At 39.8% G+C, this 69,550-nt stretch overlaps 1 protein-coding gene across 1 annotated transcript; it reads left to right on the top strand.

Annotated features, from left to right (window-relative positions):
• Nucleotides 1-18,621: 18,621 nt before the first annotated feature.
• On the top strand, nucleotides 18,622-65,022 carry ZDHHC9 (zinc finger DHHC-type palmitoyltransferase 9). The gene is given in 10 exon segments (XM_037822858.1): nucleotides 18,622-18,857; nucleotides 28,684-28,806; nucleotides 28,808-28,860; nucleotides 43,182-43,340; nucleotides 50,789-50,926; nucleotides 51,836-51,884; nucleotides 52,645-52,747; nucleotides 53,371-53,474; nucleotides 53,871-53,964; nucleotides 63,473-65,022. Coding segments are annotated over 10 exon segments (1,107 nt in total). The 5' UTR covers nucleotides 18,622-18,690; the 3' UTR covers nucleotides 63,590-65,022.
• The last annotated feature ends 4,528 nt before the right edge of the window (nucleotides 65,023-69,550 follow it).

Below are 69,550 nucleotides of genomic sequence, written 5' to 3'. Positions count from 1 at the left end.
TTTTACAGACTGCTTTTTCCTACCCTGTGTATGGGCCACACTTTCCTGTTTTTTTGAGTGTCTCATGTTTTTTATGGAAACCAGACATTTTGGATGTTATATAATAGCAACTCTGGATTCTGATTTCCCCCTCCTCAGAGCTTTTGGGCTGTTTTCTTTAAAAAAAATTGTTTTTGTTTAGTAATGTGCTTGGACTAATTATGTAGTGGTCTATTCCCCCTGCAGTGTGTGCCAACTGGAGACCGTACTCTATTTTTAAATTCTTATTTTTATATTAAGCATAGCTGCCTTGGGTTCATCCTTGGGTCATCAGAGATTGGTAGTCAGCCAATTATTGGTCAGAGATTTTGCCCAAAGACATTGAGCTAGTAAGGCCTCCATCTTTTCTTAGGGAATCTGTATGTGGAGTGGTGTACTTATTCAAAACTCAGGCAGTTTACAAGTCTTCTCTGGAATTCACTTTCTACTTGCACAGGGCTTCAGGGTCAGCAAGGGACAAGTAGATAACTGGGGCTATCTCTCATCTCCCTTTAGTATATCTATAGCTTTGTTGCATGTACACAGCCTTCCAGATCCTCTGGAATATATGAGAACTTACCAAAGCCCTTATACCTGTTGCATTTACTAGATCTCCTTTTAAAATTTTTGGCTGGTATGTTACTTGTTCTAATCAGTGTCACATTGTTAGGCAGCTGTGATGTTGAATTTTTCTGATTGTTTGCTACTGAGATTACTATTGAGCATGGAGCTTTTCTGCAGAGCTTCAAATTAGATCAGCCCCCTTCAGCAGCAGTGAGGTTGCCAGTCCCGTAAGCTACTACACCGTGGATCTGAGGAGTTGGGAGCATCCCCAAGTTAAAACACCACAGACCCTGCTGTTCTTACTGAGGTTCAGTAGTTTTTCTCGTATAAACACTTTTCAGTTGTGTCAGTGTGTTTCCAGAGTTCTGGAATAGTTGACTTTGATAATTACTTTTTAGGTGGAGAGAATTCACCAGTGTCCTCACTTGGCTGCTTTGGAAGTCCTGACATGCCCAGTAATTTTTAAAGCAAGTTTTTTGAGATATACTTCAAATTCCACACACTTATTTAAGGTGTAGCATTCAATATTTTTTTAGTGTATTCACCAGGTTGTGCAAACATCACCACAATATAAAATTAGAACATGCCTAGTAATTTTTTGTATTGGGTACCTGACATTTTTGAATTTTGTTATGGAATGCAGTTAAATCACTTGGAAACAGTTTTATCGTTTGGGCCTTGCTTTTAAGATTTGATACATAGGTCCAGAGCAGTGCTCAGTCTAGGGCTAATTATTTTCCACTTCTGAAGCAATACCCTTCTATGTACTCTACTCAATGTCCCATGAATCCTGAGCTTCTCTGTTTGGCTGATGAGAGCAGGTAGTATTCATTGTCTTATGAGAGTGCTGGGAACTGTTAGCTCTAATCCTTTTGGGTGGTTCTTTTCCCCAACCTTGGATAGTTTCCTCATAACTGTGCTGGTCACTTCTCAAATGTATACATAAGGAGGACCCTCTGAAGATTTCTAGAATTCTCTAGCTGTGTAGCTCTCTTCTCTATTGTACTCTATTCTGAGAACTTTAGTCATCATGTAGTCTCTAGACTCTCAAACTCCATCTCCTCAACTTTGAGAAACTACTGAGATCAACCTGGGTTCCTCCTTCCTGTGCTACAGTCTTGATATTATCTCAAGGCAGTAAGGTAGGTATCATCTAATTTTTCCCCCATTCTCTCAGGGATTACTGTCTTTCATTATCTGATGTCCGGTGTCTTGAAAACCATACCATATGTATTGTCTGGGTCCTTTAGTCATTTCAGATGGGAGGGTAAATTCAATACCTGTTTCTCTATCTTGTCCAGAAGCATAAACAATCATTTGGGGGATTTTCTGAGTATTGTATTTGTTCTGGTTGCTAATGCTGCAATTATGCAAAATACCAGAAATGGATTGGCTTTTATAAAAGGGGTTTATTTGGTTAAAAATTTAGAGTTCTAAGGCCATAAAATTGTCCAAACTAAGGCATCAACAAGAGGATACCTTTACTGAGGAACGGCCGATGGTGTCCAGAACACCTCTGTCAGCTGGGAAGGCACGTGGCTGGCACCTGTTGGTCCTTTGCTTCTAGGTTGCGTTTCAAAATGGCTTTCTCCAAAATGTCTCTGGGTCTCTCTTAGCTTCTCTGTGGCAAACTTTGGGCTTCATCTCTTAGCTTAGCATCTCCAAACATCCTTCTGTCTGCATCTCCAACCATCTCTAAGTGTCAGCAAGCATCTGGGTTGTGTCAGCTCTTGGCTTCTCTCTTAAGTACTCTGGTGAACTAATCAAGACCCACCCTGAATGGGCAGGGCCACACCTCCATGGAAATAATCTAGTGAAAAGTATCAACGACAGTTAGGTGAGTCACAACTCCTTAGAAACACTCAATCGAAATGTTCCACCATAATCACAAGAGTAATAAATCTGCTCCCACAAGATTGCATTAAAGAACATGGATTTTTGGGGGTACATAATGTATCCAAACCACAGTATTGTTAGTGGTTTTTAATTTAATTCCATTGTTCTTAAAGACCATACTTTGTAAAACTTTAAGTCTTTTGGATTTGTTCAGGTGCTTTATGGTCCAGCATATAGACTGCCTTGATAATGTTTCATGTGTTCTAGAAAAGGGAATGTGTTCTGCACTGTTGGGTATAGCATTCTATAAATATCAATTATGTCAATTTGGTTGGGTAGTGTAGTTCAAATCCTCTATGGCCTTACTACTTACTGTGTGTATTTGTTCTTTCAATACTGAGGGAGGGGTGTTAAAATCTCCATAGGTGATGATGGATTTTTTTATGTTTCTCTTTAATTCTGTCAATTTTTGCTCATGTATTTTGAAGCTGTTATTAATTTGATTCATATTTTGTATTATTATGCCTTCTTAATGAAATGACTCTTGTCAAAATGAAACAACATTCTTTATCTCTAATATGCTTGTCTTAATGTCCATTATGACTGTGGCTTATATTATTGTAGCCATACCATTTTTGTTATACGTAGTATTTGCTTAGGATACCTCTTTTCATCCTTTTACTTTCAACCTGTCTATCTTTATATTTAAAGCACATTTCTTGTAAGCATCATATAGATAGGTATTACTTTTTTAAATATAGTCTGACAATGTTTTTTATATTTTTTTATTATGAACTTTAACATACATACATCATAGTGACAACTTTCAAAGTACAATTCAAGTAGTTAGAGAGCAAATTTCAAAGAATGTCATGGGTCACAGTTCCACAACTTAAGCCATTTCCATTACTGTAAAATATAACACACATACAGAAGGGTGTCAACTCTCAGTGTACAGCTCAATAAGCAATTGTGTAGCTAATTTCAAAAATTGTTACAGGTCACAGTTTTACAGTTTCAGTTCTTTCCTTTTTGTGCAATATAGGATATATACAGAAAGGTGAAGACTTTCAAAGCACAATTCAACAAATAGCTATAGAGCAAATTTCAAAGGATGCTATACAGTAGAGTTCCACCATGTCATCTGCTTCCTTCCAGCTATTTCCAACACCCCAGCATCGATCTATATCTATCTATCTGTCTGTCTGTCTATCTATCTATTTTTCTATCTATCTATCCATCTATCTGTTTCAGAATTCATAGATCTTTGTTAAATCTTATCTTGTTTGTTACTACTCCTTTCTCTCAATCTCTTTCTCCATCTTCAGGGGTGTCTAGGCAGTGAGCAACCTAACTTGCTCAACAGGGATGTCAAAAATACAGGTAAGGGGGCTGCATCTGATTGTTGTTCTTAAAGAGGCTGTTACCTCTGGGTTTTAGGACTTCTCTGTCATGGGAACATTCTGGTGGATTTAAGTTTCTAAGACTTAGTGAGTGAATCTTTTATGGAATCTCATGTAAGGACTTAGGTATTTGGGGATTACTTTTGGTAAGGGCATGGCTTACTGTGGCCATTTGGGATGTCTAGCTGGAGCTTGCATAAGAGAAACCTACAAGATAGCCTCTTGACTCTATTTGGGGTCTCTCAGCCTCTTTGATCTCAGTTTGTTACCTTTCTCTGCCCCCCCCCCCCGACTTTGGTCGAGTAGGCATTGTCAATCCCTTGCTGCTGGGGCCAGGCTCATTCTTGGGAGTCATGTTCCACATCGCCAAGGAGATTCATTCCTGGGGGTCATGTCTCTTGTGGGGGTGGGGGTGGGGGTGGTTAATGAATCTGTTTGCTGAGTCGGGCTTAGAGAGAGAAAGGCCACATCTGATCAACAAAAGAGGTTCCCTGGAGGTGCCTGTTAGGCATAATTATAGGAGGGCTCAGCCTCCTATTAACAATCCTAAGTCTCACAAGAGCAAGACTCAAGTCAAGGGCTTGATTTATTAAGTAGTGGGTTCCTAATTTCACTGAATATGTATTCTATCCCAAGGTAAACAGTCAGTTTCTTACATTATCTTCACTTAGTTTTACAGTCATCATCACACTCAACTTTAAACAAGTATCATAACATAATACATCCCAGAGCTCTTATCAGCTGCTAATTTATCATCCCTAGTATTAGTGTAGTGATGGTAAGATATTCCTGTTAAATATAATCTTTAATTTGCAATGGGTAGTTTTCCCATATACCTCTCAGTTGTTAACCCTCTGCACCAGTGTCATGCATTGTAAGTATATCATGCTAACAGTTATTTAGGTTTGTGGTGATGCTTTGTGGGTTACATGCCTCTAAACAACCATTTATGAACATGTTTGTCTTCAATGCATCACTGATATTTATAATCCCATTAACAAACCATAGTCACACATGACTATTTCCATACCATTAAGTTCACCCTCATTATCATATCTGTACATATTAGAATATCATTACCCCTTCACTAAATTCTATCTCTAGGTCCCCTATATTCTACATTATATGACACTTATTTTATATTTTTCATGGAGTTCACGTTAGTGGTAACATACAATATCTCTCCTTTTGTGTCTGGCTTATTTCACTCAGCATTGTGTCTTCAGGGTTCATCCATGTTGTCATATGTTTCACAACCTCATTCCTTCTTACTGCTGCATAGTATTCCATCATATGTGTGTACCACATATTGTTTATTCACTCATCTATTGAAGGCCATTTGGATTGTTTCCATCTCTTGGCAATTGTGAACAATGCTGCTATAAACATCAGTGTGCAAATATCTGCTCCGTGTCACTGTTTTCAGATCCTCTGGGTATATACCAACAAGTGAGATTTCTGGATTGTAGGGTAACTCAATATATAGTTTTCTGAGGAAATGCCAAACTGTCTTCTGCAGTGGCTGTACCATTATACAGTTCCACCAGCAATGAATAAGAGTTCCAAATTCTCCACATCCTCTCCACCATTTGTAGTTTCCTGTTTGTTTAATGACAGCCTTTCTTATTGGTGTGAGATGATATTTCATTGTGGTTTTTATTTGCATCTCCCTAATGGCTAGTGAAGATGAACATTTTTTTCATGTGGTTTTTAGCCATTTGTATTTTTTCCTTGGAGAAATGTCTCTTCATATCTTTTGCCCATTTTATAATTGGGCTGTTTGTACTATTGTCATTGAGTTGTAGGATTTCTTTATATATGCAAGATGTCAGTCTCTTATCAGATATAAGGTTTCTAAATATTTTCTCCTATTGCATTGGCTGCCTCTTCACCTTTTTGACAGATTCCTTTGAGGTACAGAAGCTTTTGATTTTGAGGAGTTCCCATTTATCTGTTTTTTTTTTTTTCTTTCACTGCTTGTGCTTTGGGTGTAAGGTCTAAGAAGTGACCTCCTAATCCTAAGTCTTGAAGATGTTTCCCTGTATTGTCTTCTAGGAATTTTACGGTACAGTCTCTTATATTGAGGTCTTTGATTCACTTTGTGTTAATTTTTGTATAGGGTGTGAGGTAGGGGTCCTCTTTCATTCTTTTGGGTATGGATATACAGTTCTCCCAGCCCTGTTTGTTGAAAAGACTGTTCTGTCCCAGTTCAGTGGATTTGGGGGCCTTATCAAAAATCAGTTGACCAAAGATCTGGGGGTCTAATTCCAAATTCTCAATTTGATTCCACTGATCAATATGTGTATCTTTGTGCCAATACCATGCTGTTTTGACTACTGAGGCTTTGTAGTAGACTTCAGAATCAAGCAGTGTAAGTCATCCCACTTTGTTTTCCTTTTCTAGAGTTGTTTTTTTTTTTTTTTAGCAATTTGAGGCTCTTTTCCCTTCCAAATAAATTTGATAAATAGCTTTTCCAAGTCTGCAAAGTACATTGTTGAAATTTTTATTGGTATTGCATTGAAACTTTAGATCAGTTTGGGTAGGATTGACATCTTAATGACGTTTACCCTTCCTATACATGAACATGCATTATCTTTCTATCTCTTTATGTCCCTTTTATTTCTTTTGGTAAAGTTGTGTAATTTTATGTGTAGAGGTCTTTTACATCCTTGGTTAATTTTATTCCTAGGTACTTGATTTTTTTAGTCGCTATACTGAATGGAATCTTTTTCTTGAACATCTCTTCAGTAGGTCATTTCTATTGTTTAGGAACACTGCTGACTTATGTGCATTAATCTTGTATCCTGCCACTTTGCTGAATTTGTTTATTAGCTCAAGTAACTGTCATTAATTTCTCAGGGTTTTCCAAATATAGATCATATCATCTGCAAATAATAAATTTTACTTCTTCCTTTCCAATTTGGATGCCTTTTATTTCTTTGTTTTGCCGGATTGCTCTGGCTAGAACTTCTAGCACAATGTTGAGTAATAGTGGTGACAGTGGTCATTCTTGTCTCATTCCTGATCTTAGAGGGAAGGCTTTCAGTCTCTCACCATTGAGTACTATGCTGGTGGTGGGTTTTTCATATATGCTCTTTATCATATTGAGAAAGTTTCCTTCAATTCCTACCTTTCGATGTGTCTTTATCAAAAAAGGATGCTGAATTTTGTCGAATGCTTTTTCAGCATCTATTGAGATGATCATTTGATTTTTCCCTTTTGATTTGTTAATTTGTTGTATTACGTTAATTGTTTTTCTTATGTTAAACCACCCTTGCATGCCTGGGATGAACCCTACTTGGTCATGGTGTATGATTTTTTTAAAATATCTTTGGATTTGATTTGCAGTTATCTTGTTGAGAATTTTTGCATCTATATTCATAGGGAGATTGGCTTGTAGTTTCCCTTTCTTGTAGCATCTTTATCTCATTTTGGTATCAGAGTGATGTTGGCTTCATAAAATGAATTGGATAGTTTTCCATTTTTTTTCCACTTTTATGCAAGAGTTTTGAGTAGGAATGGTGTCAGTTCTTTTTGGAAAGTTTGGTAAAATCTCCCTGTGAAGCCGTCTGGCCCTGGGCTTTATTTGTAGGAAGCTTTTTGATGACTGATTGGATCTCTTTAATTATGACTGGTTTGTTGAGGTCTTCTGTTTCTTCTCTGGTCAGTCTAGTTTGTTCATGTGTTTCCTAGAAGTTATCCATTTCCTCTATATTGTCTAGTTTGTTGGCATACAGTTGTTCATATCCTCTTATGATTTTTAAAATTACTTTGGGATCCACAGTAATGTCCCCCCCTCTAATTTATTATTTTGTTTATTTGGGTCTTCTCTCTTTTTGACTTTTTCAGTCTAGCTAAGGGTTTGTGTATCTTGTTGATCTTCTCAAAGAACCAAATTTTGGTTTTATTATTCTCTCTATTGTTTTTTTTTTTTTTTTGATCTCCATATGATTTATTTCTGCTTTAATCCTTGTCATTCCTCTTCTTCTACTTGCTTTGTAATTAGTTTGCTGATCATTTTCTAGCTTCTTCAGTTGTTCCATTAGTTCTTTGATTTTAACTTTTTCTTCCTTTTTAATACATGCATTTAGAGCTATAAATTTTCTCCTCAATACCAACTTTGCTTCATCCTGTAAGTTTTGATACGTTGTGTTCTCATTTTCATTTGTCTCTAGATATTTAGCAGTTTCTCTTGCAATTTCTTCTTTGACCCACTGATTGTTTAAGAGTGTGTTGTTTAACCTCCATATATTTGTGAATGTTCTAGATCTTTGATGGTTATTGACTTCTAGTTGCATTCCATTATTGTCAGAGAATGTGCTTTGAATAATTTCAGTCTTTTTAAATTTATTGAGGCTTGTTTTATGCCCTAGCATATGATCTATCCTGCAGAAAGTTCCATGAGCTCTAGAGAAGAACACATATCCTGGTAATTTGAGATGTAATGCTCTATATGTGTCTGTTAAGTCTAATTCATTTATCACATTGTTTGGGTTCTCAGTTTCCTTATTGGCCCTTCGTCTGATTGATCTATCTATAGGAGAGAGTGGTGTATTGAAGTCTCCCACAATTATTGTGGAAACACCTATCTCATCCTTCAGTTTTGCCAATGTTTGTCTCAGGTACTTTGGAGCACCTTGAATGGGGGCATAAACATTTATGATTGTTATTTCTTTTTGGTGAATTGTCCCTTTTATTAGTATTTAATGTCCTGCTTTGTCTCTTATGACATCCTGTATTTAAAACCTATTTTATCTGAGATTAATATTGCTACCCCTGCTTTCTTTTGGCTACAGCTTGCATGGAATATTTTTTCCATCCTCTCACTTTCAATCTTTTTGTGTCACTGGGTCTCAGGTAAGTGTCTTGTAAATAGCATATTGATGGTTCATGTTTTTTAATCCATTCTGCCAATCTTTATCTTTTAATTGGACATTTTAATCCATTCACATTCAGTGTTATTACTGTGAAGGCAGTTCTTGAGTCAGCCATCTTATCCTTTGGTTTTTATTTGTCAGATCTATTTTTCCCTCTCTCTCTTTATTTCCTTTAAGGTACCATTACTAATACTCTTCAGTTCTGTTCACTTCTCTAGGCCTCTCTCTCCTGTCTTTTGACAATCTGATTAGAATATGTCTCAGAGTGGGTTTATTTGGATTTATTCTATTTATTGTTCATTGGGTATCTTTGATTTGCATATTTATGTCATTTAGAAGGTTTGGGAAGTTTTCCCCAACAATGTCTGAATACTCTTTATGCTTGTTTGAATGTATTATGTCCCCCAGAAAAAACCATATTCTTTGATGTAGTCTTATGGGGCAGACGTTTTGGTGCTCATTAGATTTGTATGGAAATGCGCCCCACCCAACTGTAGGTGATAACTCTGATGAGATATTTCCATGGAGGCATGGCCCCACCCATTCAGGGTGGGCCTTGATCAGTGGAGCCATAAAAATGAACTGACGGGCAGAGGGAACTCAGTGCAGTGCAGCTGTTAGTGACGTTTTGAAGAGGAGCTACAATCAAGAGGGATATTTTGAAGAAAGCACAGGAGCTGCAGATGAAAGACATTTTGAAGATGGCTGTTGAAAGCAGACTGTTGCTCCGGAGAAGCTAAGAGAGGACAAATACCCCAAGTGCAACTAGGAGTGACATTTTTGAGGAACTGCAGCCTAGAGAGGAACGTCCTGGGAGAAAGCCATTTTGAAACCAGAACCTTGGAGCAGACACTAGCCACGTGCCTTCCCAGCTAACAGAGGTTTTCTGGACACCATTGGCCATCTTCCAGTGAAGGTACTGATTGCTGATGTGTTACCTCTGACACTTTATGGCCTTAAGACTGTAACTGTGTAACCAAATAACCCCCCTTTTATGAAAGTCAATCCATCTCTGGTGTTTTGCATTCCAGCAGCATTAGCAAACTAGAACACTCTTCTTAATCATTGTGCTGGTTTGGATGTATTGTGTCCCCCAAAATGCCATGTTCTTTGATGCAATCTTGTGGGGGCTGATTGATTAATCTTTTTGATTAGGGTGTGACTGTTTACTTGGATGTTTCCATGGAGATATGATCCACCCAGATGTGGGTGATGACTCTGATTGGATTGTTTCCATGGAGGTGTGGTCCCGCCCATTCAGCATGGGTCTTAATTAGTTTACTGGAGTCTTATAAAAGCTCAGACAGAAGGAGCTCTCTGCTATCTGCAGCTGAGAGTCATTTTGAAGATGATCGTTGAAAGCTGACATTTTGGAGAATGCCAATTTGGAAGCACCTGGGAGCAAGTAGACACCAGCCATGTGCCTTCCCAGCTAACAGAGGTTTTCCGGATGCCAATGGCCTTTCTCCAGTGAAGGTATCCTAGTGGTGGTGCCTTACGTTGGACACTTTATGACCTTAAGACTGTAACTTTGTAACCAAATAAATCCCCTTTATAAAAGCCAATCTGTTTCTGTTGTTTTGCAAAATGGCAGCATTAGCAAGCTGGAACAGCCGTTTACTCTTTTCTTCACCTTCTGGAACGTTTCATGTTGTGCATTTCATGTTGTCCATCATTTCCCTGAAGTCCATTTCAAATTTATTAATTTTTTTCACCATTCATTCTTTTGTGCTTTCACATTCCGTTGTCTTGTCCTCAAGGTCGCTAATTTGTTCCCCTGCCTCTTCAAATTGCTGCTGTGTGTGTCAAGAATATTTTAAATTTGAATAACAGTATCTTTTATTTCCATAAGAGCCGCTATTTTTTTATTTACTCTTGCAACTTCTTCTTTATGCTCTTCTAGGGTCTTCTTCATGTCCATTATATCCTGAGCCATGACAGGATAATTGCTCCAACTTCTCTGACTTCTCTGGCTTTTCAATTTGGATGTTTGAGTTTTCCATATTTTTTGGTTTCTTCATATGCTTTATAATTTTCTTTTGTTTTTGACCTCTTGGCATTTGCTTATCTTGATAGGGTTCTTTTAGGATATGCAGGATCATTTGAACATTTATGTATAATTTGGCAGAGCTACAGCTTGGCGGCGTGCACTTTCCAAGACTCACCAGCAGATGGTGCTCTTGAGCCACCTCTTCCTCTCAAGCCAGTTCTCCCCCAACATTGCCTGTGCACTGAGAGGGGGTCCAAGCCATGTGGAGGTCCAATCAGTGCACCAATTTTCCTTGCATACTGGGGATGGCCAGCATCCCTGTGGGTGGGGGTTGTAGTCTGTGCAGTTTAACAGGGAGTCTGCTTCAGGACACAGTGGTCCCAGCAGTTCCCAGGGCTGTGGGTGGAGTACTCTGGAGCTGCAGAGCTGTGCATCTCACCTTTCAGCTCAGATGCCCCATGATCCCAGTCTGCCATGAACCCACAAGTCCCTGGGTTTGGGAGAGGGCTCCTCGTACTTCTGTGAGGAATCCTTGCCTCTAGGCTGTGCACACTGCGGGCCTCCATGGATTCAATCTTGAATTCCTGAATTCCCCCAAGGAAGCTCTTGACCATGGGGCTGTGAAGGGACATCTCCCCAGCCATCTGCAAAAATGGCTGCATGGGGTGTGGAAAGCTGTCCCCTTCAGTGCCCATCTGCTTGCTCCAACCACCAGTCCCCAGCATGGGGGCTTTTGGCTGTGGGTCTGAGAAGGCTTATCACCTGAACCAAGTGCTGAGAATGGTGCCCAGTGCGTGGAAGACTGCTCCCCTCCATACTTGCCAGTTGGCTCCAACTACCCACTCCTCAGTGAGGTTCCAGGCTGAACACTCACTGGTCTTAAACACAGTCTCTTGGTTTCTCCAAGCACACACCCACCGTGGGTGTAGAAGCCCCTGTCCAGCTGGTGGAACCCTGAAACTGCTGTTCTGGAGTGCTTTCTATCCTTTATCTAGTGTTTTTCATGGAGGAGGGTTTTTCTCTGTCTCTCCTAATCTGCCATCTTCCTGAAAGAGTACTCTGATGGCTTTTTAGCTATACCTCTTTGTAATTTTTTTAGTGCTCCCTGTAGGGATAACACTAGGCATCCTTAAATTATCAGTCTACCTGAATTAAAATTATACCACTTCATATAATATATAAGAACATTGCAATCACATAGTTCTATTTTCACTTCTTCTTGTTCTTTGTGCTATTGCTATCATATATTTTACTTCTTTCTGTATTATAAACCCTACAATTCATGTTATTATTTTTGCTTTAAACAGTCAATTGACCTTCTTTTTAGATTTGAATTTTATTGAGTTTTATTGTTACAGCCCATCTTTCCAAGTATTTCATTTTTTTTTTCAGTTTGGTTTTATTGAGATATATTGAGATATATCTCAATATAGCTCCCCAGCCATCTGCAAAAATGGCTGCATGGGGCGTAGAAAGCTGCGCCTTTCCGTGCATTTTATCTATCTGTCTATCTATCTATCTATCTATCTATCTATCTATCTATCTATCTATCTATCCACATATATATTCACATACCATGCAGTCATCCACAGTGTACAATCAGTTCACAGTGACAACATATAGTTGTGCATTGATCACCAAAATCAGTTTTTGAACATTTCATTACTCCAACAAAATAATAAAAATAAGAATAAAAATTAAAGAACACCCAGAATATCCCAACCCCCATACCCCCTATTATTCATTTTATTTCTGTTCCCATTTTTCTTCTCATCTGTCCATACACTGGATAAAGGGAGTGTGAGCCACAAGGTTTTCACAATAACTGATCACACAGTGTAAGCTATATGGTTATAAAATTGTCTTCAAGCATCAAGGCTACTGGGTTGCAGTTCAACAGTTTCAGATATTTCCTTCTAGCAATTCCAATATGCTGAAAACTAAAAGGGGATATCTATATACTGCATAAGAATAGCCTCCAGAATGACCCCTCTCAACTCTATTTGAAATCTTGCAGCCACTGAAACTTTGTTTTATTTCATATCTTTTCCCCCTTTTGGTGAAGAAGGCTTTCTCAATCCTGTGAAGCCATGTCATCCCTGAGAGTCATGTTCCACCTTACCAGGGAGACTTACACCCCTGAGAGTGATGTCCCATGTAGGGAGGAGGGCAGCGAGTTTACTTGCTGAGGTGGGCTTAGAGAGAGAGAGGCCACATCTGAGCAACAAAAGAGGTTCTCTGGTGGAGACTCCTAGACACAATTGTAAGTAGACTTAGCCTCTCCTTTGCATTAACAAGCTTCATAATGGCAAGCCCCAAAATCAAGGGTTCAGCCTTCTAAATTGGTAGTCCCTTATGCTTGTGAGGATATCAGTAATTCTCCAGGTGGGGAAGTTTAATATTTCTGCATTTTTCCCCATTCCCTCAGAGACTTTGCAATTACATTTTTATTCTCTGCCCAAATTACTTTTGGATGTATCAGGGTTTCACACTAACCTGTACAAACCAACCAGATCTCACTTCCTATTCATAGTTCCATGTAATTATGCTGTTTGAATATACAGACCATGCAAATTAAATTACTTAGTGTGCTACAGAAAATATAGATTTTGCATCACACAAACATCTCTTCCTTTGTTTCCACACGGAAGTTGAAGTTTTAAAACAGTCAGTATCATCCTTTACCCGTTAATCTGATTTGCCTTAGTCCTAATCAGATTTGCTTCATCAATATCTCTAATTGAAGCCTGCACTCTTTTGCAGCTTTTTTAATAGTTGCTGTATGTGGTAATACCGACATTCATAGCTGCTGAACTCTAGCTCTGAGTCTTAGGCATCAGATTCTCAAAGTTCCAGGGACCGACCAGGTTATACACAAAGAGCTCAGCATCTCAGAATTTAGAAGTAACCATTAGAACTCAGGAATAGATATGACTGCTGTAAGAGCTTACAATCTAGAGACCTTTACAATAAGCCTTCCCTTGATAACCTGGGATTCAATTCTCTGTGTTTGCACATTATAGTTAGTCTTTTAGTGAGGTGTTATAATGTTTGTATGGGCATGTATGACACCAGAAGGAAAGATAGAAAATAAAGACTGGGACTGCATAACTTAGTGAAACCTAGAGTCGTCAATGATGGCAATTAAATGTACAAATATAAAAATGTATTTACAAGAGGGAGAACAAATGAATGTCAATTTTGCAAGGTGCTGAAAATGGGATGGTATTGGGGAAAAATACAATCAATGCAAACTGGAATCTATAGTTAACACTAATATAGTAATATGCTTCCAATAATTGTAACAAAGGCAATATACCAAAGCTAAATGTCTACAAGAGCAGAATATAAAGTAGAGGTATGGAATTCTTGCCAGTGTGTTTGTTGTCTGACCTTTTTATTGTATTTTATTTTAATTTATTTTTTTTTTATTCCTCATTCTTGCTCTTTTTTACTTTTTTCTTTGATCTCCTCTTCCTCTTTCTTCAAAGAAGAAATAGAAACATCCTCATATAGATTGTGGTGGTGAATGTATAACTATGTGATTATACTGGGAACCACTGATTGTTTATTTAGGAGGAATTTTTGTTTCTGGCTTATTTAACTCAAAATGCTGTCCTCAAGATCCATTCACCTAGTTGCATGACTCACAACTTCATTCCTTCTTGCAGTCTCTCAGTATTCCATTGTATGCATGCACCACAGTTCACCATTCTGTTCATCAGAAGATATACCCTTAGGCCACCTCCATCCATGGCAAATCATGAATACTGCCACCATAAACACCAGTGTGAAAATGTCCATTTGTGTCCCTGCTCTCAGTTCTTCCAAGTATATACCCAATAACAGAGTTGCAGGACCATATGGCAACCCCATACTTAGCTTTCTGTGTAACCACCACACAGTAGATGGGCTGCACCATTCTGCTTCTCCATCAACTGTTATTAGGTTCATACCTCTCTCCACATTTTCTCCAGCACTTGTATCCCGGGGTTTATTTTTAAACAGTTTTATTCATACACCATACAATTCCTCCTATATTGATTTTTCCAACTGCCCTGCACCAGGGTTAACGAAGCAGATGCCTTTACCATCCACTACTGTGAAAAAAGCAGTCCTACATTTAGCTTCAGAGTGTCACAGATTTATCCCCACCCTCTTCCTTACTCCTTTCTCTCCTTCCCTTCCTTGGCAACTGGTAACCCAGAAAGAGAACTCCAAATTAAAAAGAAAGTGGGTGGTCCCTGACTTCATTCCATTTGCCAAGCCTCTCCAAGGCAGAAGCTCGAGTCATTTCTCCAGACTGACTTGGCTTCTTGTGGGTGTTCAGCAGATTTTCTCCATCACTTTATGAAGGCTATCCTAATCGAATATCTCCATGGCTCATATTATAAATAGGTAAGTATGAAAATAGGTACAACTGATTAATTTTTTTTTAAATTCAGTTTTATTGAAATACATTCACACACCAATCATCCATGGTATGCAATCTACTGTCCACAGTATGATCACATAGTTATGCGTTCATCACCACAATCTATCTCTGAACAGTTTCCTTACATCAGAAAGAACCAGAACAAGGATAAAAAATGAAGGTGAAAAAAAAACACCCAAACCATTCCCCCATTCCACCCCATTTGTCCTTTAGTTTTTATCCCCATTTTTCTACTCATCCATACCCTAGATAAAGGGGATGTGATCCACAAGGTCTTCACAATCACACTGCCACCCCTTGTAATCTACATTATTATATAATTGTCTTCAGGAGTCCAGACTGCTGGGTTAGAGTTTGGTAGTTTCAGGTATTTACTTCTAGCTATTCCAATACATTAAAGCCTAAGAGGTGTTATCTATATAGTGCATAAGAATGTCCACCAGAGTGACCTCTCGAACCCATTTGAAATCTCTCAGCCACTGAAACTATTTCATCTCATTTTGCATCCCCCTTTTGGTCAAGAAGATACTCTCAGTCCCACGATGCCGGGTCCACATTCATCCCCGGGAGTCATACTCTGTGTTGCCAGGGAGATTTACACCCCTGGGAGTCGGGTCGACGTAGGGGGGAGGGCAGCGAGTTCACCTGTCTAGATGGCTCAGAGAGAGAGGGGGCCACATCTGAGCAACAGTTACTCAGGGGGAGACTCTTAGGCACCATTACAAACAAGTTTAGACTCTCCTTTGTGGTAATGAGCTTCATAAGGGCAAGTCCCATGCTTGAGGGCTCAGCACATCAAACGATGCGGTGGATTGTAACCAGTTCAGGGTTAGCGCCGGGATCTGTGAGCTGGTGTTGCTTCAGCGTCTTACCGTGTGTGTGCGCGCGTGCGTGTGTGTATGTGTGTGTGAGAAAGGCTGGTCCCCGCCCGTCCCTGGCCCACTGTCACTACCCTTCGCGTCCGTCTCTGCTTAACGATTACTACCAGGCAACACTTGACGCGTTGGCGCTGGGACCCCAAAGGGAGGCTGGCAGCGGCTTGGCAGGTGGGCATGTAGCCCGGAGATGGGTGGAGGAGAGGGGCGGAGGCTTCACCGAGTGGCGTCTGGGGTAACCAATGGCAGCTTGGGGCAGGGGTGACAGGGGCGGCGGCGCCGAGACAGATCAGCCAAAGTAGGGCGAGCGACTGCTGGAGCGACCTGGTGATGTGAGGAGCGTTCCATTTGGCCAGTGGTGGGCGGTTGCCACAGCTGGTTTCGGGCCCCGACCACTGGGGACCCTGTTCTGGAAGGAGGCAGCCTCCCGGCCAGGGGAGAAGTCGTTGTTACTTTTGGCGGCCCACGCAGTCCCCTGGGGACAGCTCCCTCCCTCCCCTCGGTTGCCGGCCGAATTCGGCCGAATTCGGGCTCCCTCCTTCAGGTAACGATGGGTGGGGGCGGGGGGTCTCCCGGGCTCAGCCTCATGGTGGGCTGCCAACCCTCGGCCCCGCCGCAATGAGGGGCAGTTGGTGCTGCCCTCCTCAACTCCGCGGCCGCCGCGCCGGCCCGGGTTGACTGCACGTGGCGGGGCGGGTGGGGAGTGAGTGAGTGAGTGAGTGAGTGAGTGAGTGTGTGTGTGTGTGTGTGTGCGCGCGTGCGTGTGTGCGTGCGCGCGCGCCGCGGGCATCCCGCGGGTGGGCCGGGCCCTGCTTCTCCCCGGATTTTGATCTTTGTTCTCCCAGGCCCTGCTCCCCTTTCTGGTCTAACTTCTCCCAGGGGGCCGGCGTATCAGGAGGAGATTGTTTTCCAGGTTAGTTGTACACAAAAGGAGTGTCCTCTGCACCTCTGGGGCCGCCTCCCCTTTGCGCTGCCGGGCGCCTTGTCTAGTCTTGGAGCCTTACCTTCTCCAGTCCGGGAATAATTTCGAGTCAGTGGTTTCTCGTCAGTCAGGCTGCAGGCTACCGCCTCCTTCTTGCCAGAGTGGGGCACGTGCTGTCAGTAAATAGAGGCCTTGATACCACACCTGAGAGGGGGAGAAGGGCGGCAGTGACCGAGAGAAACCGAGAGGCCTGGGCATTCAGGATGCCACTTAGAGGTGGCACTTCTGGACCTTCTGAAATGTCCCAGAAAGCCCCATTATGACTTTTCTTAGCTGCTGCCATCCCTTGCTCCCATCTCCACCCATCACTCTCCAACCATTCCAGAACCTCTCCTGCTTAAGTCATCCATTAACCTACAGGTCTGTGATGTGGTTTCATTAAGATTTGCACCAACGTTAGGCTGGCCCAGCAAGATTGTTTCATTTCCTGGACTCGGGAAGTTACAGAGGGTTTGATGAGGGGAAATCTGCTGGGAGTCAATACAATGTATGTGTATGTGGACAGTGTTCAGAACCTCCTAGCCCTGCCAGAGGGTGACTTGTTCCCTGGTGTGATTCATATTTGAGTGGCCAATTAAAGAAAGAAGGTGAAGAAGTGGAGGAGGGGAGGGAATGGCTCCTAAGGACAGAAACTCTACTATTATTTTTACGGTTCTTTTTTTTTTTAAATTCAGTTTTATTGAAATACATTCACACACCATACAATCATCCATGATATACAATCCACTGTCCACAGTATGATAACATAGTTATGCATTCATCACCACAATCTATCTCTGAACATTTTCCTTACATCAGAAAGAACCAGAACAAGAATAAAAAATAAAAGTGAAAAAAGAACACCCAAATCATCCCCCCATTCCACCCCATTTGTGCTTTAGTTTTTATCCCCATTCGTCCACTCATCCATACACTAGCTAAAGGGGGTGTGATCCACAAGGTCTTCACAATCACACTGTCACCCCTTGTAATCTACATTATTATATAATTGTCTTCAGGAGTCTAGACTGCTGGGTTGGAGTTTGGTAGTTTCAGGTATTTACTTCTAGGTATTCCTATACATTAAAGCCTAAAAGGTGTTATCTATATAGTGCATAAGAATGTCCACCAGAGTGACCTCTCGACTCCTGATTTTAAAACACTGTGGTATAGTAGAAAGTGCACTAAACTGGAAGTCAGCAGACATTTTCTCATCTCAGCCTTGCCACTGTGTGACATTGGATAAGTTATTTCCTTTCTCTTGTCCTCAGTTTAGTCATCTACAAAACAAAGTACTTGAGACTACTGCCTATACAATTTCTTCTAGTTCCAAAGTTCTGTGATCATCAGTGGTTATAGAGGAAGCAGAGTGGATTATGTAAGGAGAAATACTGCCCCCCCCCTTTTTGCAGAACCTTTAACCTGTCTCCTTTTAGAGAACAAACCCAGATTGGAAATAAACTTTTTCTACTTCCCCACCTCCACCCCTTCAGGCATTGCTTATCTTTCTGCCTCTGGGAAAGGAGGGTTGAACTGCATTTTCTTATTCTTGCCTTATTTTTTTTTCTTTTTGTGCTTTTTCTTATTAGAAATTAGGATTAGAAATTGGACTTTTGATGATGTGTGACCCAGCGGCAGCAATAGCAAGCAATGTGATTTCAAAGCTGGGCTCAGCCTCTCTTTCTTCTCTCTTGTAATCACAAAGCCCATTTTGGACCAGGAATTCCAATCATGTCTGTGATGGTGGTGAGAAAGAAGGTGACACGGAAATGGGAGAAAGTCCCAGGCAGAAATACCTTCTGCTGTGATGGCCGCGTCATGATGGCCCGGCAAAAGGGCATCTTCTACTTGACCCTCTTCCTCATTCTGGGGACCTGTACACTCTTCTTTGCCTTCGAGTAAGTTTCCATTGGGTAGGGTTGCCTGATTATGGTTACTTTGGGTCCAGGGGAAGAGTTCTTTTTCTGGGAGATTGTGGATAGTCCTTGGATGACTTTCATTGTCCCCTTGAAATGTCTCTAGATGACGTGAATTCATTGATTAAAGCAGAGAGCTCTTCCTAAAAAGACCAAGGCCCTTTGATACCAATTTTATATAGCACTGATTTGGAGCTATCCTGGCAAACTTGGGAAATAAGTAGTTTGTCTTTATTACTCACCTCCCCTTTTCAATGTCTTTCTCTTCTTTGATCTCCTTAGGTGCTTTGGTGACGACTGCCTCTTCCCCATCCTCCCAATCCTAGGAGCACTCCTCACTGAAATAACTCCCTTCAGCAATACTCACCTGTTATTCTGGATCCTATTTCCTTAGGGCTCAGCTCTCAGCTATTTGTTAAATTGAAAAGCTAACTGAGTTGGGAACCTGTGCCACGAATTAGCTTTGTGTCTGGCACATGTATGTTTATTAAATGAGAGTTGCTCTTTCTTTCCTGTAAAATTGCTCAACATAAACAACTCTCTATTCTGTGTTTGCCTGATACCCGCCTTGGAGTTATTTTTTTTCTGTGAAGTCATGCCTGGTACTAGAGCCACTGTTTAAAGTCTGTGTAGGTCATTGCTCTAGGGAGGTGGCCACTTTGGATTCTAGGGTACTGTGGCATGGCTACTAGATGTTCTGAGAATGCTGTACACTCTAGGGATGAGAGCAATGCTAATTGTTTTGGGATTGCTGTGACGAGGGCCCCAAGGAGCCAAAAGATGTGTAAGACTGAGTCACACCTGATGTGAGCCTGCTATAGTTCAGGTACATGGGTGACCTGGAAATGGAACTCCTGTTCTGGGGTGTGGCCATTGTAGATAGGAAGGGCTACTTGGCCAACCTTCGTGGGTAATTAAAATGAGCTCCAGTCTCTTAGGACTCATTTTTGTCCCCCCCCGCCGCCCCCCGTTACAGCTTCAAGCTTTCCCAGTGCATCAAGAGTGATTTTGGGGCTGCTTTGCCAGACTTCTTGCTGCTTGCAGCTGGCTTGAGTAACCACAGTGGGAGGAGGGGGACCTATTTTATAATAGGGCTAGGAAAGTAAGGTCAGAGGAGCTTTTCGTTAAAGGCTCTTTTGCGGCTGTTGCTGACTTTGTGAAGCATTTGGCGAAGTCAGGCAGGTTGCTGAAGGCTTCTTAGCTCTTTTCCAGTCTGCATTTCATGGCTGATAGTGTGTATGTACTTGTGTGGTAAAAGTGAGCACGTGCAGTCAGGCAGCATATGCATTATGTTTAATAACATTTTCCCCTCCCGTCTCCCTTCCCTCCACATTTTCTTTGCTTTGTTCCTGCCTTGCCTCTCATTGGAAGTGCAAAGCTGAACTCTGCTCTCTATCATTCTCCCTCTTTTTCGCTCCTCCTGTTGACTTGCTAGCTCTTTTTTGTCCCTCTGTGGTTAAGTTTCTGTGGTGAGGATCATTCATGACAAAGCTGAGACTTGTGTCTGGGCCCAGGAAACCTCTGGTTTGATTGGCCATGGAAACTTGAAATTAGGAGCTATTGGAGTTTGGTCCTTTTTTGTACCTGGGAGCCGGAAGAGAGTGTCTGATTTGGATCTGTTCCACTTAGGTCCCTGAAGATCTCTGAAGAAAACAGCCTGTGGGAAGAAGCTTATAATTAGCCAAGTTACTGTTTGATAGAGACAGTTTGAGTCTTCTACCAAGATGGCATTTTTTCCCCAAATTATTTCTTGTGTTCAGTTCTTAGCGATGAAGGGTGAAGTTGTTTGTAAACTGCCCTGAGTTCCAGCTGTCTGTATGATAGAGTAAATATTTTAATAGGTAGGGATGGTGGAGGGAGTAATGGGAGGTGGAGGGAAGAAGGAATTAAATGTGTTAGCTGGAGAGTGGAATGGGGAGGTGTAAATCTGACCAGAGAATGGTGTCATCTGTGTGTGTGAATGTGCATGTGTGTGTTCATATGTCTCATATACAGACACACAGACACTCTAGGTGGCGACTGCCTTGTGCTTATGCAAATGGCAGGCCATACAAGGGACACCAGCATACCTCTGAGGAATTAAGTCTCTCTCTGGTAGATCTTTTCCTTTGGCATCCATAGTTTACTACCATCTGCACAGTGGGGGTAGGGCTTAGGAGGCAGAACTTGGGCTTCTTTATTGGTATTAGAACATAGTGAGACCTCAGGAAATCAGCTGATCCAGCCCCTGCGGTTGGCAGGTGAGGGCTCTGAACCAGCAGTGACAGATGGCTGCCTATTACCATTCTCAAATTGTCCAAGAGCATAGACCTCCAACATCCTCTGGCTGTTTTTCCCTTGTAGGAAAATAGTCCAAATCTTGAGGCTCATCTGGATGTGCATTTTAGTAACAAGGTTCTGCTTGCATGCACCAGGTGCTTAGGAACAAGTGTGAGTTGATTTATGGCTGCCTGTGGCACAACTCTGGGTTAGCCAGATGGCTGGAGAAGTCTGGTCAGGCATGTGAATGCTCCTTAAGGAAAAACATGCGGCATTAGTAGTGCCAGTGAGTATCCTTTTACTTTTAGATTTGCCTTTATGAATCTAGGCTTTTCAAAGGAGGGGCCTGTGATTTTCAGTGGATAGACAGTAGGTTGAATCCATAAAACAAAAAAGATTGTCTATCCAGGAGCTACTTAGCTCCACATTGTTAGAAAAATTTCAGAAGAAGCTGGATAATGGCCATATATTAGGGCTGCTTGCACAGAGTAGATCCCTATTGCTTGGGTTGGGAAATGGGGCTAGATTATCACTAAGCCTCTTGCATCCCTGAGAGTCTATGAGAGGCTATATAACTTTGCTCCCATCTGGAAGACTCAAATATAAGAGAAAAAAATAAAGAAGAAAGGAGAGTAAAGAAGATTGCCAATCCGTAGTTCAATATATTCAAATTTAAAGTCAGAATGAAAATTGTACATTGCTTAATAAAAAAGATTTCCTAATTTATTCTTAGTGTGAGGGCTTTAGGAAATGTGAGTGCATATGCCGCTTTCAGCTTTGAGCACATGAACCATTCTCAGTCTTCTCTGCCCAAACCCTGTTCAGTTTGCGTCATGAATACATAGCCGCAAGCTTGGCCTGGAATGTCAGGACAATGAAGCAGGTTGACAGTGGCAACCTGTGAGCTGTCCAGCTACTGAAAGGCTATTGTGGTGTTTCATCAAGCTCAACTTTCTGTTAAAAGCATGGCCTTGGGGAAGGGACTGAGTACATTGTTTTCTGTAATTGGCTCCCAAGCTTTCTCTTTTAACTTTGTGACCAGACTGCTAGTGGGGTCAAGGTCCCCAGACTTATCTTGAAGCAAGAATGAGTGTGTGATTCTTGACCTTTGAATCAGCTTCCTGTTCTGATCAGTGCTTTTGCTCTCCCTGTACCAAATACAGAAGGAGCATAAGCAAGGCACTCTCAAACCAGTTTCTATCAGACGGATCCTCATGGGTATACATACTGGCAGAGGAGCCATTGAATTGGATGAACTTCCAAAGCTTTGTAGCACTGCTTGGTAATTGTTCCACTTCTCCTAGCCTATCCAAATTCTGTCTTTCAAATTCCTTCTTGAATCTTCCTTCATGAAAACTTTCCAGAAATTTCTGCATTCACAGGACTAATTGCATATACCACTCATTTAACAAATAATCATGTGACATTTCTTGTATTTCTGAATTCTGTTGTTATTACACTTTTCTCTTGTGTTTGTCCTCCACAGATAAATGTGAGCTTTTTCAAGGTCAGGGACTATCTCCTGTGTCTACAGCCTTCCCACTGTGCCTTCTGCCAGCCCTTCCATAGAGTATTTGATCAATAAATTGTTGCTGAACTAACACATTCTCGATGCATTTAGAATTTAGCAACGTTGGCTCACAGAAGTATAGAATGGTAGAGCTGGAAGGGGCTTTGAAGACCATCCCCATCATTTTGCAGGTGAGGAACTGGACTTAGAAAAGTGAGATTACTTCATCAAGATTAGTTGACCAGCTGATGTCTCTATATGTCACTAACTTCCATGTCATTGCTACCATTTTAATATGGAATCCTGAAGACATTTTGCTAAAACTGTGCATAGTGCTAAACACTAGACCTGTTTATTACAGGTTCTTGCTAGCTAGTGTTTGTGTTACCTAATGACATCTCAGTAATTTGGATCTCCCAAGCTCAAGGTATCTTCATGGAAAACTGATAGCATCCTGACATGGCATTTTGGTAGTTTTGCAGGAACAGGGAAGCCCTTCTTTAAATATGAACTTAGAAAGTAAGGCTAGTCTTTGTCCCTGCTGCCAGGATGAGGATGTCTCAGAGAAAAATTAAGCAATGTGTGCTCTCTATCTTGTCTCTCTGTGTGTGATCCTGATGAAAGGGTCCCCATGTCCTTGCAGACAGATGGAATAGAAAAAGCAAATCTAACAATATGAAGTTACCAGGTTTGAGGAGACACAGGGCTATGTAGATCAAAGCCAGACTTTGGCATAGTAGAATATTCATGTCTGTAATTACAAGGTCCAGGTTCCTGAAGAATATCTTTAAGTGAGCTCGAAAAGAAGAAAAAGTGACTTTATCATGATCTTTAACAAAGAGAACATTCTCTGGAGAATTGCTATAAGGAGGTCGGTCTTGTGCTTCATGTAGCCTAGGATTCTGCCTATGACTTGGCCAACCAAATAACAGATTTAGAAAGGCATAGTCACCTCTTTAATATCAATCTATTACAGTACTTAGCTAAACTTAACTTCCTGATAAAGCAGTTTCCCTGGGGAAGGGTTGAGTTATGTCTCCTGAACAGTTTGCTTTCCTTTAACAATTCTTTATGGTACTGTCATTTGGAATTTATCTGCATATTTTCAGCTTCTACTACCTTTGTGGTAATAAGTTTCACAGGGTCAGTCTCAACTGAATACATCTCCCATATTTTGAGAATGGGTCTTAACTGAGTACAGTCACCTTCTGTTTTGGGAAAAGCAACACAAAGAACAGGAATGAACCTCAGTTTGTTGACATCAGTTGAGGAGTTTATTACGGGAGAGAAGATACCTCCTAAATCTTCCTTTTCAGAGATGCCATGTCTGACACTGTGTTTAAGAAAAAAGGAGACACCTAATGTCTCTTGTAATAGCAAGAAGCTAGTGAATTCAGAATAATTAATTGGATGTTTCTGGAATGGAGCAATGAGAGGACAGGAATCTTTTGGAGTTGATTAGATAAGGCCAGTTAAAGGAGGGTTTCGATACTGGCCTGTGGAGTTTGGAGCTTATAACAGGCAGCAGGGATTTGTTCTAAGTTCTTGAGCAGATGTGTATTATAATTCCTTCTAAAAAATTTTGCAACCACTGAGCAGGTTTGTCTGGATAGAGATTTTGAACCTCGTCTGTGAGAGAATGGCTTATCAACTGAGAATTGAAAATATCCCTGTTTGATTAATTTTTCCCACTGCCACTGGAGCAAAACAAGGCTGTGCATTTTCCTCTAACCTTTACATAGCAGTAAATCTAGAGGCTGATGTTAAATTGTGTTTCTGTTGTTCCAGGAAACTTTTTCCCTCTCAACAGACTCAGTGTCATCAGAAGAACCTTGAAACAGTTCTGTGGGTGGTTCTACATGTTTACTTTGCTCTAAGGGCAGGTAGTGTTTGTAAGAGGACAGAAGACCATCATGAACTCTGATCCTTGGGCCCTTCCTGCTGTTCCAAACATAGCTGTTCCTTAAAGCCATCTTTAACTGCTATTATTGGAGTAGTCTCAAGCAGCCACCACCTCCCCAGGAGAGTTCTTCTATGATCACTTACAGTCCTTAAAGTCTGAATCACCATTCTAATACTTGATTATTGGTTTTACTGTATTCTTTAGCTGTTTTATGTGTTAGTTATGTTTTCCCAAACAAAATTAACCCGTTTCACTTGTTCTTCTTTTGTTTGACCTGTAAATACTTGTTGGTTGATTGATTACACTGATGAAAGAACAAAGGAAAAAAGATAGCAAGAAGGCTATTAGGGAGACTTAGAAGCAGGATATTGTATGGAATATCAGTCCAAGCTTCCAGTCTGTGAGGCATAGCCCTCCACGGAATCTGGTTTCTTAACAGTTCCAATCACGAATCTCTTCTACGTTTTTTCATGTGAATTGAAGTCTGTCATTATCATTATCCCTCCCATGAACTAGCATGCTAGGGATAGGGGATGAGATATGACACACTAGCCCAGCCTGGCACTGCTGGTTGCTGTTGGTCAGTACTACTATGTGGCCTGGGGGGACAAGTAGGAGTCCAGTCATCCAGCCCAGCTATGGAAGCTTGAGGCCAGTCAACAAACTGGTAAAGGTGACTTAAAATCATGACATCTCTTTAGGTGGTGAAAATGAAGACAGTGTGGATGTGACTGCATTTGTAAAATTCACAAGGGAGAAAATGAGCTTCTAACCCCCTGAAAGGAGGAAGGCCTCTTGGTATTTTGAAGATAAAGGAGATTTCTGTTTCAGGAAGTGTATGGATATCATAATTCCAAGAAGTGATGTAGATGGAAAGTACTAGGGGGTTTCAAAAACTTTCAGCTACACTCAGGATGACAGATCCAGTCTTTTACTAATAGAAGTTATTATTTTTTAAATTTTAATTATTTTTTATTATTTTAGAACAGTTGTAGATTTACAGAAAAATAAAAAAAGGACAGAGTCCCCATATATTCCACCCCCACTTTAGTTTTCTCTATTATTAATATTTTGCATTTGTATGTACATTTGTTGCAATTGATGAACCAATGTTATTATATAATTATGTTATTAACTAAAGTCCATATTTACCTTAGGGCTCACTCTTTGTGTTTTACAGTTCTATGTTGTTTTTAAAATTTTTATTGTGGTAACAGATATACAACAAAATTTCCCATTTTAACTGCTTTCAAGTATACAATTCATTGGTGTTAATTACATTCACAATGTTGTGCTAACATCAAAACCATCCATTATGAAAAGTTTTCCATCATCCTAATCAGAAACTTTTACTAACATAAATGACTGATGTTTTGAGTATGTTCCTGACTTTTGATGTCAGTATTGGGAATGACCAACAAATTTTCACATAGCTTACTCCTGTCAGAAACAGAGTTTCAGCTTATTGTGATTATGAGACTAGCCTACAGGGGCATATTAGTTCATAACTATTAAAGACAGACATGAAGTGTTGTACTTCACAGCAGTCTTAGCCATTGGCTCTAAATCTCCTCTTACTTAGAGTGGAAAGGCCTGCTGGACCCACATCTGCCTTCCCAGCCCCACCCACTCACTAGTGACAACTGGCTACCAATAGCCTCATCTCTGGAGGAGAAGAATACAATGGGCCTATTGTGTACTTGTTGACATACAGAGTGGATTGTTGTAGCAGGTGCAGAAGATAGTATGTGTGGAGATTACAGAGACTTTTATCCTTGATGATGTAGCATAATTCAAATCTGAGTTGTCCTTTGTCTGGTCTACAAGCAGGTGTTATAACTGGATTTAGTTAAGCTCGAGTCCTTCTGTGCATGGAGACAGCATTAGTTTTGGTTTTCTGTTGTTGTTTTACTTGCTCTGTAGCTTTTCTCTTTAATCAAAAAAATTAAACTCCTTTTGGTGGCCAATCATATAGCTCAGATTTTTCTAAGGCTTGTGATTGGAGGTTGTAGACCCAGGGCAGTTTGAATCCTAGAAATGTTACTTTGTTTTCAAGAATGATCTTAGTGATGGATGGTGACTGTTTTCTGTTAGTGTGGTCATTTCACTTGGCTTGTTCATGAAACGGAGGGTTGTGTTTCCCATTTCCTTTGAGTCCCTGTTAAGTGGAGGTGATGTTCATTTCTGAATTCATTTCTTGATTATCTGTACTAGTGAAGGGAAGAAATAGAAAAAGAGGGTAATCCAGAAGCTAGTGATAGGAAGAACGTTAATTATCCTGAACTCAGCTAGCCAGATCCGTTAGTTCTTAAATTCTTTTCCCCTTACCATTGGCTTTTAAGAGAAGAAATTAAGTATGGTAGATCTTTTAAAAACAAGCTAAGACCAAGGATTTTGTTAAAATCAACCAAACAAGCAAGAAAACAAAAATCATCTTCCAGGTTCAATACATGTTCCCTTTTACAACAAACTGCTTATCCTAATACTACAATTGGTTTGCATCCCCCCCATACAGTTGCATGTGTGATGGGGAGGCAGGGATAGGATCTCATGGGGGTTGTTCCAGAACTGCAGTGAATATACAACCCAAGGTTAACCATTTGCTCTGAATGGACATCAGCTTGCTTAATCCCCGTGCTAATGAGGTAAGCCTTTTACCTTGTTTACTTTCTCTGCTCTCCCTCTGGTCCTTGCTCATCCACCTATAGTCTGTCTGTAAGAGATCTCTGTTTTGAAAGAGAAAATGTGCCTCAGGAAGAGGAAAATAAAAATAGGTCAGTGATAACTCTCATTACATAGTCCCTTTTATTTGGTTTGAATTCAGTTCAAATCAACAAGAATTTATCATTACCTTCTTTGTTCCCATACTTGTATTGGTTTCTGGTGATGTGGAATCATCATAATAATGTCAATAGCTAGCATTTACTGAGTGTTTACTATGTATCAAGCACAGTTCTAAGTACTTTATTTATATTAGCATATTTAGTCCTCATAACAACCCCATGAAGTACCATTATTATCCTCATTTTACAAATAAAGAGACTGAAGTTAACTAACTCACCAGAGGTCACACAGTCAGTAGCTGGTAGAGCTAGAATTCCAACCCAAGCATTCCCACTTCAGTAAGAGAAGGTTCTTTCTCTTATGAAGCTGACTGTCCAGTTGGGGGACATGAGGTTACCACACTGTGAAACAGCTAGGAAACACTATAAGGCTCTGGCAGTGGAGGCTACAGGAGATAGAGAAGGAAGAGAGTGCAGCTTAAGAAACGCTTCTTGGAGGAGGCAAGACCTCTCTAAATCTACCTCATAGATTTATTATGAGAATTGGATGAGATAACACCTATAAAGAGCTTAGTGCAGTGCCTGGCATATAGTGGTGCTCAGTAAATTCAATGATAATGATGATGATAATGATACCTCCAGGACTTGAAAAATGAGTATGCCTGTGATATTACAGAGGGGAAGAGGAATAACCTTCCAGGTATATCATGAAGAAGGAGTGGTCTTGAACTTAAGGTTGGAAAGGGATTGTAAGGAGATACAGTTTTCTTACTCCCTTGCTTGTGGTTATTAGTCACCTACTAGCTGAGCTAATGGAGGAGAGTAGAGGAATGGGATGTTGCAAAGTCAATAAGCAGCCCTACAGCTTTTTATTGGCCTTGAAGCATGCTGAGGTACTCGGTCTGACACTGTAACCCTGTTCCATGACTGGTCCTCATCTTTTCTTCCTGCTTGAGCTCAGGCCTAATGCTGGGTGAGTGGGTACAAAAATCCCTAGACATTTCCACAGTGAGTTCAACCTGTAGTACTTACAAATCTAGGCTTGGTTGCTTCCCTGATTCTGGCAGGTCTGAAACTTTCCTGAGGCAGAGAAGAAATGTGGTTTCTAGCAGGCTAATGGGAGGCACAGGGCCTAGGGGTAGGGGAGGTTCCTTGAGGCTGTCTTCTGTATGTTATAGGTGGCATCACTCAATCCAGTATTTGTTGAATTCCTACTATGTCAGAACCATATTTTAGGAGTTGAGGGTGATCAAGAGAAGTAAAAAGCATGATCTCTGCCCTTGAGGCACTGCTGAGTTTGTTGCAGAGACCAGACAGACATAGTTGCAACAATTAGAGATCTGTTTAGGGTAGGTATAATTAAATGTGCTATTGCTGCTATCTGGCTGTTAAGCTGTCTCCTGCCATCCCTGTGTTTGCTGCCATGCTCTTCCTTTTCTTCATGGCTACCCTGTTGAGAACCAGCTTTAGTGACCCTAGTGATTCCTCGGGCCCTACCATATGAAGCAGCCTTCATAGAAATGGAGATAGGTGAGTTTCCCAAATAGTTGGCAAGCTGCTGTGCAGTGTGTGGCTTAATGAATGGAAGAATGGAATTATCATAGTAGTTGCAGATTGGCCATCACTTCCAGCCTTTACCATCTGAGATGCTGAGTTCAAGATCATAACCACCCAGTGAATTTGGTCAGGCAAGATTGTAAAGTCAAATGCTTCATTCTTCCTTGTGATGGGTTGCAGGTCAGAAGGGATTTGTTATTAAGGTCCTGCTGCATTGTCCCCAAGAAGATGGTTGGTTGTTTTTTTCTTTTTTTACTTTTTGGAGGTCACTGGCTCATTTGAGATTTTGATGAAAGCTGTAAACCTTCTCCCCATAAAAATATCCTTACATGCTTGCACATTCACACAATTTTGGGTGTAATTTCAGGGATTCATAGATCTTCTAAAGCCCATTCATGGACCCCCAACCAAGAATTCCTGCTTTAGGGGGACATGCAAGGTGAGACTGGGGTAGCTATCATGCCAGGAACCACTGAAAATTCTATGAGGGATAAAGGAAACAGTTATACGATTAATACAGGACATTCTGCAGCTCAGGGTAGGAATTTTTGGGGCATAGATAAATTGTTACATTACTTAGGATCTAGGGTGGCTTCAAGAACAGAATTATCTGAGGGCTAGAAGAAAGGCTATACTAGGAGCTAACACTGAGAAAGAAAGCCTATGGTGCCAGTACTCAAAGGGACTGGTTGTCCATGAGATCCAGCAGCAGTGCCTATCTAAATTGTTTTCAAGTTAGGTACCCAAGTAGCTTGAGTCAGCATCCAAGCCAGGCAGTGTAGAAGAGATTCAGAACTTATAAGACTAAGAAGCTATGCTAGTGGAGCCAGTTTGTGGCTAGCCTTTAGTTTTTTTAGGGTGCTTTGAAGGCTTCCATACTTTCTTATTTCTTTTCTTTATTTTAGCTGTGTTTCCTCTTTGTTTCTTAGTGGATTTCTTTTTGAAAAATTTTCACCCCTTTAGTTGAGATAAGGGAAAATCAGCTTGTGCACATATGAGCTAGAACTACTTCGGATTGGGGTGAGAATAGGAATAGTGGGAAGAAAGCAGAGTCTAGATGTGTTGGCACAGCTGGAGTTCTGGAGAGACCTGGTAGAACGGGGTAGTTAGGAGCCAGTTAGTGAGGGAGAGTTGTGATTGCTACTTTCTTTCCACTTGGGTTATTGTTTCATAGTTCTCTTTTATTTGCATGTGGAGAAACTGAGGGTCAGGACAGTACCTTGATGTGTTTCTTGCATCTCACACTAGATTGTTAACAAGGTTAGCTTTTTGTGCCAGGTCACTGGGCCTGGGGTCCAGACAGTAGCTGTCACGTTGTGACCACTGCATTTAGCATATTTTTCTAGATAGAAAAGTGTGTTCTTGAGTTCATAGTTATGTTTATATTAGCAGATTTTAATTAACTTATATTCAGCCCTGTACTGAGTATGCTGTGGGGTGGCAGGGGTTGGGGAGCTGTAGGGGAGGTAGAGAGAAGAAGATATGTAATCCCCTTACCTCATAGTAACTTATGGGGAGGGTCAATCACGAACTCTACTTCCCAGGTGCCCTCATGCAAACCTTATACAAAGGAATAATAAGTTGACTGTACTTATCCTGTAACGAATAGCTATCCCCATCCTTTTAAGATTGTGACACAGTTATTGTTTGATTTCACAGCATCTGCCCCTCTCCTCAAAAAAAAAAAAAAGAGAAAAAAGAAAAAAGTTCCATATGGCAGGTATTTTTAAAATCAGAGTGATTTGAAAAATTCTGTTTTTAGAATTACACTGCACAGTGAGGGTGCAGCAAGACAAGTGCTCTCATATGCTGTGGATGGCAGGTGTGCAAATGGCTACAATCTGTCTGGGAAGCAGTTTGGCAATAAGTAATATGGGTTTTAAGGGTTCATAACCTTTGACCCAGTAATTCCACTTCTCTAAAGATTTAGCCTGAAGGAAATAATCAGAGATTTATACAAATTACTATAGAAGGATTTTTGTTGCATTTTTTTCTTTTTTCATTTTAATATGAGCATACCTATTTTTTTTAATTAAATTCAGTTTTATTGAAATACATTCACACACCATACGATCATCCATGATATACAATCCACTGTCCACAGTATGATAACAATTATGCGTTCATCACCACAATCTATCTCTGAACATTTTCCTTACATCAGAAAGAACCAGAACAAGAATAAAAAAAAAGTGAAAAAGAACACCCAAATCATCCCCCCATCCCACCTCATTTGTCCTTTAGTTTTTATCCCCATTCCTCCATTCATCCATACACTAGATAAACAGGGTGTGATCCACAAGGTCTTCACAATCACAGTCACCCCTTGTAATCTACATTATTATATAATTGTCTTCAGGAGTCCAGACTGCTGGGTTGGAGTTTGGTAGTTTCAGGTATTTACTTCTAGCTATTCCAATACATTAAGACCTAAGAGGTGTTATCTATATAGTGCATAAGAATGTCCACCAGAGTGACCTCTTGGCTCCATTTGAAATCTCTCAGCCACTGAATCTATTTTGTCTCATTTTGCATCCCCCTTTTGGTCAAGAAGATACTCTCAGTCCCACATTCATCCCTGGGAGTCATATTCTGCATTGCCAGGGAGATTTACAACCCTGGGAGTCGGGTCCCATGTAGGGGGGAGGGCAGTGAGTTCACCTGTCGAGATGGCTCAGTTAGAGAGAAAGAGGGCCACATCTGAGCAACAAAGAGGTTCTCAGGGGGAGACTCTTAGGTACCATTACATGCAAGTTTAGACTCTCCTTTGTGGTAATGAGCTTCATAAGGGCAAGTCCCAGAGCATAACTATTTTAATGTCAGCAACTTTGTATATTACTGCTCAGACTTCAACATAGTTTTCTTTTTTCTTCTTCTGTTTTAGAGATTCATTTTAACACGTGAATGTAGTCTTGGGGAAGAAGGGGACTGGGATTGGAGTGGTAATCAATTGGGATTTAAGCTTTATCTGTAATATAATTTTTTTTCATTCAACAGTCATTTTATTGAGCATATATGAATCAAGCACATGCTAGATTCTGGGTATATAACAATGAATAACATTCCCTTTCTGTTCTCAGGAAACTCTTTCTATCTGGATGAGATAGAAGTATAAACAAATAATTAAAATATGAATATGAAAAGTCTGATATAAATTTGTTTTTGTAATCTGGTGGATCATATATCCTGAAAAATTCTATTAGAAAGAATGTAGAAAAACTACTTTGGACATTCTAAATATGCTTTTAAATGTATGGCTGATGTTCGAAGAATGTAGGAACAAAAGCATTGAAAGGCACCTGGAAACAACGATTACTTTCCCTGCAGCCACCTTGAGCACATTTGCTGATGTAGGTAACATGGACGCTCAGGCATTAATGGCCATGTGGAGGCAATAGGGATGAGAACTTCCTCTATGGGTTAGAGAGTTGAAACCAAGAGCCTTGAATATATCTGGGTCCCTTAAAAGGCTCCTCTCAGTGCAATGGTGGAAAAGAAAAAAACAATTCCTGCTGATAAAGAGAGATGACCAGGAAAATTTCTATCAAAGCCTTGGCTCTAGGGTGGAGAAAATATTTTTTACACTTAGCATCATTTACATAGTAAAAAACCAGAGGGAACTTAAATGCCCAACAATATGGAATGGTTAAATAAATTACAGTACATTTACTCGGTGGAATATTATATTGCCAATAATGATGTTTTTAGGGGGAAAAAAGAACAACCGTGGAAACATTTCGCAATACAATGTTAAGTAAAAAACACAGGGTACAAAATTGTATTAATAATATGATCTCAAATTTTTAAAACTAATGAATATTTATCTGTTACAAAAAAGATTAGAAAGAAATATACCAAAATGTATGGATATCTCTGAGTTGAGAGACTATCAGTGATTTTTTTTATCTTGGTACATTTTTATTCAATTTTATTGAGATATATTCACGTACCATAGTCATCCAAAATGTATAATCAGTTGTTCACAGTACCATTATATAGTTGTGCATTCATCACCACAATTGATTTTTGAGCATTTTCATTTCCGCAAAAAAAAATAAGAATAAAAATTAAAGTAAAAAAGAACACCCAAAACATCCCATCCCCTCATCCCTCCCTATTTAATCTTTACTTTCTGTCCCCATTTTTCTACCCCTCTGTCCATACACTGGGTAAAAGGGGTGTCAGCCACAAGGTTTTCACAATCACATGGTCACACAGTGTAATCTATATAATTATAAATCGTCTTCAGGAATCAAGGCTGCTGGGTTGCAGTTCAACAGTTTCAGGTATTTCCTTTTAGCTATTCCAATACGCTAAAAACTAAAAAGGGATATCTATGTAATGCATAAGAATAACCTCCAGAATGAATGCTCTACTCCATTTGAAATCTCTCAGCCACTGAAACTTTATTGTTTCATTTCTCTTCCCCCTTTTGGCCAAGAAGACTTTCTCAATTCCTCAATGCTGGGTCCAGGTTCATCCCTGGGAGTCATGCCCCACGTAGGGAGAAGGGCAGTGAGTTTACCTGCCGAGTTGGCTTAGAGAGGCCACATCTGAGCAACAAAAGCGGATCTCTGGGGATGACTCTTAGGCACAATTATAAGTTGACTTAGCCCTTCCTTTGCAGTAACAAGCTTCATAAGGGCAAGCCCCAAGATTGAGGCCTCAGCCTTCTAAATTGGTAGCCCCCAATGTTTGTGAGAATATCAGTAGTTCTCCAGGTGAGGAAGTTTAATATTTCCACATTTTTCCTCAGTCCCTCAAGGGGGCTTTGCAAATACATTTTTATTCTCTGCCCAAATTACTCTGGGATGTATCGGGGCTTCACATTAACCTGTACAAACCAACCAGAAGTCACTCCCTGTTCAAAGTTCCATGTAATTATGGTGTTTGAATAAACTGACCATACAAGTTAAATTATATTGTGTGCTACAGAAAATATAGATTTTTTTTTTTTACCAAATACACATCTCTTCCTTTGGTCTCACACGGAAGTTGAAGTATGAATATCATCCTTTATGTCAGTATTATCCTTTAACCTTTAGTCTGATTAACCTTAGTCTTAACCAGGTAGATTTTGTTCATATCTCTAATTTAAGTCTGATCTTTTTTTCAGCCTCTTTAACATTTGCTGTATGGGGTAATGCTGACATTTATAGCTGCTGAACTTTGGCTCTGAATCATAGGTGTCATGTCACACCAATACAGAAAGTTTCAGGGACCGACCAGGTTATACACAAAGAGCTCTATATCTCAGAATTTAGAAATAGCCATTACAACTCAGGAATAGATGTAACTGCTGTAAGAGCTTACAGTCGAGGAGCCTTTCCCCAATAACCTATGCTCTCAGATTCAATTCTTGGAGTTTACACATTGTAATTAGTGAGGCATTTAATTAATTTAATTAATTTAATTAATTAATTAATAATTTACACATATTAGTGAGGCATTATAATGTTTGTCTTTTCATTTCTGGTTTATTTCACTCAGCATACTGTCCTCTAGGTCCATTCGTCTAGTTGCATAGCTCACAACTTCATTCTTTCTTGTAGCCACCCAATATTCCATTGTATGTATACACTGCAGTTCGCCATTCTGTTCATCAGTTGATGTACCCTTGGGCCATCTCCATCCATTGCAAATCATGACTACTTCCACCAATGACACCAGTGTGAAAATGTCCATTCGTGTCCCTGTTCTCAGTTCTTCCAATCACATACCCAATAACAGAGTTGTAAGACTGTGTGGCAGCCCCATACTTAGCTTCCTGTGAAACCACTCGACTGCCCTCCAGATGGACTGTACCGTTCTACTTCCCCACCAACAGTGATTAGGTACATCCCTCTCTCCACATTTTCTCCAGCACTTGTATCCCTTCTGTTTATTTTTTTAACAGTTTTATTCACACACCATACATTCCATCCTCAGTAAACAATCAGAGGTTCCAGGTATAATCACATAGTTATTGTGCCAGTTTGGATATATTATATCTCTCAAAAAAAGCCATGATCTTTTAATCCAGTGTCATGGGATATTGGGATTAGGTTGTTTCTATGGAGATATGACCCACCTAACTGTGAGTGACACCTTTGGTTAGGGATGTGAACTCTGATTGAATGTTTCCATGGAGGTGTGGTCCTGCCCATTCAGTGTGGGCCTTGATTAGTTCACTGGAGCCCTATAAAAGCTCAGACAGGAGGAGCTCACTGCTGCAGCTGAGACAGACATTTTGAAGACAGCCATTGGAAGCTGACACAGACATTTTGGAGAACGCTATTTTTTTTTAAAAATTCAGTTTTATTGAGATATAGTCACATACTGTACAGTCATCCGTGGTGTACAATCAGCTGTTCACAGTACCATCTTACAGTTGTGCATTCATCACCCCAATCTATTTTTGAACATTTTCCTTACACCAGAAAGAACCAGAATAAGAGGGAAAAAATAAAAATAACAAAAGAACACCCAAACCACACTCCCATTCCCACCCTATTTTTCATTTAGGTTTTGTCCCCATTTTTCTACTCATCCATCCATACACTGGATAAAGGGAGTGCGATCCACAAGGTTTTCACAGTCACACTGTCACCCCTTGTAAGCTACATTATTATACAGTCATCTTCAAGAGTCAAGTCTACTGGGTTGGAGTTTGGTAGTTTCAGGTATTTACTTCTAGCTATTCCAATATATTAAAACCTAATAAGTGTTATCTATATAGTGGGTAAGAATGTCCACCAGAGTGACCTCTCAACTCCATTTGAAATCTCTCAGCCACTGAAGCTTTATTTCATTTCATTTTGCATCCCCCATTTGGTCAAGAAGATGTTCTCAATCCAATGATGCTGGGTCCAGATTCATCCCTGGGAGTCATATCCTGCATTGCCAGGGAGATTTACACCCCTGGGAGTCAGGTCCCATGTAGGGGGAGGGCAGCAAGATCACTTGCAAAGGTGGCTTAGTTAGAGGGAGAGGGCCACATCTGAGCAACAAAGAGGCACTTGGGAAGACTCTTGGGTACAATTATAAGCAGGTTTAGCCTCTCCTTGCAGCAACAAGCTTCATAGGGGCCAGCCCCAAGACAGAGGGCGCAGCACATCAAGTCATCAGTCCCAATGTTTGTGAGAACATCAGCAACAATCCAGGTAAGGAAGTCCAACACCTCTGCATCCTCCCCCAGCTCTTTGGGGGGCCCCGAATATATATTTTTATTCTCCACCCAAATTACTTTGGGATGTGTTGCTATTTCATTCTAATCTATACAGACCTACCATAGCTCACTTCCTATTCAAAGTTCCATGTAATTGTCGTGTTTGAACAAACTGACTGTAGAAGTTATGTTTGGAGAATGCTATTTTGAAACTCAACCTGGGAGCAAACAGGCTCCAGCCACGTGCCTTCCCAGCTAACAGAGGTTTTCAGACACCAATGGCCATCCTTCAGTGAAGGTACTCTATTGTTGATGCCTTGGACACTTTATGGCCTTAAGACTGTAACTGTGTAATCAAATAAACCCCTTTAAAAGGCAATCCATTTCTGATATTTTGCAAAAACAGCAGCAATAGCAAACCAGAACATTCACCACCACAATCTATATGAGGACATTTCCATTTCTTCTGTGAAGAAAGAAAAGGAGAAAAAAGAAAAAAACAATGACTAAAAATAAATAAAAGAAAAAATAAAAATAAAATAAAAAATAACGTCAATGCCAAGAGTCCCAACCCGCTCCTTTATATTGCCCTCTTATAGACATCTAGCTTTGGTATGTTGCCTTTTTTTAACAATTAATGGAAGCAGATTACAATGTTACTGTTAACTATAGGCTCTAGTTTGCATTCATTGTTTTTTTTCTCCCAGTACCATCCCATGTTCAATGCCTTGCAAAGTTGACATTCATTTGTTCTCCTTCTTGTGAAAACATTCTTATATTTGTACATTTAATCACAGTCATTGAGCACTCCAGGTTTCACTAAGTCATACAGTCCCAGTCTTTATCTTCTGTCTTTCCTTCTGGTGTCATACATACCCCTAACCTTCCTCTTTTAACCATACTCACAGTCATGTTTGTTCAGTGTATTTACAATATTGTGCTACTATTGCAGAGTATTGTGCTATCCATTTCTGCATCTATACAATCAATCCTCTTGAACATTCTGTACTCCTTTGGCATTAAATGCCTGATCTCTACCCTCTTTCTATCTCCTGATATCTTCATTTCTACACTCTTCTCCAAACCTCTCTCTCCTGCCTTTTCCTATCTGTCTGTAGCACTCCCTTTAATATTTTTTTGTAGAGGATTCCTCCTGTACAGAGATACTGTACTCTCTCAGTATCTGTTTATTTGTAAATATTTTAAACTCTCCCTCATTTTTTTGAATTCAATTTTATTGAGGTATATTCACATACCATGCAGTCATACAAAGTGTACAATCAGTTGTTCACAGTACCATTATATAGTTGTGCGTTCATCACCAAAATTAATTTTTGAACATTTTCATTACCACACACACAAAAGTAATAAGAATAAAAAAGTGAAAAAGAACGATTAAAGTAAGAAAGAACACTGGGTGCCCTTTTTCAGTTTTTTGCCCCGCGTTTCTACTTATCCATCCATACACTAGACAAAGGAGAGAGTGATCCACATGGTTTTCCCAATCACGTTGTCACCCCTCATAAGCTACATTGTTATACAATCATCTTCAAGATTCAAGGGTTCTGGGTTGTTGTTTGATAGTTTCATGTATTTACTGCTAGCTATTCCAATTCATCAGAACCTAAAAAGGGTTGTTTATATTGTGTGTAGAGTGCTCACCAGAGTGAACTCTTGGCTCCTTTTGGAATCTCTCAGCCACTGAAACTTATTTCATTTGATTTCATATCCCCCCTTTTGGTCAAGAAGATGTTCTCCATCCCATGATGCCAGGTCTAGATTCCTCCCCAGGAGTCATATTCCATGTTGCCAGGGAGATTTACACCCCTGGGTGTCAGATCCCACATAGGGGGGAGGGCGGTGCTTTCACCTGCCAAGTTGGCTTAGTTAAAGAGAAAGGGCCACATCTGAGCAATAAAGAGGCATTCAGTTGATTTAGGTGATGAATGTACAACTGTGTAATGGTACTATGAACAATCGAATGTATGATTTGTTTTGTATGACTGGTATCTGAATATATCTCAATAAAATGAAGATTTTAAAAAAATAAAAATTAAAAAAAATAAATAAAGAGGCATTCAGGAGGAGGCTCTTGGGCACAATTATAAGCAGGCCTAGCCTCTCCTTTGCAGCAACATTCTTCCCAAGGGCAAGTCTGGTGATAGAAGGCTCAGCCCGTCAAACCACTAGTCCCCAACATCTGTGAGCACATCAGCAACCATCAAGGTGGGGAAGCCCAACACCCCTGCATTCTCCCACAGCACCTCAGGTCTCCCTCATTTTTGAAGGACAGTTTTGCTGTATACAGGATTCTTGGTTGGCAGTTTTTCTCTTTCATTATCTTGAATATATCATACCACTGCCTTCTTGCCTCCATGGTTTCTGCTGAGAGATCTGCATGTAGTCTTATCAAACTTCCCTTGTATGTGATGGATTGTTTTTCTCTTGCTGCCTTCAGAATTCTCCCTTTGTCTTTGACATTTGAAACTGTGATTAGTAAGTGTCTTGTAGTAGGTCTATTTGGATCAATTCTGTTTGGGGTACGCTGCACTTTTTGGACCTGTTAGTTTATGTCTTTCATAAGAGTTGGAAAATTTTCATTAGAGTATTTCCTTTATTATTCTTCGTGTCCCTTTCTCTTCTGTTCTCCTTCTGGGACACCTGTAACACATATATTCATGTACTTCATGTTGTCATTCAGTTCTCTGAGACCCTGCTCATATTCTTCCATTATTTTCCCTATCTTTTCTTTTGTGTGTAGGGTTTCAGATGTCCTGTCCTCTAGTTTACTGGTCTTTTCTTCTGCTTCTCCAAGTCTGCTGTTCTATGTCTTGGTTGTGTTTTTTCATCTCTTCTATTGTGCCTTTCGTCCCCATAAGTTCTACCATTTGTTTTTTCAAGCTTACAAATTCTTCCTTATGGTCACCCAGTGTCTTCTTTATATCCTTCATCTCTTTTGTCACATTTTCTTTCATCTCATTTATTTGATTTAGAAGATTTGTTTGAACATCTTTAATTAATTGTTTCAACTGCATAATCTTAGTTGAGGTGTTAGTTTGTTCCTTTGACTGGGCCGTATCTTCATGTTTCCTGTTGTGACTCATGATTTTTTGCTCTCTAGGCATCTGATTTTCTTGTTTAATTTTTTAGTTGTTTTCTCTCTTTTGCTTAGGGTTTTCTTGGTTGCCTTTGATCTCTAGCTTTTCTTTGTTTCTATTGCTGGCCAGTTGTCAGATTGGCTCTGCCCCCAGTCTTACTCCCCAAATCATATATCCACTGTGGCCTGCCACAGGAATGGGAGGTAGGCACTGGGTGCCCCAGCAGGTTCACTGTGTGTGGTAAGACAAATCTGCTGGCTTCCAGTGGTGCTCTGTTTTCCACCAGCCAGTAAGACCTGGGTTTGTTTTATAGTTCTACTTTAACAGTTGGGTCTTCTGTATTTCTCAGCCAAAATAAGGTCAGGTTTCTTTACAGGGTGTGTAGACCAGATCTTGTGGCCCAAGAAAGGGTCTGGAGCATCTTTTTAAGTGTTTCAATTCCCTTGCACCTTCCAGACTGTCCAAAAGCTGGCAGTGTTCGGTAACTTAATTGTCCTCAGAAGCTGCTTTGCCTCTGAGCATAGGCTGTCTCTACACAGTTGAGCTGAAACTGTGAGATTCCTATGCCCTTAATTTGCTGACCAAAAATCTGCCTTGATGTGGGTCTCCACCTGTGGCAGAGTACTCCCTCAGCTGACCCAGTACTCCAGACATCCCCAAGGGAAGGAAACAGCTGCCAGCTGCTGCTTCCCTCAAGTGTGGGGGAAGGACTTTCACACCAAAGGGCTGGAAACACAGTCTCTGTCCATGTTTTCTCAGTCTCTTTGACTCTTACTGACCTGGGCTTTGGAATATTGTCCCCTGTCCCCCAGGTTTTCAAATGGTGGAAGTGTGTGTCTCACTGCTGTGAGAGATTTTATAGTCTGTGTCTGTAGTGGGAGGGGACCCATCTGCTGATTCTGTGCCTTTCCCACACTGAGACCAAGTGAGGGGGAGGGAGGGTGACCGGCTAGTCCAGGACAGAATGTTCCTACCTGAAAGCTCTTCTCTTTTAATTCGACATTTGCAGGGTCCTTCTCCAGTCTGTATCCTCCTCCAGAGTTTCAAACAATTCAGAATTGTCCTTTTTTTCATTGAAGTACTGGAGAGTTTTCATTAGCTGTTTACATTGCCAGGTTGATGATGTCACTCACCTTATAAATTTTTAGTGTTCTATATTCTGATCCTGTTTAAAATTCCATTTAAATTTTCCATTGACCTGCATCCTGTCAGTGATTATTATTTTTTATTTTTATCTTCTGTTTCTTCCAAATGTTCTACAATCAGCATGTTTTACTTTTATTTTTATATCCTTTGTATTCTGTACTATGGTCTCATTGTTCATCTTTAGTTCTTTGAGTAGCTGTTCTAGGTGCTGTGTCTCTTCTGTTCTTCGGATTTGGGTGCTTGGGCTTGGGTTATCCATATCGTCTGGTTTTTTCATATGCTTTATAATTTTCTGTTGTTTTTGGCCTCTTGGCATTTGCTGAACTTGATAGGGTTCTTTTAGGATTTGTAGACCAATTGAAGTCCTTATCTCTAATTTATCAGATCTACAGCTTCGTGGAGTACACTTTCTTTAACTAACTAGCAGGTGGTGTCCACGAGCCACCTGTTCTCCACAAGCCAGTTCTCCCCTGCTTTGCCTTTGTGGTGAGTGGGGGAGTGAGTCTTGTGGGGTCCAATTGGTGTACCAAGCTTGCGTGTGTAGTTGGTGTTGCCCGCCCTGTATATGGGGTGTTTTTCTGGGCAGTCAGGGAGGGGGGGTGGCTCTAACAATCAAATCTCCCTGGTGATCCTGGAGTTTTAAAGCTGCTGCAATAGTCTAATCCTTCAGTTCAGTCCTGCCACAGTTTGTCTCTGCCACTGACCCACAAGTCCTTGGTATTGCCGTATGGCTCCTGAGACTTGTAAGTGGGTCCCTCTTCCAGGCCGTGCACCCCCTGGTCCTCTGTTGAGGGATGACTATGCTATGTCACAGGTGAGTGCCGTCCCCCCAGGGCGGTTCTGGGTTGCTGGGCTGTGTAGGGATGCTCCCAGTCTGCTGAAATGATGGCTGAATGGGGCTTTGTTAATTCACACTGCTCCACCTTCCCAACTCTGGGACAATCAGCTGAGGTTGCAGGGAAGGCTAATGTCCACGCCCAGTTTTGTGGAGTGTGCCTGTTATTTGAAGCACTTCCGTCACACTGGGTTGTCTGGGGCAGCTCTGGGCTATGGGGCTGGCGATGGGCAGGAGTGTTTCCTGTCCACCAGGATGATGGCTGCGAGCGGACACCCCCCTTTTCTTGGGAAGTTGTGGTGTTTAGTGAAATTTCTCAGCCACTGGATTATTGCCTTTTGTCTGAGAGCTCTCTTAGTTCTGCTCTTGTCTTGACCTGCCCAAATTGCAAGTCTTTGAAGCTTTCTGTATTGGGCTTCTTAGAGTAATTGTTTTACAAAAAGACAAAAGGATTTAAAAAAAAAAAAAAGGGGCCCTTCTCACAGATCTAATGGGTTATTGAAATGCTAAGAGACAAAGCAATTAGGGCCATTAAGGAAAGTTCCACAGGGCAGAGAGATCAGCTTTTCTTTGGGATTTGCATATGAGCCTGAGGGCCTGAGCTCTGCCCTTCCCCTTTCTATGTTCACCAGAACTCCAAAAATCCTCTGCTTTTATTTTGGAGTTTTTCGTGCTGTTTTTTTTCTATGTCTGTCTCCTCTCTGCTGGGCTGGCTGCTCTCAGATTCTCTGGTGTCTGGTCTCAGTCTATGTATGGTTGGAATTTGGATCAATAGAATGAGTTTCCGATAAGAGCTGCCACTGCAGTTCTCCCTTCTCCTTCCCAGAGCTGACAGCCCCTCCTCCCACGGGACTGAGCCTGGCAGGGAGGGGCGCGGGTCCCCTGGCCGCAAAAACTTACAGATTTCGCTGATCTCAGCAGTTCCACATTTTCATGAGTGTTGTATGAAGTATGCCCAAAGTCAGATTGCTCTGTGGTGTCCAGTCCACGCAGTTCCTGGCTTTCTACCTACTTTCCTGGAGGAGTAACTAAAACATACAGCTCACCAGTCCGCCATCTTGCCCCGCCTCTACAGTTATTTTTAAATAATTTTTTCTAATTTTAAATATTACCAGTCTCTTCTATGCATATATTTTATTTTTGCAAAGTGGTTTTCCTTTTGTACATATTGTTTTTAGCTTACATTTTAATTTTGTAATATATTGTGAATATTTTCCTTCGTCACCATTAGTCTATATCATTTTAAATTGCTGCATAATATTCCATTCTATTCATGTATTGTAATTTACTTAACCAACATCCTACTGTGATACTGAAATTATTTTCAGGTTTTCATCGTTAAAAAGTGATTCTGTACCAGAGTAATGCAAGAGATTAATAATAGGGTGGTATCTGGGATGTCTGTATTTTATGCATTATTTTTCTGTAAATCTAAAACTTCTTTGATTAAAACAACAAGTAACTGTGACAAATATCCTTGTATAAACATCTTTTAGTACATCTCTTTGTAATTTTGATAAATTCCTAGAACTGGAATTATTAGATCAGAGAATATAGACATTTAAAATTTTGGTAGCCACTGCCATATTGCTTGCTGATAATGTATGAGAATGACCTTTTCTCCAACCCCTTGCCAACACAACATATTTTTATTCTTTTTTAATAATTGTTAATATGAATAGGTGGCAATGGTATCTTTGAGTTTTAATTTTTATTTCTTTGATTATTAGTTAAGTTGGATGTTTTCATTTCATATGCTTTTTTACATTTTTTATTGTGGTAACATATACAACTTCATGTGATTTAAGCCATTTTTATTTCTTTTATGAATGTTTTTCTGTGTAATCAGACAAAAAACTTGAAGAAACCCTTTTTTATATGTATACAAAAGAATTGCATGGCGCTTAGTGGAATTTGGAGGGTCGTATTCTGTGATGTTGAAAGTCTGATCTGGAAATGCTGGTGTGGGGGAGACAGTGGACCTAGGGAACCTTTGATTACTTTTGGAGAGGCTTTGGGGCTCAAACAATGGCTAGATGTGAGGTAAACTGTGTTTACTGGTGTACAGAAGCTACTAATGGTGCAGTACCCCAGGGCCAGTGACCACCTCCCCATATCAAGAATTTCCAGACAAACAACCAGATTGTGAAACTAAAATACTGTTATACATACAAGGTCTTCCGACCTCCACGGGCCTCCCACTGCAGCATCTGTGATAACTGTGTGGGTAAGTAAAACCAAGGGGACTTTGCCTGGGGTAAGTCTGAGTTGAAGATGAGTGTCTGGGAGATTGTCAATTCTTGGGAAAATCAATGTGAGTGGTACAATAAATCAGAACTCACTTTAGATAAGAAAGAAGCGCCTTAGCAACTCTGAATCAATTGTACTTGTGCAGATCAAATCACAATTTAGATATCCTCTAGTGTAACATAAAAAAACTCTGATAAATGGGAAAATAAACTTTAATTTACCTGTTTTACAAAACCAGATTTTCCTCTGTTGGATGGATCTGTTTCAAGTGGGGCCCACCTTACATAGGAAGAGGAGACCCTAGTTCACTGGAGGGCAGCTTTGGGGGAAGGATGGGCTATGTAAGAAGTAGTGCTCTCAAAAACAAAGTTGCTAGAAGTTATTGAGTTGCTACTGCATACCAGGCACTTGTGCTGTGTGCTTTCCCTTTCTCTCATTTAAGACTCATAAGAGCCCCATGATGTAATGTTATCCCCATTTTGCAGATGGGGAAATAAATGAATCAATTTTATATAGGTTCATGTAATTAGTATGAGATGGAGCTCTATCAAGTCTGAGTCCCAAACCCTCATTCCATATCTGCTATCATTACATGGGTGGTGGGATTATATGTGCATAATACATGGTTCTGTACATGCATCTGCATATATGCAGCTTCATGTATTCACTGCCTCTTGTGTGCTAAACCTTGAGAAAGGTAAGAAACAGGCAGTAAAGATGCACGTCAATAGGCATATATATGAAATTCCTTATAATAGACGTACTTCTAACGTTCTTCATATGTGTAGCGTGTCTGAGTACACTGTTTTCCTCTCACTACCCAATTCCTTAGGCAAAAGTTGGGAGAGCTTGGTATTCGAAGAAGGTCTGATGTGAAGGTTTTTAGTAAATCCCACTCTTTATTAATTCCCTTAAATATAAAGAATTCATACAAATGGATTTTTTTAGAAATCATTAACATTGCAGTAGAAATATGGACATTTCATAAAACAGGAAATACAGTTGGCTGAATAACATGAAGAAAATGTTCATCTCTACTAATAATCAAAGAAATAAAAAAATTAAAAGGGAACCTTTTTAATCCAGAAAATTAGCAAGAAAAAACTGATCCTGCTTAGTCCTACACTGGTAAGAGTGTATATTGAAACAAACTTTTTAGAAAGCAACCTCTTAAGATTCATCGAAAGCCTTAAAACAGGTATACTCTTTGATACCAGTGATTCCTTTTCTAGGGATCTATCCCAAGTAAATATTTAGAGATGTGGTAAGAGATTTAGGTATGGAAATATTTACCTTGGGATTATTATAATAGCAAAAAAAAATGGAAAGAACCTAAGTGTCCACCAATAGATAAGTGATCAAATAAAATGTGAGGCATTCATACAATAAAATTTTATTTGAAAAGTTCATAGCACTTAGAAAGGTAAGTGAAGTAAAACAGGAGATAGGCTACATTTGCAATGTGATCTTATTTACATGTTTAAAAAAATTGTAGCTATGTGTAAAGAAATCTGCACGAAAATATACCAAAATGTTCGTAATTATCTATAGGTTATGGAATTATGAGTGGTTTTGTTTCCATCATTTTCCTTTTTCTTTTTTTTCAAGTTTTCTGCAAGGAGCATGCAATACTTGTATTGTCAAAATAAGTGTGATGTAGGATACAGTAGAAAAGATATCTGAATAAATCTGCATTTTCCAGTGTTTTCATATGACAGGTTTGTTTAAAGTGAGGCTACATCTATGATTTTTGATCCAGATATTACCCTTACTACTTGGGCATGTCATTATTCTGTACACCTTCCTTCTCTCTTATGAAAAGATGTATTGTAGCCCGTTAACCAGGAGGCTGTTCAGCCTTATTTTTTGACAGGTACACAACTCATTGTTCTTTTTTTTTTTAGATTTTTTTTATTTTGAAATAAATTCAAAGTTATATGAACAGTTGCAAAAACAATACTAGCCCCATACACAGAATTCCATCATACCCTGACCCCCCTCCCCCGGTAGCTCAATCCACCAACTTTAACATGCTGTCACATCGCTATTTCTTTCCCTCCCTCCCTCCCTATCTATCATCCATCATCTATTGCTCTGTCTTCTGAACATATGAGAGTTAGCTGCACACATCCTTGAGCATACACTATAATTCATGTATACACTTCCCATGAACAAGAACATTCTTTTATGCAATTTCATTAAGTGCAGCTAAGAAGTACAATAGATTCAACAATGATACAAAGCTTACATTCTATATTTCCTTTTCCTTATGTCTCAACTGTGTCCCTTTGAGCCATCTGTCGTCTATCCTCCAGTCCCATCCAACTTCATCCCTAGCATTCAATTGTCATCTAGTTAGACTGTCTTTTTTTTTTTTTTTTCAGTTGTGGAAATATATATACAGCCTAAATCTTCCCATTCCACCCCCTCCCAAGCCTTTCATTAGTGGGATTAATCATGTTTAGAATGTTGTAATGCTCTTTCCCACCATCCATTACTAGAAATTTCCCTTCACCTCAAACAGCAACCCTACACTCATTTCTTAACTCCCCATTGCCCCTTCCCCCATTTCTCTTAACCCAAACTCTACTTTTCATCTCTATGGTTATATTCTCTGATAATTTCTTTGTGTTTACTGTGGGGCTTAAAATTAACCTCTTAAATCCCTATCAATCTTGTTTTTCTTTGATACCACCTTCACTTCAATAGGACACATAAACTATGTTCCTATACTCCTTCATTTTCCCACCTTTATATAGTTGTCTAAAATTACAGATTTTACATTGAGTTCAAAACCACTGATTTGTCCTTAGAGTTTGTGTATTTTATATCATGTAGGAAGTAACTAGTGGAATTACAGTTCAAAAATTATTGACTTCTATTTGTATTCCATTGTGGTTGGAGAATGTGCTTTGAGTATATTCAATTTTTTTTTTTAAATTTCTTGAGGCTTGTTTTATGTCCCAGCTTATTGTCCCTTCTGGAGAAAGATCTGTGATCACTAGAGAAAAGTGAGTGTCCTGGTGATTTGGGATGTAAGGTACTATATATGTCTGTTAAAATTCTCTATACCTCTTTCTCCTTTCCCTGTCTCTCTGCCAGCAGGGTTCCCCTCAGAATCTGGAGTAGGGCAGGTCTTTAATTGGCAAAGTCTCTCAGCATTTGTTTGTCTGTGAAAAATTTAAGCTCTCCTTCAAATTTGAAGGAGAGTTTTACTGGATAAAGTATTCTCAGTTGGAAATTTTTTTTCTCTCAGAATTTAAATATGTCATGCTATTGCCTTCTCACCTCTATAGTGGCTGCTGAGTGGTCACTACTTAGTCTTATGTTGTTTCCTTTGTATGTGGTGAATTGCTTTTCTCTTGCTGCTTTCAGAACTTGCTCCTTCTCTTCAGTATTTGACAGTCTGATCAGAATATGTCTTGGAGTGGGTTTATTTGGATTTATTCTATTTGGAATTCGCTGGGCATTTATGCTTTGTGTATTTATATTGTGTATAAGGTTTGGGAAGTTTTCCCCAACAATTTCTTTGAATACTCTTTCTAGACCTTTACCCTTCTCTTCCCCTTCTGGGACACCAATGAGTCTTAAGTTTGGATGTTTTATTTTATCTATCGTATCCCTGAGATCCATTTCAGTTTTTTTTTATTTTTTTCTCCATTCTTTCTTTTGTTCTTTCATTTTCTGTTCTGTGGACTTCTAGGACACTGAGATGTTGTTTGGCTTCCTCTAGTCTTGTATTGTGAATATCCAGAGTCTTTTTAATTTGGCCAACAGTTTCTTTTATTTCCATAAGATCCTCTATTTTTTTATTTACTCTTGCAATGTCTTCTTTATGCTCTTCGAGGGTCTTCTTTATGTCACTTATATCCTGGGCCATGGTCTTCTTGATGTCCTTTAAATCCTTTGCCACGTTTTCGTTCCTCGATTGTAGTTCTTTGATTAAATTTGGGAGGTATAGTATATCTTCCGATATTTTGATTTGTGTGTTTGGAGTTGGAGTCTCCATATCTTCTGGTTTTATCATATCCATTAAGGTTTTCTGTTGTTTTTGGCCTCTTGGCATTTGCTTTGCTTGATAGGGTTATTTCAAATTGTAAAAAAAATCAATCTAATTTGTCAAATCTACAACTTGGTGGTGTACACTTTCTCTTACTAACCAGCAGATGGCATCTGTGAGTCACCTATATCCCTCAAGTCAGTTCTCAACCTTGTTTCTGCGATGTGTGGGGAAATTATTCTTGTGGGATCAGTTGGAGAACTCAGTTTGTGTATGTTGCTGGAGCTGTCTGCCCTGAATGTGGAGCATGTGTATGGGTGGCCAGGGAGGAAGGGCAGTTCTAATGTTCAAATCCCCCAGGATCCTGGAGATTCAAGGCCGCCACAGGAGTCTAAGCCTTCATTTTGGTTCAGCCCCAGACCCTCTCTCTCGCTGATCCATAAACCACCAGACTTGGCTTAGCATCCCTGGGTTCTCCAAGCGGATCCCCCCTCCCAGCCATGCTCCTCCAGGAGCTCAGCCGAGGGAATGCTGTGCTATGTCACCAGTACGCGCCGTCCCACAAGGGAAACCCCGGGCCGCCAGGCCGTGTAATGGCACTCCCAGCCTGAAGCAAAAATGGCCAAACGGGGCATCTCAGCCTCCTCCTCCTTGCACAGTTTCTCCTTCCCAGCTCCGGGAAAACTGGAGGGGCTCTGGGCTGTGGGCACGGCCCCAGGCAGGAGTTTATCCAGCCCTCCAGGGGGGCAGCTGTGAGCTGCGGGGTTTCTTTCTGCTTCCGGCTCTCCCCTCCATTCCCCTGAACCCAAGGGTATCTGCTGCAGGCTATCTTCCCGGCCAGACACCAAGAGGCCGGCCCAGCCCCCTCTTGCTGTGTTTTACTGTGTGGTTCCCACAATTGCTGCTGGAGCCGCTCCTTTTGTTTTGTTTTGTTTTAAAAGAGCCAGCTGGTCTCCAAACGCTGAACCCTGGCTTCCCCAGCCCGCTGTGTGGCTGTGGGTCTTCCAGCCAGCTTACTCACTCGTTTCAGAATGCCGACTCCCGGTTTCACCAAGTATATGGCCCCTCTGGAGCTAGGAGCCCTTGTCTAGCTGGTGCATCACTGTAACCAGTATTCTAGGTCACTTTCTGGTTTTTAGCTAGTGTTTTTCATGGAGGCATTTTTTCGCCCTGTCTCAGCTAGCCGCCATCTTAGTTTCTCTCATTGTTCTTTAAAAATGACAGTTTGTTCTTTGTATTTACTTTGATTAATGAAAGCAATTCATGTTCATTGTAGAAAATATGAAAAGTATAGATAGTATAAATAAAACTTAATCCTAAATCACTCTCCATTTTGCTATAATTCCTTCCAGTTTCTCTCATTTGCAAAATTGGATCATACATGATAGAGGTTTATTTTATGCAATTTTATTGAGATATATTCACATACAGTCATCCAAATTGTACAATCAGTTGTTCACAGTATCATCACACAGTTGTGTATTCATCACCACAGTAAATTTTTGAACATTTTTATTACTCCAAAAATAAAAATAAAAATAAGAATAAAAAGAAAAGTAAAAAAGAACACCAAAAACATCCCATCCCCCCCTTCCCTCCATATTATTCTTTACTTTGTGTCCCCTTTTTTCTGCTCATGTGTCCATACACTAGATAAAGGGAGTGTGAGCCACAAGGTTTTCACAATCACACAGTCACACCATTTAAGCAATAGGGTTATGATCATCATCAGGAATCAAGGCTTCTGGATTGCAGTTCAACAGTTTCAGGTATTTCCTTCTCGCTATTCTAATACACTAAAAACGAACAAGGAATATGTATATAATGCATAAGAATAACCTCCAGAGTGAACTCTCAACCCCATTTGAAATCTCTCAGCCACTGAAACTTAATTTTGTTTCATTTCTCTTCCCCCTTTTGGTCAAGAAGATGTTCTCAGTTCCATGATGCTGGGTCCAGCCTCACATGATAGAGTTTTTAATCCTGCTTTTTCCATTTAACATTATATCATGAGTATTTTTCTATGTCTTTAGTAATTTTTAAACATTTTATTATTTTAATGACTGCTTAACCTTAATTTATAATAAATTATGACTGTACTCTTTATTTAGGCAGACCCCTGTCATTAGACATTATTCATTATTCCATTTTATTCATTATTATAAAACTGCAATCAATATTTTGAAGTTAAATTTCTATGCACAAAAAAAATTTCTATGCACATCTCTCTTTCTTTATACATTTCTGGAAATGGATTTATACTGTCAAAGGGGTATGAGCATCATTGAGGCTTTTGACACATACTGTCAAATTGCTTTCCAGAAAGGTTCTCTCAATTATACCCCCACAATCAGTATATTTGAATGTCTGTTTTACCCTATTCTCACTGGATATTATTTCTTATATTCTTATTTTGATAGGTGAAAATCTCTTAATGTTTTTCTAGTATATTTATTAACTGTTTTTCCTCTTTGACTGTTTTCTTGAAGGGATTTTTTTATTTTTGTTATTGATTTGTAAGGACGTTTTGCATATATAGAACATTTGCATATATTTCCAGTTGTGTTCTTTTTTCTCTTTAATTTTCTGTATAGTATTTTTGACATGTATGAAATATTTTTTGAAATTTATGGAGTAAAAAAAATTGTCTTCCATGTTTTTTTCCATTACTTTTATGCTTAAGAAATTCTCCATACAGAGGATAAATGTTCATCTATTCTTAATAGTTGTTTTATGGTTTTATTTTATTTTTCATTTAATTATGTAATTCATCTGAAATTTATTTTGATAGTTTGAGAAAAAAATATCTAACCTTATTTTTCCCCCAAAAGCTAGTTGTCCAAAAATTGTTTATAGAGTAATACTCCCTTTCACCACTGATTTTATATTGCTGCCTTTATTCGACAGTAAATCCTTCTGTATTCTAGAGTCTGAACTTAGGAGGCCACCTACTAAGGTTTTGGTTTTTCTTATTATTTTTTTTTGTTGTAGAATATAACATATATACATAGAAGTAATTTAACAAGTACTTAGCAAATTTCAAATAATATTATAGGTTACAGTTCCACATTTTCAGTTATTTCCTTAATGTGAAATATAACATATATACAGAAAGATACTGAAAAAGCAATGGCTGTGCCACTAATTGACAGAGTGAGGCAGTTCACTTAACCCCTCATGCCTTAGTTTCCTCATCTGAAAAACGGAGAAAAGAATCTTTTCTTTTGCCTAACTTCCAGGGTGATTATGAGGGACAAATGAGATGGATATTAAAATGTTTTGAAAAAGTAAAATATAGAAAGCAGTAATTTTTTTATAATTGAAATAGGCAGTGATCCTGGAGGTCTTTGAATTAGGTATTACATGTGTGGTTGGGTTGCTGTTTGTTCTGGAAGCTTTGGCAGTGGACCCTCTTTCTCTCACAGAGCGCTTTGACCATCACTGCCCCTGGGTGGGGAATTGTGTTGGAAAGAGGAACTACCAATACTTCTACCTCTTCATCCTTTCACTCTCCCTCCTCACAATCTATGTCTTCGCCTTCAACATCGTCTACGTGGCCCTAAGTGAGTATGCAGGGCAGTGTCTGCTGTTGGAGTGGGAAAGGGAGTGGGGGAAGACTTGAGGACAGCTTAGAGGATTGATCAGGTTTCCTTGTGGGACTTTACCATTTGTGAATGCACCTTAGGATCAGTTTGAAATGAGCAGGCCTCCAAACCTCAGCTCACATCAATAAATATTTATCAGTTGTGTTGGTTTCTATGTGGCCGTCTCTTGAGGGCTGGAGCCATAATCACTGGTCTAAACCCAGAGTACTGGGCATTTCTGAGCTGATTCCAAAGGATGGGGGTGTATTTTGGCTATACGCATCCCCTGTTCTTCTGCCTTGTAAGACTGGCCCTATTCTAGATGGTAGAAGAGGTTACAGCAGAGGAAAGAGCTCTTGAAAGAGCCTTTCAAGAGCTCCTGGACTACTTTGGGAGATAGAAAATACACATACATGTGTGTGCATGTACCTACACACACCCAATCAAAACAACCTAAGAGCAGACGGGACATGGAGTTAAATGTGTGTCATTAATCAAGACAACCTGGAAAGAGATGAGTTTCTGAGCTGGATTTTGAACAAGAGAAGAACAAAGGTTAGCGAGAAGAGATTTTCCCTGGGTGTTTTTTATTTCTTTCCTCTGTTAATATGCCAGTACATGCCCAAGATTGGAAGCTAGGAAAAAGGGAAGGAAGCTGATGCTTACCTTCTCTCCAACTCTCTGGTCCAGTTCCTGGTCCTGCATTGGAGACAGGAACCCTGTATTCATGAGACTACCAGCTTGGAGGGGAGAGTCCCTTGCTTGAGTGAGATCTTGTCCCTTGCCAGTTTGTAACAAGGAATAGGGAAGGAAGTGAGTAGGCACTAGGACAGTGTATATTTTTATTCAAGTCACTAATTTTTCTCTCTCCTCTTCCCAATCTCACAGAATCCTTGAAAATTGGCTTCCTGGAGACATTGAAAGAAACTCCTGGAACATATCCTCCCCTGGCAGGATGTCCCTGTGAAGCCCATTAAACTACTTTTCAACGTGCTTTCTCCCTGTAACTCTCCCACCATCTAATTTTTCAAACATTAGAGAGTGCCAAAGTCTAAAATAAATGATATAGTCTTAGTGGTAGTAACCAGAATGGAAGATGGCCAGGTTTTAAAGGAATGCCTTTCCCTCACTCTTCTTCCCCTGCCTCCCTCCTAAGTCCTTCTAAACATGGACTCAGCCTTGACTTCTCTGGTGGGCTGTACTTTGCCTCAATATATGTCTTATGTCACGTACTGGAAGCTCCACCTTCTTGTTACTGCTAAGGCTTATTTTTTTTACAGCAGTTGCATTTCTGAAAGGAAGTTCACATGGGATTTCTGTAAATCACATCCTGTTTTTCCTTCAATTTTTCATTAATAGAGGTTGTTTTCTGATGGGTTTTCCCTTGGCTGTGATGGCCAACATTGTTTAGCTTTGGCCCCTTCCTAGGCTTTCCTTCAAAGAGCTAATGATGAATAAACATTCAAATATGCTAGGGATGGAAGAGATCTATTTGTAGTAAATAGAACAAGATCCTTTACCTTTCACAAGGGATATATCCAGTGAGTTTAGAATTCATCTGTTGTTATATATGAATATTTGGCCATTTGTGACATTCATTCCAAGAGGTAAAAATGGTGTGGCTGATGCCATGAGTATGGGCTGAGGCCTTGAGTTCCCCGGGGTGGATTCTTAAACATTTCTTAACAGCATATCACTGTTCTAGAAGTACTCATTTGCTTCTTCACACTCTGGTCCGTCGTGGGACTGACTGGATTTCACACTTTCCTCGTAGCTCTGAACCAGACAACCAATGAAGATGTGAGTCAACTTTCCCTTCTCCTCATATATTATTCTTTTCCCAAATGCCTATTCCCTCATTTCCTGCTAAAGAATTTAGTCTCCAGGGCCTGGGAGGTCAAAGCAGGCAAAAACCTGGTGTGTAGGATTATTCAATCAGGTGTATATGTGTGGAAGAGAAAGCAGACTATTGCTTTATCTGTAGGATATTAGAAAAAAGAGATTGAAAAGTTGGGTGAGTACAAGGCTGTATATAGGTCCTTAAAGGCTAACTGGGGACTTTGGAATTGGAATGGAGAAGGATAGTTGCACTGACTAAATCTTTGCTTTTTAAGAATTACCAATTAATCCGTGTTCATTGTACAGGATCAGAAAATACAGATGAGCAAAAAGAAATTAAGTTCCTATAACTTAACCTCCTAGAGTTCACCATTGTTATGGTATAATTTATAATTTTCTAGACTTGTCTAGACTTGTCCCCATTTTTGTTTATATGTATTTTATACATATATATTTAATAAAAATAATTCATGTCATTCAATTACCTGCTTTTTTCATTCATTCTATTATGAACATTTTCCCGTGTCTATGTATCTATATCTTCAACATAATTTTTGATGTAAGCCTTGGCTTTTGTCTTGCAGATCAAAGGTTCATGGACAGGGAAGAATTGTGTCCAGAATCCCTGCAGCCATGGCAACATTGTGAAGAACTGCTGTGAAGTGCTGTGTGGCTCCTTGCCCCCCAGGTACTTGGGAGCCTAGAAGGTCCTGCGGTTCTTGGGATGAACAACTCAACCTGATCCTATTACCTGGTCTTATGCATTCTTCTGAATGTGGCTTCTTGGTATCAAATAGATTTTCCTGGGGATTGTCCCTTGGAACCATATTGACATGAGTCATAGAGCATGAGCTTGTTGTTTTGGAAGGATGGACCTTTTGTTCATATTTCATTTGTTTGTTCCCTGGTTAAATGTGATGTTCCTTGGTTTGTGAGAGAAAAAAAATGAATGGAAGACAGTAGATGTGCTTGGATCAGACTAGATTTGTGTTTTCCAGTATATGTAGCAGGGTTCAGTGGGATGGGTGGGTAGAGGAGTGAATGCAAAGTGCTTTATTAATTATCCTATCTCCTCGCCCTTTAGTGTGCTGGATCGAAGGGGTATTTTCCCCTGGAAGAAAGTGGAAGTCGACCTCAGTACTCAAGAGACCAGTAGCAGCCTCTTGCCACAGAGCCCAGTAAGTCTTTCTGACTTTAAGGCTAAGTCAGTTAGAGAGGGTGTAGGCTAAATTTACAGCTTAAATATATAATTGGGCAATTTTGTATCCTAGTCACCCCAGCATCCCTTACCTGTTTCTACCCTGATGTTGCCTTCAGATCCTTGTGCCCTTGAATTGGATTGAGATGTACTAATTTATTCAAAATATATTGAGCAGCTACTCTGTGCCAGCCACTATGCTTCATGCTAGGGATACACCACTATCAAGGCAAATGATGTTCCTGCTCTCAAGTAGCTCATTGTCTAGTGAGCACAGGAGACGAAAATAGGCCATTGCTCAATGTTGTGAAAAGTGCCTTGATAAGAGAAGAACGAAATGCTGTAGAAGCAGAGAGAGGGGTCAGGGGATAGTATTACAGCTAGTGAGGTGGTTACCTTTGTAGAAGGGGACTTCCTCATTGGAATTGCAGAGTTTGTGGAAACTACCCCAGCTGCCCTGCCCAAGAAAGACTTTATAAAGTAGGCGTGATCGTAAAAAGTTGTTACTTGAACTTTCTTTTTTTGTAATAGCTTTATTGAGATACAATTAATATACCATACAGTTCACCTATTTAAAAATACACAATTCACTGGATTTTAGATGTATAATTCACAGAGTTGTACAGTCATCACAACACTTAATTTTTTTATGTTGGATCATTTGCCTCATTCCTTGAAATTTTAATTTCCTTATTTGTAAAGTAAGGAGTTTTTAGTGCATTTTCTTTAAATTCCTTTAACCTTCTACCTTGTTATGTTCCGGGCTTTACAAAAATGCCTTTTCTCATGCATTAAGCTGAACTGAATTTTATCACCTTTTCTGACTTACTCATAATATATAAACAAAACTCTCCTTGTCTTTAGTATCTCTTTTTTTAAAAAATGCAGTTTTGTTGAGATATTTTTGCACATTGTATGTTGCATCCAAAGTATACAATCAGTGGCTCACAGTGTCATCATGTAGTTGTGTATTCATCACTACAATCAATTTTAGAACATTTTCATTACTCCAAAAAATAATAAAAATATAAAAGACCCAAAATATCCCATACCTCTTATCCCCCCATTATTTATATAAATTTTTGTCTTTGTTTTATTACTCATCTGCCCATACACTGGGTAAAGGGAGTGTCAGTCACAAGGTTTTCATAGTCATGTGATAAAAGCTGTATAGTTATACCATCATCATTGAGAATCAAAGCTACTGCATTACAATTCAACAGTTTCAGGCATTTCTTTCTAGCTATTCTAATATAGTAGAAACTAAAAAAGGAATATCTATATAATGCGTAAGAATAACCTCCAGAATGACCTCTCAACTCTATTTGAAATCTCTTAGCCACTGGAACTTTATTTTGTTTCATCTCTTTTCACCATTTTGGTCAAGAAGACTTTCTCAATCCCATGATGCCAGGGCCAGGCTCATCCCTGGGAGTCATGTCCCACATTGCCAGGGAGACTTACACCCCTGGGAGTCATGTCCCACACAGAGGGGAGGGTAGTGAGTTAATTTTCAGAGTTGGCTTAGAGATATAGACCACATCTGCACAACGAAAGAGGTTTTCTGGGGGTGACTCTTAGGCATAGTTATAAGTAGGCTTAGTTTCGCCATTGGAAAGATAAGTTCCATAAGGACGAGGGCTTGACTTATTAAACTTAGAGACCCCTATTGCTTAAGAGAATAGCAGGAATTCTCCAGGTGGGGAGGTTTAATAGTTCCACATTTTTCCCCGGGGGACTTTGCAAATACTTTTTTATTTTCTGCCAAAAATATTCTGGAATGTATTGGGGATATTACATTAGCCTGTACAGAATAACAAGAACTCATTCCCTATTCTAGGTTCCATGTAATTATGTTGTTTCAATAAACTGACCAGACAGATTAAATTAGATAGTATGCCACAGAAAATATAAATTTTATACAAAATAAATCTCCTTTCCTTTGGTCTCACACAGAAATTGGACTTTTAAAAATACAGTCAATATCATCCGTTACCCTGTATTCTAATTTACGTTAGTTCTAGCCAAGTCCATGTCATTCGTATCTCTAATTTTAGCCTGATCTCTTTTTCATCTGCTTTAACGTTTGCCGTATGGAGTAATACTGACTTACAGAGCGGCTGAACTCTAACCCTGAGTCCCAGGTATCATATAGATACCTAAATTTCCAGGGAATTACCAGGTTATACACAAAGAGCACAGTGTCTCAGAATTTAGAAATAAGTTATAACACAGGAATAGATGTGACTGCTGTAAGAGTTTATAATCTAGGAACCTTTACAAGAAGCCTTACTGAACATTCTGTACTCCTTAATCACTGATTGCCCAATCTCTGCCTCCATTGTATCTACAGATAATCTATGTTCTCGAATTCAGTTCTCAGCATTTGCTCATTATAGTTAGTTTGTATTAATGGGGTCTTACAAAATATGTCTGTTTATTTTTGGCTTATTTCACTCAACATTAATGTCCTCAAGATTCATTCACCTAATTGCATGCCTCATGACTTCAGTCCTTGCAGCCACACAATATTCTGTTGTATGTATGCACCACAGTTTGCCCCTCCATTCATACATCAATGTACCTAGGCTACCTCCATCTGTTGCAAATTGACAATACTTAGTTTTAAAATATTTTCATTACTCTCCCTCAAAACCTTGTACCTATCAGCAGTCACTCCTAGGCAACTACTAATCTACTTTCCGTCTCTATAGATTTGCCTTTTCTGGACATTTCATATAAATGAGATCATGCAATATGTGGCTTCTTTCACTTAGCATTGTTTTCAAGGTTCATCTGTGCTGTAGCATGAATTAATCCTTCATTCCTTTTTTTGGCTGAATAATATTCCATTGTATGATTATACCATATTTTATTTATCCATTCATCAGTTGACAGACATTTGGGTTGTTCCCACCTTTTGGCTGTTATTAGTAATTCTGCTATGAACATTCAGGGACATGTTTTTGTGTGACTGTTTTCATTTCTCTTGGCTATCTACCTGAGAATGGAATTGCTGGATCATATGGTAGTTATGTATTACCATAGTATGGCTGGACTGACTGTTTTCCGAAGTGGCTGCATGATTTTACGTTCCCACTGGGAGTGTCTGAGGGTTTCAGTTTCTCCAAATCCTCACCAAGACTTGTTATCTGTCTGATTATAGCCATCCTAGTGGGTGTGAAGTGATACTTCATTGTGGCTTTGATTTGCATTTCCCTGATGACTAATGATGTTGAGCATCTTTTCATGTACCTGTTGACCATTTGTATATCTTCTTTGGAGAAATGCCTATTCATATCCCTTGTCCATTTTTAAATTGGGATGTCTTTTTGTTTTTTATTTGTAAGAGTTCTTTATATCTTCTGTATACAAGCCCATTATCAAATACATGATTTGCAAATATGTCTCTCATCTTATGGGTTATCTTTTGACTTTATTGGTGGTATACTTTGAAATGCAAAAGTTTTTAATTTGCTGAAATCCAGTTGATTATTTCTTTTCTGGCTTGTGCTTTTGATGTCAGATCTAACAAAACATTGCCTAATCCAAGGTCATGTAGATTTATGCCTCTTTTCTTTCTTCTCAGAGTTTTGTAGTTTTAGCTCTTACATTTAGATCCGTTTTGAGTTAATTTTTATATATGGTGTATGATAGGGGCTACAGATTCTTTCTTTTGTACCTGGATACCCAGTTGTACCAGTATCATTTGTTGAAAAGACTATTCTTTCTCACTGAATTGTCTTGGCACCCTTGTCAAAAATCAGTTGATCATAAATGTGAGACTTTATTTCTGGACTCTCAATTCTATTACATTGATCTATGTATCTGTCCTTATGCCAGTACTACATGGTCTTGATTACTTGTAGCTTCATAGTAAGTTTTGAAATCAGAACGTGTGAGTCCTCCAACTTTGTTTTTCTTTTTCATGATTGTTTTGGCTGTTCTGGGTCTCTTGAATTTCCATATGACTTTTAGGATCAGTTTGTCAATATCTGCAAAGAAGGTGGTTGGAATTTTTTTTGGAATTGTATTGAATCTATAGATCAGTTTGGAGAATATTGCCTTCCTATCAATATTAAGTCTTCTGATCCATAAACATGGGATGTCTTCTCATTTATTTAGGTCTTCTTTAATTTCTTTCCGCAATGTTTGTAGTTTTCAGAGTATAATCTTTGCACTTCTTTTGTTAAATTTATTCCTAAGTATTTTATTCATTAAAAAAAAACTTTGTTTAGAAATAATTTCAAACTTATAGGACAGTTGCAAAAATAATACAAATCCTCTCTGGAGAACTCCAACATACCCATCCCCTAACCCAGATACCCAGATCCACCAATTTCAACATTTTGCCACCTGTGCCATATCTTTTCCTTCCTTCCTTCCTCCCTCCCTCCCTTCCTTCCTTCCTTCCATTCCTGTTTGCTAGAGCTTCCATTATGCAAAATATCAGAAATGGATTCACTTTTACAGAAGGGATTTATTAGGCTACAAATTTACAGTTCCAAGGCCACAAAAGAATGCAAACCAAGGCATCAACAAGAGGATATGTTCACCGAAGGAAGGCCAATGGCATCTAGAACACCTCTGTCAGCTGGGAAGGCATGTGGCTGGTATCTGCTAGTCCTATGCTCTTGGGTTGCATTTCAAAATGGCTTTCTCCAAAATGTCTCTGGCCTTCTGTCTCTCTTAGCTTCTCTCAGCTCTTTGCTTGGTTCTCCCAGGGCATTTCTCTCTAAGCATCTTGCAGTCCTCTCTTAGCTTCTCCAGGGAAAACTCTGGGCTTCATCTCTTAGCTTAGCATCTCCAAACGTCCTTCTGTCTGCATTTCCAGGCATCTTCAAGCATCAGCATCTGTGTTGGCTCTTGAACTCTCTTAAGTACTTCAGTGAACTAATCAAGACCTACCTGGAATGGGCAGGGCCACATCTCCATGGAAATAATTTAATAAAAGGTCTTACCCCCAGTTGGGTGAGTCACATCTCCTTGGAAACACTCAATCAAAAGTTCCACCCTTATCAAAAGACTAATAAATCTGCCCCCACAAGATTGCATTAAAGAACATGCTTTTCTGGGGGACATAATATATCCAAACCAGCACACCATCTATCTACTTCCTGAGCATTTGAGAGCTGGTTGCACACATCATAATCTTTGAACACATAATACTTCCCTATACATTTCCTATGAACAAAAATATTCACTTATGTGATCTCCTTAAGTACAGTTATCAAGTTCAAGATCTTTAACATTGATATAAAGCTTACATTCTATATTCCAGTTTTTTCATATGTCCCAATAATATCCTTTTGAGCTTTTTCTCCTCCATTCTTAGAAATCCAGTATTATGTATTTCATTTAATTGTTATTATCTCTTTAGTTTCTCTTTATTTCTTTTTCTTGAATTATGAAAACATGTACTACATAAATCTTCCCATCTCAACCCCTCCCAAGCATACCATTCAGTGGGATTAATCACATTCACAGTTTTGCGGTACCATCCCCACCATCCATTACTAGAATTTTGCCTTCACCCCAAGTAGAAACCCATTTTGCATTAATTCTCCATTGTACCTTTCCCACACCCCTGGTAACTTGTGTTCTATTTTCCGTTTTTATGAGTTTCCATATCCTCTGATACTTTCTTTGTGGTTGCTATGAGCTTAAATTTAATATCTTAAATCTGTAACAGTCTTCTTTGTTTTGTTACCAACTTAACTTCAATAGCATACCTAAACTGTGTTCCTGTATCCCTCCCTCCCCATACCTTTATGTAGTTCTTGTCACAAATTCATATTTATATGAGTCCCAAACCACTGATCTATCATTACATTTTCTGCATTTGCCCTTTAGATCATGTAGGAAGGAAAAAAAGTACAGTTAAAAATTCAATAGTACTGGCATTTATATTTACCCATGTCATTACCCTCACCAGAGAGCTTTATTTCTTCTTGCAGCTTTGATTTATTGTCTATTGTCCTTCCCTTTCAACTTAAAAAACTAACTCTCTTTAGTGTCTATTGTAGGGCTGGTCTAGTGATGAAGAACTCCCTCAGCTTTTGTTTGGGAATGTCTTAATCTCTCCCTCACTTTTGAAAGACAATTTTGTTAGATATAGAACTCTTGGTTAGCAGTTTTTTGCTTTCAGCACTTTAAATATGTCTTCCACCACTTGCTTGCCTCCATGATTTCTGATGAGAAATCAGCACTTAACCTTGTGACTCCCTTGTATGTGATGCATTGCTTCTTTCTTGCAGCTTTCAGAGTTCTCTATCTTTGGCATCCAGCAGTTTGATTATAGCACAGTATGGTGTGGCTTTTTGTGGGCTTATCCTGTTTATAGTTTTTTTTAGCATTTTGAATATGTATATTCATGTCTTTTGTTAAATTTGGGAAGTTTGGAAGTTTTCAGCCATTGCTTCTTTGAATATTTTCTCTGCCCCTTTCTCTCTTTCTTCTCCTTCTGGGACTCCCACAGGGTGTATATTGGTACACTTGCTGGCATCCCACAGTTTCCTGAGGCTCTGTTCACTTTTCCTTATGCTTTCCTCTTTCTGCTCCTCAGACTGGATAATTTCAGTTATCTTATCTTCAAATTCACTGATTCTTCTTCCAGCTCCAATCTGCTGTTGAACCCTTCTAGGGAACTTAAAAATTTCTGTTACTGTGGTCTTCTGCTCTGTTTTGTTCCTTTTTTTAAAATTCATTTTTATTGAGATATATTCACATACCATGCAGTCATACAAAGCGTACACAGTACCATTATATAGTTGTGTGTTCATCACCAAAACTAATTTTTGAACATTTTCATTACCACACACAAAAAAATAATAAGAATAAAAATTAAAGCGAAAAAAGAACAATTAAAGTAAAAAAAAGAACCCTGGGTGCCTTTTTATTGCCCCCATTTTTCTACTCATTCATCCATACCCTGGACAAAGGGGAGTGTGGTCCATATGGCTTTCCCAATCACATTGTCACCCCTCATAAGCTACATTTTTATACAGTTGTCTTCAAGATTCATGGGTTCTGGGTTGTAGTTTGATAGTTTGATATTTACTGCTAGCTATTCCAATTAGTTAGAACCTAAAAAGTGTTGTTTATATTGTGCGTGTTTGTTTCCTTTTCAGAATTTCCATCTCTCTATTGTTACTCTCTTTGTATTGATCTATTATTTTCCTGATTTCCTTTAGTTCCTTTGTCCATGTTTTCCTTTAGCTCTTTGAGCATATTTAGGATCATTTAAAAAAAGTCTTTGTCTGTAATGTCCCAGGTTTGATCCTCCTCATTGATGGTTTCTAATGCTTTAATCTCCTTTGCCTGGACAGTTGCTTCCTGTTTCTTTGTATGTTTTGTAATCTTTTGTTGAAACCTGGACATTTGGGTATTTTATTGTGTTACCACAGAATTTAGACTCTGAGGTATCTGTTCCTTAAGCTTGTATCCAACTAGTGTTATGACACAGCTTTCATTGAATGCCAGGAGCTAGCACCAAAATGAAGGAAAAACAGATAACACTTTTTCCAGTCTTTGCATATTGACCTGTTTAAGTGCTTCTCTTCAGAGCTTATCCATACAAGGAGTTTAAAGAATAGTTCCAGGCCAAAATGTAGGGGCCTGGTCCTTTCTGGACATGCATCTTGTCTTGGGCATGTGCTTTTGATGCTAGGAATTCACACATTGACACGGACAAATGCCCCCTCTTCCCTAGGAAATAGTTTCTTCACAGTCTCAGGCAGCATGACTTGACTGCTCTCCTACAGCATTTTAGAGGAGAGCTGTGTAAGCTGACTTCTACATGCAAGGCAAGCTCTGGGACAATGAGTCCCTCAGGCCACCACCAGACTGGGCCAGACAGACATGCTCCCAGTATGTGAATGAGGGTTACTCTGCTTCCTCTGTAACTGGGACCAGGGACCTGCACTGGGAGCATGGGTCAGCTCTGGATCAAACTGGTGTGGGGTGGGGAGGGGCCAACCACGGTGCCACAAGATCCTACCACTTTTAGGTAGCCTTTTTCTTGATTAGGTGCTTTCCCTGTTCCTGCAGTCCTTTAACTGTTTTCTAGAGCTTTTAGAAAGATGTTTCTATCTGTTCTTGCTGGTTGTTCAGTGCTTCTCTGGTGGGATGGAGCTCTGAAGTGTCTCACTCTGCCATCTTGATCAGGGTGGGGCCATTTTATTCTTTTATTATTATTATTAGAGAAGTTGTGAGTTTATAGAACAATCATGCATAAAATACAGGATTCTCATATACTACACTATTAACACCTTGCATTGGTATGGTACATTGGTTACAGTTGATGAAACCACATTTTTATAATTGTATTATTAACTATAGACCATGGTTTAACTTAGAGTTCCCTGTTTGTGTTGTGCAGTTCCACAGATTTTTTTTAAATTTTATTCTAGTAACATATATACAACCTAAAATTTTCCCTTTTAACCACATTTAAGTATGTAATTCGATGCTGTTAATTATGTTTACAATGTTGTGCAACCATTACCACCATCTGTCACCAAAACCTTTCCATCATCCCAAATAGAAACTCTGTACATTTTAAGACTTGATTCCCTACCTGCATGCCAGCCCCTGGTAACCTATATTGGTTCTATTGTAAATAGAATTGTTTTCCTTATTTCATTTTCAGATTGTTCAGTCAGAGTGTATAGCAATATTATTAATTTTTGCATGTTGATCTTGTATCCTGCACCCTCACTGAACATGTTTACTAGCTCTAATAGTTTTTTTGGTGGATTTGAACTTTCTTTTGAAATAGAATTCTACTTTAAGTGAATGCTTTTTGTAGAAAGGTTAATTGTTCTCTCATTTGCCTTTCCTACATTTCGAATCTTCTTTTTGAAGTAGGGCATACCCATGTTTATATATTATCATTTTGAATATCGTTTTCCTGATGAAACTTGTCTGAAATTGTAACAATCTAGGCCAGTGATTCTGGGCTGAATGTGGGGAAGAGTAGTGTAGTAGAATCACTCAGGGGGCATTTTCAAACCACATAATCATCTGAAGATTTTGATATCTCCCCATTTTTGGTTTAGAATCACTTCCAGCAAGCCATGTGTTGGGGCAGAAATAAGATCGAGAATTGCTGGGTCAGGCTTTGTTAGACAAGTACATTATAACATTCTGTTGTGAAGGGTGGGGGAGCTCTGTGTAATTATTTGTCCTTATTTATGGCCCCTATTTATGGCCCCTTTTATTTGTCACTCCCATTATTTGTAGCCCCTGTTTGTATTATCATGAATAATAGTGGAAACATCTATCCACAACAGATGGCTATGAATAGAACTCAAACTTCAGTTACATTCTGCTGAGAAGATGATAGGCTGATCTTGGGTCTGAATTTGGTGTCAGTGGCTGCATATCTTACACTTGGATTCAGAGGAAGAGTGCAGTGTCTACTGGTAATCTCCATTTGGACTTTTGAGGGAGAGTTTGTATTGAATTTGATACCATTTCTTTTTCAGGTCCCAACAGAACACCTGAGTTCAAATGAGATGCCAGAGGAAACCAGCACTCCAGAAGAGATGCCACCCCCAGAGCCCCCGGAGCCACCACAGGAGGTCACTGAAGCTGAGAAGTAGCCTATCTATGGAAGAGACTTTTGTTTGTGTTTAATTAGGGCTATGAGAGATTTAAGGGGAGAAAAGAAACCTGAGACAGAGAGCAAGTAAGCTGTCCCTTTTATTATTTTTCTTTGCTCTTTATTCTTCCAGTTGCACACTGGCATTTTCTTGCTGCAAGCTTTTTTTCTAGACTCAAGGCAGTAACAGAAGATGTCAGTCATCTCTGGTAACTGGACAAATTGCTCTCTTGGGCCCTGGCAGTGGTTTTCCATGGCCTCAGCCATGATGTCTTCTTGGACTCCCCTCTCTTCCTTCTAGATCCCAGCTCTCCTGCTTGGGGTCATTGGTCTAATTCTGGCGTTAAAAGTTCTTGAGTTTGGCTGAAGTCCTTTCAAGCTGCTGCATGTCATCAATACAGAGGCAATCACAGAGACCTCTGGCCAGGGAGTACTAATTGGGTTCTTGTGGCCTTCAGAATTGAAGAGAATGGAGAAAGTGGAGTTGTAGGAGTCTCCTGGCTACTAAAGTGCCAACATTGCCAGCTAATCCTTTTAGGAATGGGGCAGGCACCTTCCACTTGTATTTATTCATGGAGCTTTTCCTTTGTTCCCCCTCCACTCTCTAACACCCACGCTCCACTGTTTTTCAATTAGATATATGTAAGTAGTTGTAGTAGAGATAACAATTTACATTTCTTGTAGACTACCTGGAAAGTTTTTAATGTCTGTGCCATTCTCAATAAGAATTTATGTGATGCCAATGGCATGTCCCCTCACACTCTCTGTCTCATCTTGCCTCCTTTCTCATTAGCCCCTTTTAAGGTGTTTTTTCCTTTTGACTCTTGCTCCCATTAGGAGCAGTAATGGCAGTAATAAAAGTCTGCACTTTGTTGGTTCCTTTTCCTCAGAGGAAGCCCGAGTGCTCACTTAAACACTATCCCCTCAGACTCCTTGTGTGAAGTCTACAGAGTCCCTGAATGCACAAATGGGAAATCAAGGCACAGAGAGGCTCTTCTCTCCTTTCCCTCAATGTCTCCTAAAAAAAGAAAAAAAAAAGAAAAAAAAGGATAACCAGTTACTTCCATAAGCCTAGGCTGAGTGAGGAGGGAAACCCCAGCACTGCTGCCCTCCTGGGTAACCCACTCCAAGGCCTTGGGCTATTGTAACCACACCGGGGGCTTCCTCCAAGCCCCACTCTTCCAGCACTTCCACCGGCAGAGTCTCAGAGCCTCTTCACCCTGGGGGTGGGCTGTGGCCCCCAGTCAGCTCTGCTCAGGACCTGCTCTATTTCAGGGAAGAAGATTTATGTATTCTATGTGGCTATATTTCCTAGAGCACCTGTGTTTTTCTCTTTCTAAGCCAGGGTCCTGTCTGAATGACTTATGGGGAGGGGGGAAGTATAAACCAGAACTTTTAATCTATTTGAAGGCAATTAAACTGTGTCTAATGCAATCTGCCTGCCTCCTCCTTCCCTCTTCCATTTCAAGAACCACCATCGAGGTATGAATGTTTCTGTGTATGGGGTAGGGGTGGGTGTCAAAAGATGTTGCTTGTTACTACCTGTACTTTCATTTTCCTGGGTACCCTTTGTGTTGAAGAGATACCTCCCCAACTCTCCATTGATCTATACTACATCTGGGCTGAAGTTTTCCTTCTACTGGGCTAGGACAAAGGGCTTTCAAGGCAATATACAGTGATAAAAAGATTGGGAGGGTAGCGGGGTGGGGGTGGGGCGGTATATTTACCCTACTTAAGACAAGTTATTTATTAGGATATTGTTTTTAGGCAGATGAATGCTGTTAATTGCAAATGAGTCTTAGTTATTAAAACAGGTTTATCAAGGCCTTCTCTTGGAAATATTTTGTTAGTGAGCTTTTTCAAGTGATGATATGTATTTCTTTTTAAATATTCTATAATGAAGAGTCCTTATCAATTCCTACCTTGCTCTTCCCAGTTAATTGAAATTAATGAAATATGACTGCTCCCAGATTTTCTCCTACATCTTTCTGTTTTCTTTGAAGCAGGATTTGAGTTTAACAATCCTTCTCTAATGGAGTTTGGGTGGGGAGGTGGAGAAATTAGGGGAGACAGGAGAGACTGTCTCAGATTCCTCTCCTATCTGTCTCTACTATCCCGTTTTTTTTCTGGCTCTTTCAGATTTGTCCCTTGTAGTTAGATTTTAGTTAGTTTAAAATAAGTCCAAGCCTGGAGAGTTTGGAAGCTATTAGGGTTTTCCAGTTAATTTGCCACTCATATGTGTCACTTTTTAGTCAGTACTCAGACCATCAGATCTTACCCTGTCTCTTCTCCCTCAGTTTACCTCAGCCACTCGCCTGCTGTCACTTAAATCAGAGAAACTTTGTTTCTGATGTGAAGGGCCAAAATGGAAATCTCTTATCTCTAGTGTGAAATGACTTTTTAAAAAATTTCCTGCCCTATTTCTTTTCCTTTATAAATCTGTATTTAAGAACTTGGCCAGAAGATCTATCCCATTCATGCTATGTACCAGTCCAGGCTGTCCGTAATCTGAATTCTGATCAGAGGGGAGATTAAAGAATTGGTTTTTCCCATGGGAATGGGCCTTAAATTGTTTGGTCTTTTCAATTGTTGACACTCTCTCCAACTCTCCTCTTCCTCCCCATCCCTCAAGATTCCTATGCACCTGACTTCCTCAGGCCAGGATGGTTGGCACTGGTCCAAAATCTCTGGGGGAGGGTGGAATTTGGCTATTTTGGGCCATTTCTTCATGTTCATTTGGCTCTAGAGCCCTTCTAGCCTTAGCTGAGCTCATCATCTCACCCTTTGTTTTTTTCCCCACTGGCAGAGGTGGTTTTTAGTTCTATAGTAGCTAAATTACATTCTTCTGGTCCTAACCTTCTTGTCTTTACCCCTAAGGCCCCCTTTCCTACTGACCAAATCTCTTTACCTTGTTTGGGGAAACAAGTATTTTGTTTTTTAAATCTATTTTCTAACTTAATAACAATTTAATATGTAAATCTCTCTGCTTTTGTGTGAGTCTACAAATGTGTATACATTGGGTTTTTTTAACTGTTATTTCTTTTTTTTTTAATCATCATTTTATTGAGATATATTCACTTACCACGCAGTCATACAAAACAAATTGTACTTTCGATTGTTTACAGTACCATTACATAGTTGTACATTCATCACCTAACTCAATCCCTGACACCTTCATTAGCACACACACCAAAATAACAAGAATAATAATTAGAGTGAAAAAGAGCAATTGAAGTAAAAAAGAACACTGGGTACCTTTGTCTGTTTGTTTCCTTCCCCTACTTTTCTACACATCCATCCATAAACTAGACAAAGTGGAGTGTGGTCCTTATGGCTTTCCCAATCCCATTGTCACCCCTCATAAGCTACATTTTTATACAACTGTCTTCGAGATTCATGGGTTCTGGGTTGTAGTTTGATAGTTTCAGGTATCCACCACCAGCTACCCCAATTCTTTAGAACCTAAAAAGGGTTGTCTAAAGTGTGCGTCAGAGTGCCCACCAGAGTGATCTCTCGGCTCGTTTTGGAATCTCTCTGCCACTGAAGCTTATTTCATTTCCTTTCACATCCCCCTTTTGGTCAAGAAGATGCTCTCCGTCCCACGATGCCGGGTCTACATTCCTCCCCGGGAGTCATATTCCACGTTGCCAGGGAGATTCACTCCCCTGGGTGTCTGATCCCACATAGGGGGGAGGGCAGTGATTTCACCTTTCAAGTTGGCTTAGCCAGAGGGAGAGGGCCACGTCTGAGCAACAAAGAGGCATTCAGGAGGAGACTCTTAGGCACAAATATAGGGAGGCCTAGCCTCTCCTTTGCAGCAACCGTCTTCCCAAGGGTAAAACTTATGGTAGAGGGCTCAACCCATCAAACCATCAGTCCCCTATGTCTGTGGTCATGTTAGCAACCATGGAGGTGGGGTAGGCGAATACCCCTGCATTCTCCATAGGCTCCTCAAGGGGGCACTACATCTTTTTTTTTTCCCTTGTTTTTCTTTCTTTTTTTTTTTTTTTTAACTTTCCCTTCTTTTTTAAATCAACTGTATGAAAAAAAAGTTAAAAAGAAAACAAACATACAATAAAAGAACATTTCAAAGAGACCATAACAAGGGAGTAAGAAAAAGACAACTAACCTAAGATAACTGCTTAACTTCCAACATGTTCCTACTTTACCCCAAGAAAGTTACATAATATAGCAACATTTCTGTGAACTTGTTCCTACTATATCCATCAGAAATTAACAGATCATAGTCATTTCTGGGCATCCCCAGAACATTAAATAGCTTATCTGTTCTTCTTGGATTATTGTTCCCCCTTCCTTAATTGCTCTCTACTGCTAGTTCCCCTACATTCTACATTATAAACCATTTGTTTTACATTTTTCAAAGTTCACATTAGTGGTAGCATATAATATTTCTCTTTTTGTGCCTGGCTTATTTCGCTCAGCATTATGTCTTCAAGGTTCATCCATGTTGTCATATGTTTCTCCAGATCGTTCCTTCTTACTGCCGCGTAGTATTCCATCGTGTGTATATACCACATTTTATTTATCCACTCATCTGTTGAAGGACATTTGGGTTGTTTCCATCTCTTGGCAATTGTGAATAATGCTGCTATAAACATTGGCGTGCAGATATCTGTTCATGTCACTGCTTTCTGATCTTCCGGGTATATACCGAGAAGTGCAATCGCTGGATCGAATGGTAGCTCTTTATCTAGTTTTCTAAGGAACTGCCAGACTGACTTCCAGAGTGGCTGAACCATTATACAGTCCCACCAACAATGAATAAGAGTTCCAATTTCTCCACATCCCCTCCAACATTTGTAGTTTCCTGTTTGTTTAATGGCAGCCATTCTAACCGGTGTTAGATGGTATCTCATTGTGGTTTTAATTTGCATCTCTCTAATAGCTAGTGAAGCTGAACATTTTTTCATGTGTTTCTTGGCCATTTGTATTTCCTCTTCAGAGAACTGTCTTTTCATATCTTTTGCCCATTTTATAATTGGGCTGTCTGTACTATTGTCATTGAGTTGTAGGATTTCTTTGTATATGCAAGATATCAGTCTTTTGTCAGATACATGGTTTCCAAAAATTTTTTCCCATTGAGTTGGCTGCCTCTTTACCTTTTTGAGAAATTCCTTTGAGGTGCAGAAACTTCTAAGCTTGAGGAGTTCCCATTTATCTATTTTCTCTTTTGTTGCTTGTGCTTTGGGTGTAAAGTCTAGGAAGTGGCCACCTAATACAAGGTCTTGAAGATGTTTTCCTACATTATCTTCTAGGAGTTTTATGGTACTTTCTTTTATATTGAGATCTTTGGTCCATTTTGAGTTAATTTTTGTGTAGGGGGTGAGGTAGGGGTCCTCTTTCATTCTTTTGGATATGGATATCCAACTCTCCCAGCCCCATTTGTTGAAAAGACCATTATGGCTCAGTTCAGTGACTTTGGGGGCCTTATCAAAGATCAGTCGGCCATAGATCTGAGGGTCTATCTCTGAATTCTCAATTCGATTCCATTGATCTATATGTCTATCTTTGTGCCAGTACCATGCTGTTTTGGCAATTGTGGCTTTATAATAAGCTTCAAAGTCAGGGAGTGTAAGTCCTCCCACTTTGTTTTTCTTTTTTAGAGTGTCTTTGGCAATTTGAGGCATCTTCCCTTTCCAAATAAATTTGATAACTAGCTTTTCCAAGTCTGCAAAGTAGGTTGTTGGAATTTTGATTGGGATTGCATTGAATCTGTAGATGAGTTTGGGTAGAATTGACATCTTAATGACATTTAGCCTTCCTATCCATGAACATGGAATATTTTTCCATCTTTTAAGGTCCCCTTCTATTTCCTTTAGTAGAGTTATGTAGTTTTCTTTGTATAGGTCTTTTACATCTTTGGTTAAGTTTATTCCTAGGTACTTGATTTTTTTAGTTGCTATTGAAAATGGTATCTTTTTCTTGAGTGTCTCTTCAGTTT

Source organism: Choloepus didactylus, chromosome Y (assembly GCF_015220235.1).
Source record: "Choloepus didactylus isolate mChoDid1 chromosome Y, mChoDid1.pri, whole genome shotgun sequence".
NCBI lineage: Eukaryota > Metazoa > Chordata > Mammalia > Pilosa > Megalonychidae > Choloepus > Choloepus didactylus.
Note: the sequence above shows the minus strand (reverse complement) of the source record. Positions and strands in the feature narration are given on the sequence as shown.